The sequence below is a fragment of the Oncorhynchus nerka genome, linkage group LG2, assembly GCF_034236695.1.
Source record: "Oncorhynchus nerka isolate Pitt River linkage group LG2, Oner_Uvic_2.0, whole genome shotgun sequence".
Classification (NCBI taxonomy): Eukaryota; Metazoa; Chordata; class Actinopteri; order Salmoniformes; family Salmonidae; genus Oncorhynchus; species Oncorhynchus nerka.
Genome location: NC_088397.1, coordinates 54006595 through 54076096, shown reverse-complemented (window position 1 = coordinate 54076096; position 69502 = coordinate 54006595). Strand labels below are relative to the sequence as shown.

Here is a 69502-nt window from a genome sequence, read left to right as displayed (position 1 = left end):
CCCCAAGGCACAGTGGAGATGAGGTAGTTCATACAATAGACTCTCCTGTGACCCACTCTAGATTTGGTGAATTTAACCCAGTGTTTTTATTTTTTTCAGAGTGACCCTGTCTGCCTGTAGGTCCAACCCCCTGGTAGATTAGAACCAGACAGGCGAAATCTACTCCTGCCTGCCTGTTTCAATCCCTGCACCAGTCCATCACAACACCACAAATACTGCTCTTCCACAGCTACAGTACAAATACTGCTCTTCCACAGCTACAGTACAAATACAGCTCTTCCACAGCTACAGTACAAATACTGCTCTTCCACAGCTACAGTACAAATACTGCTCTTCCACAGCTACAGTTAAAATACTGCTCTTCCACAGCTACAGTACAAATACTGCTCTTCCACAGCTACAGTACAAATTCAGCTCCACAGTGCTCCCCAGGAAGGTACAATGCACTACACTTTCAGTGAGCGGTACAACACTAATACAGAACCTGTATGAGATGTGGTAGCTACTGTGCAGCTCTTCCACTGTTTTTTAAAATGTTATTTCAGAGAAGGCATGGTAGGTGTGTAAAGAGGTAGATGGGCCTATACTGTAGATAGGGGGAAGAATAGGATGAAAGAGTAGCAAGAGATGGGAGGAGAGAACGGTAGAGAGAGCGTTGCTAATCAGGGCAGAACGTAAATCAAATCTTTTGTCCGCGCTCCGCCACAGAGGGATACATTAAGTCTCTGAGGACACTGTACCACTGAACGCATACATTTGAACGTATGCTCCGCTGATCACACACACGTTAGATCACTTAGCCTATATGTGCTGAGACTGGATGTTCACATGAAAACCTGATGACTCAAAGAAGAGGTTGGGATTTATGCCTGGTGTGGCTGGCAGCCTGGCGCTGTGTTCAGCATTAAAGGACACGATCACATTTAATGGCCTTCAATAGGATGCCAAACAGCCCTTCTTTATAATATAGCTTCCCTCATTCATCCTGCTTCTCTCAACACGCTGCCTTTATTACCATCGTGGCTGACCGTAAAACTTCATTACTTTATATGAATAATACAGTACATACTAGGGTCTTTGTAATAAACAATTATTATTTCAGGAAGTGATATCATCAGGGAAAGAAAGAGATCAAAGGGATAAGGTATAATGTAATAAGAGAGTGTTTTAAGTAGAAAACAGATATTAGCCGTACTGAGGCAGTGAAACATTTTAATCACGGTATTACTCTATTTACTAAGTGGTGTTCAGGGAGATGCTGGTGTCACTTTGAATGGCGGTACAATTAAATGAACCTGCCTGGAGAATGACGTGTAAAATATGTACTGCAGGTCGATGTTTAGCTAAACGTTCTGTTAATTACATTGGTTTACAAGATAAACGCTGAGGGAGAATGAGTAGGGTGTCTATAAGTGTACACATACACTACGAATCAGAGGATGGACCTTTTATACCAACACAGTCAACACATCTGTTCCTTCCTGTGAGTATAAATGGACGTTATGATTTCTATTCATTTTTATTGCTGAGTTGTTTGGCGTGTTGAGAAAGTTGCGTCAATTGATCATGCTATGGAAGGTGTATTAGCTGTCATTATGAAATCAAATCAGATTTTATTGGTTGTGTACACATATTTTGCAGATGTTATCACCAGTGCAGAGAAATGCTTATGCTTCCCACTCCAACAATGCAGTAATCAGGTTGAGCTGGAGATGTTTCTGCGGGTGCCTTTGTGGTGGCTGATCTCTCCCATTATTCCTTGCAGTAAGTGATGCACATATCAGACGAGACGAGGCGACTGAGGTGGCTCTGTCCTCTAAGAGAGAAAAAGCAGGTTTGATTGCATTTACATTTACATTTAAGTCATTTAGCAGACGCTCTTATCCAGAGCGACTTACAAATTGGTGCGTTCACCTTAAGACATCCAGTGGAACAGCCACTTTACAATAGTGCATCTAAATCTTTTAAGGGGGGGGGGTGAGAAGGATTACTTTATCCTATCCTAGGCATTCCTGAAAGAGGTGGGGTTTCAGGTGTCTCCGGAAGGTGGTGATTGACTCCGCTGTCCTGGCGTCGTGAGGGAGTTTGTTCCACCATTGGGGGGCCAGAGCAGCGAACAGTTTTGACTGGGCTGCGCGGGAACTGTACTTCCTCAGTGGTAGGGAGGCGAGCAGGCCAGAGGTGGATGAACGCAGTGCCCTTGTTTGGGTGTAGGGCCTGATCAGAGCCTGGAGGTACTGAGGTGCCGTTCCCCTCACAGCTCCGTAGGCAAGCACCATGGTCTTGTAGCGGATGCGAGCTTCAACTGGAAGCCAGTGGAGAGAGCGGAGGAGCGGGGTGACGTGAGAGAACTTGGGAAGGTTGAACACCAGACGGGCTGCGGCGTTCTGGATGAGTTATAGGGTTTAATGGCACAGGCAGGGAGCCCAGCCAACAGCGAGTTGCAGTAATCCAGACGGGAGATGACAAGTGCCTGGATTAGGACCTGCGCCGCTTCCTGTGTGAGGCAGGGTCGTACTCTGCGGATGTTGTAGAGCATGAACCTACAAGAACGGGCCACCGCCTTGATGTTAGTTGAGAACGACAGGGTGTTGTCCAGGATCACGCCAAGGTTCTTAGCGCTCTGGGAGGAGGACACAATGGAGTTGTCAACCGTGATGGCGAGATCATGGAATGGGCAGTCCTTCCCGGGAGGAAGAGCAGCTCCGTCTTGCCGAGGTTCAGCTTGAGGTGGTGATCCTTCATCCACACTGATATGTCTGCCAGACATGCAGAGATGCGATTCGCCACCTGGTCATCAGAAGGGGGAAAGGAGAAGATTAATTGTGTGTCGTCTGCATAGCAATGATAGGAGAGACCATGTGAGGTTATGACAGAGCCAAGTGACTTGGTGTATAGCGAGAATAGGAGAGGGCCTAGAACAGAGCCCTGGGGGACGCCAGTGGTGAGAGCGCGTGGTGAGGAGACAGATTCTCGCCACGCCACCTGGTAGGAGCGACCTGTCAGGTAGGACGCAATTCAAGCGTGGGCCGCGCCGGAGATGCCAAACTCGGAGAGGGTGGAGAGGAGGATCTGATGGTTCACAGTATCGAAGGCAGCCGATAGGTCTAGAAGGATGAGAGCAGAGGAGAGAGAGTTAGCTTTAGCAGTGCGGAGGGCCTCCGTGATACAGAGAAGAGCAGTCTCAGTTGAATGACTAGTCTTGAAACCTGACTGATTTGGATCAAGAAGGTCATTCTGAGAGAGATAGCGGGAGAGCTGGCCAAGGACGGCACGTTCAAGAGTTTTGGAGATTGGTTAGAAGGTCTAGGCCTACAGGTCAGAATCCGTCTGGACTGGAGGTTCTTTTATCAGACATCTCAGAAATGTGGTCTTCATCATGTCTAATCAGACTGTCGCTATGTTTTGTAATATGATTGATGAATAATGTAGCTGTTATGCAGGTGAGTGAGGACCCAACAGCGATTCAACAGAAACAGAGTCTTTTAATGTCCAAACAGGGAAAACATAAATCCTCAATCTTTACAGGAGATGTCCAAACAGGGAAAACATAAATCCTCTATCTTTGCAGGAGAGTCCTCCTTCTAGTAGTAGAGGAGAATTGCAGGGCTAGCGGCAACAGACTGCAGGTCCCTCTGGGTAGGCGCGGGCCGTAGAGGACAGAGACACCTGCTCACACGCAGCATCTGATGAAGAGGCAGATTACGACAGGACGGGACAGGGGCAAAGCAAACAAGAATCCGACAAGGACAGAAGCAGAAACAGAGAGAGAAATAGAGACTTAATCAGAGGGCAAAAGAGGAGACAGGTGTGAGAGAGTAAACGAGGTCGTTAGGAGAATGGGGAACAGCTGGGAGCAGGAACGGAACGATAGAGAGAGAGAGAGATAGTAACCTAATACGACCAGCAGGGGGAAACGAAGAGAAGAGAAAGCACAGGGACAAGACATAACATGACAGTACCCCCCCACTCACCGAGCGCCTCCTGGCGCACTCGAGGAGGAAACCTGGCGGCAACGGAGGAAATCATCGATCAGCGAACGGTCCAGCACGTCCCGAGATGGAACCCAACTCCTTTCCTCAGGACCGTAACCCTCCCAATCCACTAGGTACTGATGACCACGGCCCCGAGGACGCATGTCCATAATCTTCCGGACCCTGTAGATAGGTGCGCCCTCGACAAGGACGGGGGGAGACGAACGGGGCGCGAAGAAAAGGCTTGACACAGGAGACATGGAAGACCGGGTGGACGCGACGAAGATGTCGCGGAAGAAGAAGTCGCACTGCGACAGGATTAACGACCTGAGAAATACGGAACGGACCAATGAACCGCGGGGTCAACTTGCAGAAGCTGTCATAAGGGGAAGGTTACGAGTGGAGAGCCATACTCTCTGACCGCGACAATACCTAGGACTCTTAGTCCTGCGCTTATTAGCGGCTCTCACAGTCTGCGCCCTATAACGGCAAAGTGCAGACCTGACCCTCTTCCAGGTGCGCTCACAACGTTGGACAAAAGCCTGAGCGGAGGGGACGCTGGACTCGGCGAGCTGGGACGAGAACAGAGGAGGCTGGTACCCGAGGCTACTCTGAAAAGGAGATAGCCCGGTCGCAGACGAAGGAAGCGAGTTGTGAGCGTATTCTGCCCAGGGAGCTGTTCTGCCCAAGACGCAGGGTTTCGAAATGAAAGACTGCGTAAGATGCGACCAATCGTCTGATTGGCCCGTTCTGCTTGACCGTTAGACTGGGGGTGAAAACCGGAAGAGAGACTGACGGAAGCCCCAATCAAACGGCAAAACTCCCTCCAAAATTGAGACGTGAATTGCGGACCCCTGTCCGAAACGGCGTCTGACGGAAGGCCATGAATTCTGAAAACATTCTCAATGATGATTTGTGCCGTCTCTTTAGCAGAAGGAAGCTTAGCGAGGGGAATAAAATGAGCCGCCTTAGAGAACCTATCGACAACCGTTAGAATAACAGTCTTCCCCGCTGACGAAGGAAGACCGGTAATAAAGTCTAAGGCGATGTGAGACCACGGTCGAGAGGGAATGGAAAGCGGTCTGAGACGGCCGGCAGGAGGAGAGTTACCGGACTTAGTCTGCGCGCAGTCCGAACAAGCAGCCACGAAACGACGCGTGTCACGCTCCTGAGTGGGCCACCAGAAACGCTGGCGAATAGAAGCAAGCGTACCCCGAACGCCGGGATGGCCGGCTAACTTGGCAGAGTGAGCCCACTGAAGAACGGCCAGACGAGTAGGAACGGGAACGAAAAGAAGGTTCCTAGGACAAGCGCGCGGCGACGGAGTGTGAGTGAGTGCTTGCTTTACCTGCCTCTCAATTCCCCAGACAGTCAACCCGACAACACGCCCCTCAGGGAGAATCCCCTCGGGGTCGGTGGAGGCTACTGAAGAACTGAAGAGACGGGACAAAGCATCAGGCTTGGTGTTCTTTGAGCCCGGACGATAAGAAATAACGAACTCGAAACGAGCGAAAAACAGCGCCCAACGAGCCTGACGCGCATTAAGTCGTTTGGCAGAACGGATGTACTCAAGGTTCTTATGGTCAGTCCAAACGACAAAAGGAACGGTCGCCCCCTCCAACCACTGTCGCCATTCGCCTAGGGCTAAGCGGATGGCGAGCAGTTCGCGGTTTCCCACATCATAGTTACGTTCCGACGGCGACAGGCGATGAGAAAAATACGCGCAAGGATGGACCTTATCGTCAGATTGGGAGCGCTGGGACAGAATGGCTCCCACGCCCACCTCTGACGTGTCAACCTCGACAATGAACTGTCTAGAGACGTCAGGTATAACAAGGATAGGAGCGGATGTAAAATGCTTCTTGAGGAGATCAAAAGCTCCCTGGGCGGAAACGGACCACTTAAAGCACGTCTTGACAGAAGTAAGGGCTGTGAGAGGAGCTGCCACCTGACCGAAATTACGAATGAAACGACGATAGAAATTCGCGAAACCGAGAAAGCGCTGCAGCTCGACACGTGACTTAGGGACGGGCCAATCACTGACAGCTTGGACCTTAGCGGAATTCATCTGAATGCCTTCAGCGGAAATAACAGAACCGAGAAATGTGACGGAGGAGACATGAAAAGCGCACTTCTCAGCCTTCACATAAAGACAATTCTCTAAAAGGCGCTGGAGGACACGTCGAACGTGCTGAACATGAATCTGGAGTGACGGTGAAAAAATCAGGATATCGTCAAGGTAAACGAAAACAAAGATGTTCAGCATGTCTCTCAGTACATCATTCACTAATGCCTGAAAGACAGCTGGAGCGTTAGCGAGACCGAACGGCAGAACCCGGTACTCCGGCAGAACCCGGTACTCAAAGTGCCCTAACGGAGTGTTAAACTCCGTTTTCCACTCGTCCCCCTCCCTGATGCGCACGAGATGGTAAGCGTTACGAAGGTCCAACTTAGTGAAAAACCTGGCTCCCTGCAGGATCTCGAAGGCTGAAGACATAAGGGGAAGCGGATAACGATTCTTAACCGTTATGTCATTCAGCCCTCGATAATCCACGCAGGGGCGCAGGGTCCCGTCCTTTTTCTTAACAAAAAAAACCCCGCTCCGGCGGGAGAGGAGGAAGGGACTACGGTACCGGCGTCGAGAGCTACAGACAAATAATCTTCGAGAGCCTTACGTTCGGGAGCCGACAGAGAGTATAGTCTACCCCGGGGGGGAGTGGTACCCGGAAGGAGATCTATACTACAATCATACGACCGGTGAGGAGGAAGGGAGGTGGCCCTGGACCGACTGAAGACCGTGCGCAGATCATGATATTCCTCCGGCACCCCTGTCAAATCACCAGGCTCCTCCTGTGAAGAGGGGGCAGAAGAAACAGGAGGGATAGCAGACATTAAACATTTCACATGACAAGAGACGTTCCAGGAGAGGATAGAATTACTAGACCAATTAATAGAAGGATTATGACACACTAGCCAGGGATGGCCCAAAACAACAGGTGTAAAAGGTGAACGAAAAATCAAAAAAGAAATGGTTTCGCTATGATTACCAGAGACAGTGAGGGTTAAAGGTAGCGTTTCACGCTGAATCCTGGGGAGAGGACTACCATCCAAGGCGAACATGGCCGTGGGCTCCCCTAACTGTCTGAGAGGAATGTCATGTTCCCGAGCCCAGGCTTCGTCCATAAAACAACCCTCCGCCCCAGAGTCTATCAAGGCACTGCAGGAAGCTGCCGAACCGGTCCAGCGTAGATGGACCGACAAGGTAGTACAGGATCTTGAAGGAGAGACCTGAGTAGAAGCGCTCACCAGTAGCCCTCCGCTTACTGATGAGCCCTGGCTTTTACTGGACATGAAATGACAAAATGACCAGCGGAACCGCAATAGAGACAGAGGCGGTCCGTTCCCTCTCCTTAGTCGAGATGCGAATACCCCCCAGCTGCATGGGCTCAGCACCTGAGCCAGTGGAGGAAGATGGTAGTGATGCGGAGAGGTGGGAAACGGATAATGCGAGCTCTCTTCCACGAGCTCGGTGACGAAGATCTACCCGTCGTTCTATGCGAATAGCGAGTTCAATCAAAGAATCCACACTGGAAGGAACCTCCCGGGAGAGAATCTCATCCTTTACCTCCGCGTGGAGACCCTCCAGAAAACGAGCGAGCAACGCCGGCTCGTTCCAGTCACTGGAGGCAGCAAGAGTGCGAAACTCTATAGAGTAATCCGTTATGGATCGATTACCTTGACATAGGGAAGACAGGGCCCTGGAAGCTTCTTTCCCAAAAACTGAACGATCAAAAACCCGTATCATCTCCTCCTTAAAGTTCTGATACTGGTTAGTACACTCAGCCCTTGCCTCCCAGATTGCCGTGCCCCACTCACGAGCCCGTCCAGTAAGGAGAGATATGACGTAGGCGTCTGAGCTGTACCCCTGGAGTACGTGTTGGGCTGGAGAGAGAACACAATATCACACTGGGTGAGGAACGAGCGGCATTCAGTGGGCTCCCCAGAGTAACACGGTGGGTTATTAATTCTGGGCTCCGGAGACTCGGAAGCCCTGGAAGTAGCCGGTGGATCGAGGCGGAGATTGTGAATATGTTTCGAGAGGGCGGAGACTTGGGCGGCCAGGGTCTCAACGGCATGTCGAGCAGCAGACAATTCCTGCTCGTGTCTGCCTAGCATCGCTCCCTGGATCTCGACGGCTGAGTAGAGAGGATCCGAAGTCGCTGGGTCCATTCTTGGTCGGATTCTTCTGTTATGCAGGTGAGTGAGGACCCAACAGCGATTCAACAGAAACAGAGTCTTTTAATGTCCAAACAGGGAAAACATAAATCCTCAATCTTTACAGGAGAGTCCTCCTTCTAGTAGTAGAGGAGAATTGCAGGGCTAGCGGCAACAGACTGCAGGTCCCTCTGGGTAGGCGCGGGCCGTAGAGGACAGAGACACCTGCTCACACGCAGCATCTGATGAAGAGGCAGATTACGACAGGACGGGACAGGGGCAAAGCAAACAAGAATCCGACAAGGACAGAAGCAGAAACAGAGAGAGAAATAGAGACTTAATCAGAGGGCAAAAGAGGAGACAGGTGTGAGAGAGTAAACGAGGTCGTTAGGAGAATGGGGAACAGCTGGGAGCAGGAACGGAACGATAGAGAGAGAGAGAGATAGTAACCTAATACGACCAGCAGGGGGAAACGAAGAGAAGAGAAAGCACAGGGACAAGACATAACATGACAGTAGCCTTGATTGGAATTTCTATCAAAGCTCTGCAATACATTTAGTGGTTTAGATGCTACAATGATTCTCTACTCGATACATTGCTTGCTTTGTCACGTAAAATGAAATTAGGCAAACCATTAGAATGTTAGCAACCAGGCATATTGCGCATTTAAAGGCTATTCTAGTCCCACCTACTTGTACTGTGGAGTGTACTATGCTGTTGCCCGTGGAGGCCTTAATTAGTCCCCTACCGTAGTATCTGAGTCAGACATCTCCTGTTCCACCTCACCGTCCACCAGCGCTTCATTTCCCTGCCTGTCACATCTCACTGTCTGCTGACACTAATAAAAAACGACTCCGAACGTTTCTTCTCATTTCTCCTCAGCTATAGAAGCAACGTGGAAGTGTGTTCCCTCACCTCTGTTACTCCTAACCTCCTCACCTTACCTTAGTAAGGTAATGAAAAGTGCAGTTGAGCATAAGCACAGGCCACCCCCCCCCCCCCCCATTGGCAGGAGGGGGGGAATTCTGAAACTGATATAATAAACAGAGCAAGTGTTTATTCTGCAGAATAAGCACATATCATATTATGTCCAACCTGAAGATAATACGGTTTCAATAGTGAGTTTGCCCTGAGGATGATGTTTTCCATTTTATGACCCATTCATGTCTGTGTTAGCACAAACTCATGATAGGACTCATCAAATCTGTTGTAGTAGAAAGGACAGCATTCCCTCCTGTGAGAACCTGTATCAGCTGCAGTAGCACAATCGCTGAAGCTTGTCTGTGCCTGCTCTTTGTTTTAGTATCACTCATAGCATAGAGATCTCTACATCCTCACACTGCACCTTCAACATAAGCGGTCAGTGGTTGTTATAAGTGCCACATCAATCACAAGCAGACATTCTGGTGGAGAGGTTAAGAAATGATAGTGTTCCATCCAATGCAGCAAGCTACTGAACCATTTCAAATGTGTACCTGCTCTTTATGCAATTTCCCAAGAGCCCCCAGAAACAGAGTAAATGTTTGAAAATGGCGTACACTCGACTCCGCCCTCACATGGAGTGTGTGCTCGTGTGCAGCTTGTGTGAGTGTGTGTCTGTTCAGTCTGCCTTGTCAATCTGTCTGCTCCGCTTCAGTGGAATCTGAGAATCTTTGTTTGTCTTGCCACAACGTTGAGATCTTATGCTAACAATGTCAAGGTCAATCCACCATGGCTTTATCAAGACCGTGAATGCCACTCCAACAGAGAGAGGCGGCTGCCATAACATGTCACGCCCTGGTCTAAGTATTTTGTGTTTTTCTTCATGTATTGGGTCAGGCCAGGGTGTGGCATGGAGTTTTTGTATTGTGGTGTGTTTTGTCTGGGGGTTTTGGTGTGTATGTTAGTGGGATTGTAGCTTAGTAGGGTGTTCTAGGAAAGTCTATGGCTGTCTGGAGTGGTTCTCAATCAGAGGCAGGTGGTTATCGTTGTCTCTGATTGGGAACCATATTTAGGCAGCCATATTCTTTGGTTGTATTGTGGGTGATTGTCCTTACTGTCTTGATGTCCTGATTCTGTGTTAGTTTGCACCAGTTTAGGCTGTTTCGGTTTTCATTACGTTTATTGTTTTTGTTGAGTTTGTATTTGGATTCGTGTTACGTTGTTTTATTAAAACATGGATCGAAATCTACACGCTGCAGTTTGGTCCGACTCTCCTTCACCATTAGAAAACCGTTACAGAATCACCCACCACCAACGGACCAAGCAGCGTGTCAACAGGCAGGAGCAGCCCAAAGAGGAGATACGGAATAAGGATTTCTGGACATGGGAGGAAATCCTCGATGGGAGAGGACCCTGGGCTAAACCAGGGGAGTGTAGCCGCCCAAAGGTGCAGCAGGAGAAGAGGCAACAGGAGCAGCCCAAAAAGGAGGACAGTATGGAATATACTTCTTGGGAGGAGATAGACCGGTGGGCGTTCGACCCAGGGAATGTGCCGGAGCCCGCCTGGGATTCGATGGAACAGTGCGCGGAAGGTTATCGGAGAATGGAGTTGGCTAAGCAAACTCGGCGGCGCGGACGGAAGCCGGAGAATCAGCCCCAAAAATTTCTTGGGGGGGGCTCAGGGAGAGAGTAGCAGGGTCAGGAGTCAGACCTGAGCCAACTCTCCCTGTTTATCGTGAGGAGCCAAGGAGGAGACCAGAACCAGAGCCGGTGTTGGAGGTGAGCGAAACAGAGACTGTGAAGGAGTTAATGGGGAAATTGGAGGAGAGAGAAATGAGGGAGTTGCTGTGTTGGTGCTTTTTGCATGGAATTCGACCGACGGAACGTGTCGGGGATTTGATGGCACCTGGGTTAGCGCTCCATACTCGTCCTGAGGTGCGTGTTAGTCGGCTGGTGAAGTTGGTGCCAGCCTCACGCACCAGGCCTCCTGTGCACATCCCTAGCCTTGCACGTCCTGTGCCAACACTGCTCTCAAGATCTCCAGTACGCCTTCACGGTCTAGCCCATCCTGTGCCACCTCCACACTCTAGTCCTCCGGTAGCAGCTCCCCGCACCAGGCTTCCTGTGCGTGTCCTCGATCCGGTACCACCAGTTCCAGCACCACGCACCAGGTCTTCAGTGCGCCTCGCCTGTTCAGCGCAGCCAGAGCCTGTCTCCTCTCCTGCGCTGCCGGAGCCTCCCGCCTGTTTAGCGCAGCCAGAGCCTGTCTCCTTTCCTGCGCTGCCGGAGCCTCCCGCCTGTTCAGCGCAGCCAGAGCCTGTCTCCTCTCCTGCGCTGCCGGAGTCTTCCGCCTGTTTAGCGCTGTCGGAGCCTTTCTCTTCTCCTGCGCTGCCGGAGTCTCCAGTCTGCCCAGCGCCGCCAGTCTGCCCAGCGCCGCCAGTCTGCCCAGCGCCGCCAGTCTGCCCAGCGCCGCCAGTGCTCCCAGTCTGCCCAGCGCCGCCAGTCTGCCCAGCGCCGTCAGTCTGCCCAGCGTCACCAGTGCTCCCAGTCTGCCCAGCGCCGCCAGTCTGCCCAGCGCCGCCAGTCTGCCCAGCGCCGCCAGTCTGCCAGACTCTTCCAGATCTGCCAGTCAACCAGACTCTTCCAGATCTGCCAGTCAGCCAGACTCTTCCAGATCTGCCAGTCAGCCAGACTCTTCCAGATCTGCCAGTCAGCCAGACTCTTCCAGATCTGCCAGTCAGCCAGACTCTTCCAGATCTGCCAGTCAACCAGACTCTTCCAGATCTGCCAGTCAGCCAGACTCTTCCAGATCTGCCAGTCAGCCAGACTCTTCCGGATCTGCCAGTCAGCCAGGATCTTCCAGAGGTGCCAGTCAGCCAGGATCCGCCAGAGGTTCCAGTCGGCCAGGATCTGCCAGTAGCACCAGTCAGCCAGGATCTGCCAGTCAGCCAGGATCTGCTGAGACCACCAGCCAGCCAGGATCTGGTAGATCTATCTACCTGCCTGAGCTTCCTCTCACTCCTGAGCTTCCTCTCACTCCTGAGCTTCCTCTCACTCCTGAGCTTCCTCTCACTCCTGAGCTTCCTCTCACTCCCGAGCTTTCTCTCACTCCCGAGCTTTCTCTCACTCCCGAGCTGCCTCAGTCCCGAGCTGTCCTTCAGTCCCGATCTGCTCCTCAGTCCAGTGGGGTTCTGGGTGAGGACTACTAGGCCATGGTCGGCGGCGAGGGTGGACTATCCAGGGACGCGAGGAGAGGGGACTAAGACATTTATTGAGTGGGGTCCACGTCCCGCGCCGGAACCGCCACCATGGACAGACGCCCACCCGGACCCTCCCAATTTGTTTTGAGGTGCGTTCTGGAGTCCGCACCTTAGGGGGGGGGGGGGTTCTGTCACGCCCTGGTCTAAGTATTTTGTGTTTTTCTTCATGTATTGGGTCAGGCCAGGGTGTGGCATGGAGTTTTTGTATTGTGGTGTGTTTTGTCTGGGGGTTTTGGTGTGTATGTTAGTGGGATTGTAGCTTAGTAGGGTGTTCTAGGAAAGTCTATGGCTGTCTGGAGTGGTTCTCAATCAGAGGCAGGTGGTTATCGTTGTCTCTGATTGGGAACCATATTTAGGCAGCCATATTCTTTGGTTGTATTGTGGGTGATTGTCCTTACTGTCCTTAGTGTCTTGATGTCCTGATTCTGTGTTAGTTTGCACCAGTTTAGGCTGTTTCGGTTTTCATTACGTTTATTGTTTTTGTTGAGTTTGTATTTGGATTCGTGTTACGTTGTTTTATTAAAACATGGATCGAAATCTACACGCTGCAGTTTGGTCCGACTCTCCTTCACCATTAGAAAACCGTTACATAACAACTGCGCTACTTAATACCACAGCTCATGAATCGGGATGCAATTTGAGAAATCTCGTCTATCTAATCAATTGTATTTGATTATGATTGAGTGAATTGTTCTCGAGTTACCACCACATATTACTCATTAACAGTCAGATACATTTCGACAGTGCTCAGTGGTCGGAGGGAAATTGGGTTTTACTGGAGGAGTGACAAATGAGGTCTGAGGGAAATAGGTTGTAAAGGCCGTTTAAGGCTGTGTATGAGTGTAAGAGGTTAACGGATAAAGGCAGCTGTCTGCTGCTCCAGCTCCGACCCCAGCAGGGTCTCACCTTTATGTGCCACAACCTCGTTACAGGGAAATGAAACGCTACTCAAAACACACACACACACACACACACACACACACACACACACACAGACTATACACGCTTTGCACTTTCCACAACACTTTATCAAGAGCTATTCCTTTTTACTGCCCACTTAGGGTAAAGTGCCCCGGTTAGTTGAGGTTTAATCTCTCATTTACTGCAATGGTGCCTCAACAGTGGATCCATATAATGACGACGAATGACAAAACATATCCCTAATCCTTGTCAAGAGGCGAGCCCCTGTCTGGGCAATAACGACTGGAATCACAAAAGACAGGTGAAGGAGGGGAGTTTAACCCTGGAGAAAAGGAGAGATGGTGGTTTCATTTTAAACCTGATAATAAAGGGACAAACAATATCCGTTGTCAACTGTTTGCACAAGACAGTGATTAGTGACATTCAGAGGGGGGATCGTTATATCAAAAACAGACCTCTTTGACCCCATGTTGCCATGGCAACAGCAAATCCATCACAATGCAGATGCCCAGAGTGATAGACATCAGTTGATATGGAGGTTGGCAGGACAAAAATAATGTCACCAAACATATCCCTTTGAAAAGTCCCCCTTTCATCGAATGTCCTTTTACTGATGCCCCACACAGCTACGTTTATTTGGGACATGCTGATTTAAACATGCACAAACCCTCCAAAACATATTTTGCACTTAATAACATTGCTATTGTACTGCCATAAATGAAAATGGACTTTGCCATTTATGCTGATCTGGTGAGAAAGGCAATAGCCAGTGCACGGAGCATCCTCCCTCCATCTCCTGGGGATTCTTGTGCATGTGAGCTCCTGCTAAGACCACCGCAGCAAAACCCTGACCACAAACAACCCTCACAAAAGGTATGTGTGGGTTTGTGCGTGTGGAGGACACAACAGACACGCAGAGATCTGAATATGGATGACACACTATGTGCCATTTAGTCTGAGCAGTACCTCAGAGGTCCTCAACAGAGAATCCCACTGGCTTGTTACCTACAGGAGGGTCACCTTGCACACCCATTGGACCCTAGGAACGTGGGGTGTGGTATGTCCTGCTTATATCAGGAGATCGTGACAGAAGTTATCTTGAGTAAACCAAAACATCCCTGGACATAACGGCGGACATTGGGTGGCAGGTAGCCTAGCGGTTAAGACGTTGGGGCAGTAACTTAAAAGTCGCTGGTTCAAATCCCAGAGCCAACTAGGTGGAAAATATGTTCATGTGCCCTTGAGCAAGGCACTTAACCCTAATTGATCCTGCAAGTCGCTCTGGATAAGAGCGTCTGCTAAATTACTCAAATGTATGAATGTAAATAAGGGATAAAGGGCCTCCCGGCTGGCGCAGTGGTTAAGGGCGCTGTACTGCAGCGCCAGCTGTGCCACCAGAGACCCTGGGTCCTTGAGGCGCGACCGGGAGGTCCTTGGGGCGAAGCACAATTGGCCTAGCCTCAGTCCGGGTTAGGGAGGGCTTGGCCGGTAGGGATATTCTTGTCTCATCGCGCACCAGTGACTCCTGTGGCGGGCCGGGCGCAGTGCGCGCTAACCAAGGTTGCCAGGTGCACGGTGTTTCCTCTGACACATTGGTGCGGCTGGCTTCCGGGTTGGATGCGTGCTGTGTTAAGAAGCAGTGCGGCTTGGTTGGGTTGTGTATCGGAGGACGCATGACTTTCAACCTTCGTCTCTCCCGAGCTCGTAAGGGAGTTGTAGCGATGAGACAAGATAGTAGCTACTAAAAACAATTGGATACCACGAAATTGGGGAGAAAAAGGGGTAAAAAAAATGTAAATAAAAAAAGGCATAAAGACATGAGGACAAAACTTTAAGGGCACTTCCTGTACTGTACAGTAGATGACACGACGGTGGTAGGCAAATGACGATGATACCGCCTATAGAGAGGAGGTTAGTGACATGGCAGTGTGGTGCCAGGACAACAACCTCTCCCTCAACGTCAGCAAGACAAAGGAGCTGATCGTGGATTGCAGGAAACGGAGTGCCGAGCACGCCCCCATTCACATCAATGGGGCTGTAGTGGAGCGGGTTGAGAGCTTCAAGTTCCTCGGTGTCCACATCCCTAAGGAATCAATAAGGAATTAACATAGTCCACACACACCAACACAGTTTGGAAGAGGTCACAACAACGACTCTTCTTCCTCACAACATACCCAAACTGGCCTCGTGCATGCTCCATCGTACACAAATTGATTTTGCCCCCCCACACCAAACATGATCAAGACACGCAGGTTAAAATATCAAAACAAACTCTGAACCAAATATATTAATTTGGGGACAGGTCGAAAAGCATTAAACATTTATGGCAATTTAGCTAGCTAGCACTTGCTAACTAATTTGTCCTATTTAGCTAGCTTGCTGTTGCTAGCTAATTTGTCCTGGGATTTAAACATTCAGTTGTTATTTTACCTGAAATGTACAAGCTCCTCTACTCCGACAATTAATCCACACATAAAACGGTCAACCGAATCGTTTCTAGTCATCTTTCCTCCTTCCAGTCTTTTTCTTCTTTGGACTTATATTGTGATTGGCAACTAACTTTCATAAAAGGTGTATTACCACCACCGACCTCCGTTCGTCTTTCAGTCACCCACGTGGGTATAACCAATGAGGAGATGGCACGTGGGTATCTGCTTCTATAAACCAATGAGGAGATGTGAGAGGCAGGACTTGCAGCGCGATCTGCGTCACAAATAGAACTGACTTCTATTTTAGCCCTTGGCGACGTAGGGAGTAGTGTGGGTGCAATAATTGAATAACATGTATGTCAATAATTGAATAACAACATGTACGCGACGCTAGTGTAGTCAACATGTCAGGATGCTGAAAAGACTTGGCATGGGCCCTCAGATCCTCAAAACGTTTTACAGCTGCAGTAATGAGAGCATCTTGACTGGCTGCATCACTGCTTTGTATGGCAGATGCTTGGCATCCGACCGTAAGGCGCTACAGAGGGCAGTGCGTATGGCCCAGTACATCACTGGGGCTGAGCTCCCTGCCAACCAGGACCTCTTTACCAGGCAGGGTCAGAGGAAGGCCCTTAACATTTTACAGATGCGCAAAGTCTGGAACCAACAGGACCCTGAACAGCTTCTATCCCTTAGCCATAAGACTACTAAATAGCTAACCAAATAGCTACCTGGACTATCTGCATTGACCCTTTTTGCACTAACTCTTTTGACTCCTCACATACGCTGTTGCTACGGTTTATTTTATATCCTGTTGTCTAGTCACTTTTACCTTACCTAGTGTATATGTACAGTACATATCTACCTCAATTACCTCGTACCCCTGTACATCGACTCGGTACTGGTACCCCGTGTATATAGCCATGTTATCTTTACTCATTGCGTATTTAATCCTAGAGTTATTATTTTTCTATATTTGTCTCTCTGCATTGTTGGGAAGGGCCTGTAAGTAAGCATTTTACTTACAGTTGACATCTGTTGTTTATGAAACATGTGACAATTACACTTTCATTATATTTTGATGTGTACCACTGACTGCTGGTATAGAACAAGACTGATTCATGACGCCCCATTTAGACTCCTAGTGAACAACACGCAGAGCAGTTTAACAGTCCAGTGGTCTTACTGGTCCCATATCTCCTCCTCTAAAGGGCAGGAGAACTCACATACACATACAGTACATTCAGTTTACCCCCGATAGGTGAAGTTTGGACAGTATACTTTTGTCAAAACTCAGTTAAAATACTCTGCATGGCATTAATTAAAAAATGAGTTTAGAATGACACTTTTGAGTGTCAGCTGTGAATGCTGAATATGCATCACTCGTAGACCGGCGCTCCCATATTACTAAATAACAATGTTATTTTGACCTAGATTTCCAATTTCCTGTCCGTCAGTAAATAGAAAATACGTAATTAATCAAAGGCAGAGGAAAAAAGGTGGAGCTACTGATATTGTCCCAACAGACAGCCCTGAGCAAGAAGGAAGTGCTCTGAGCTGCCAAGAAGCAGTGTTTTGGGGAGGGTGGTGGGGATAAGAGACCACCCTGTCATCTTTGTGTAGAAGTCACACAGGTCTGGCGGAAGAACCAAAAACAACAACCTTCTGTGTTTTCCCTACTTCTGTAGTGGGCTATCGCTGAGCAAACCAGCACCCAGATGTCACATTACTCACTCATATATACACACAGGCAGAGTGACGAAAGATGCATTGTCAATGCAATGTGAAACCCCCTACATGTTTTCTTTCTTATGGTGGTGCCTGTGTAAATGCACTCCATTTTGTCCCCCACCGTAAAGGTTAGACGACACATAGCCTCGGCTTACAAAACGACCTCTGAGTTATAGTTTGTGTCGAAGTTATTATTCATTTTACATAAACGTTTAAATGGACTTTCCACTTCTTGAGCAAAAATATCTACTGCTGCGGTCATTTCTTTGTTAAATCCTTGTGTAGTGTAATTACATAACTTATTTCCATATAGTTACACTGGAATAATGCCTAATATATTTTTGGGGCTACAGTAGTATCTGCATCTTCCCAGTCTCCTTTGGCTGAAAGATCACAGTCCACAGAACGAGCAAATCCAGGCTAAGGAATTGTTTCCTTATGCTAATATTTCCTTCAGACAAAGACCCGCCCCTTAGTACCACAGGCTATACTGAGCCTGATAACACAACTAGGGATTTCACATGATATCATGGGCAGAACCATGAGACATAACCGTAACTGTTCAGTCCTATTACGATGAAAAACAGAAACACGTTGCAGAGAATGAGGAAAATATAAAGCCATATACAGTATGTGCACAAACACTCTCAATAGGATAGATCTTTACAGTGCTCATAAATCTATCGGGCTAAAGGCCATCGGCTAATGTTTTGATTGTGCCATAGTGCTTTATTTTAAAGGCCACATACAACTCTTTTTACTATGCTTCTTGAGGGGTTGTATTTTGAGCCTATAAATGGCTGTTTTTACAGTCAAGCTTGGAGGACTGTCTCTCTATGAATAGAGAAAGTCTAATAACAAAGTGGTCTGTTATCAGAAGCTGACCTCTTATTCTCCAGGCTCTCGGCTAATTCAAAGGGATTCGACAGCCATTGTACAGTGGCACTGTCCTTTAGACAGACAGGAATAATACCTTGTAATAATAACTGGGGAAACACAGCTAGAGGCTTTTAATTCGTATGTAGGCGTTTACCTTTTTCAATGTACACAAAGATCATTACAGAGAATCCAGAGAAGTGCCATATAATGAGACATAATGCACAATTTTTTATTTATTTTACCTTTATTTTACTAGGCAAGTCAGTTAAGAACAAATTCTTATTTTCAATGACGGCCTAGGAACAGTGGGTTAACTGCCTGTTCAGGGGCAGAACGACAGATTTGTACCTTGTCAGCTCGGGGGTTTGAACTTGCAACCTTTCGGTTACTAGTCCAATGCTCTAACCACTAGGCTACCCTGCCGCCCCAATCTCTCAAGCACCGCACATCTGAGGAGAAACTCTACAATTATTATACCCAGTACTAACACAAAGGATACAGTGCAGTAAATAAAATAACCAGACATAAGGCTGTTGCAATATGTATTATGGAATCTGGGTTGGTTTCGGTGGCTGTGGTGATACAAGCCTGCCGTATTGATTGGTTGGAGGTTCCTGGGCCTGTGGGGAATAAAGCCTGTATTTGCTGTTTTTTGATAAAGCGCTGACGTCCCAGGTCTACCTGTTTACTGCAATACTGTGCTCCAGGCTGTGTCACTGGGGGAGGTGTGAGTAGTGGTCCTTAGTTTATGCTGTTGTGAGAGCATACTGTAGTATACGCACATTTCTGACACCAGGGTTTTTTTATTTTACTTTTGGTATAGAGAAAAATACCTATGCTTCTTTGGCCAGATGTGCTATTTCTGTGGAGTTGGGTCACGATATTCATCCGACGCAGGTCAATTTACACGCAATCAACTGAATTCATTGAAGTGGTTTGTCTTAATTTGATTGTATTTTCATTTAATTTCCATGCTTCAATACTCAAGTGACTTAATTTGGGTATAAACCTCAGGTCAAACAAGCAAGTCTCTAAAGGATTTATTGGTTGTCTAGGTTTGTGATCAATCAAATGTGCCAATACTCTTTCAGTGTTTCAGACGTGTGTCACACTTTACCATCCATTAATTACAAAGGAGTTGAGGTCATTTTAAGGAGATAAGAATTTCTCCTTGATTGCTTTCTGAAATCACACTCATCAGTACACTACAACCCTTTCCAACTAAAGTGTAATCAAGGCTAATAATTCCATTGAATTGAACTTTACAGGTAATACATCAAGGACACACAGTAAGGACACATTGTGCAATGTTTGGCAGTGAGAATTCATACCAACTAAAACGGTGGTTTCCAGTAATTGGCTGCATTACATAAATAATGTCTGACAACTTAAACTGGGGACAAAAACATTGAGCACGTCCATGTCCAGTGTGTAGCAGAGCAGGTGTTACGAAACATCTCGATATGTCTAGAGGACTGGGAACAAGTTGCTGACCTCTTTCCCTGATCTCTTTCCTGTTTGGGGCAGCAGAGGGAAAGGGGGGTGGGGGTCGGGTTATTCTCTCGTTCTTTGACATGTTTTTCCTGATGTCCTCTCTCTCTCTCTCTCTCTCTCTCTCTCTCTCTCTCTCTCTCTCTCTCTCTCTCTCTCTCTCTCTCTCTCTCTCTCTCTCTCTCTCTCTCTCTCTCTCTCTCTCTCTCTCTCTCTCTCTCTGCCTGTGTTCCAGGTGGTGGGATAGAGCGCTGCACAGACCCTCGTAGTCCAGGAAATGTGCGTCCTGAGTTCAAAACATGTTGTTTTATGGTCTGTACTACGTCTGTAGGGATATTTACCCCTGAACCCATTCTCTTTTCTGTCCACATCTATCATGACACATTACACAAGACCCGTCCTCCAGTTGCAAATCATATTTGTGAAATAATAGTGAAACCAAAAAAGGTCCGATTTAGCTACACTGAATACAGCACAATCCAAAGAGAAACACAACTGGCAGTGCCAGGCCAGAGCTATCTTTAGAGTTACTTTTCCATCTGGATAACAAAAGGGCAGGCACTGCAACTGAGCTACTGACATATAACATTGACCTGGCTGGCTTGAATAGTAGGCTAATATGCCGTGAATATTCCATGACAACAACAAGCAAAACTCCCCTCTGTTATCATTTGAGGCTTTGCACAAGTTAATCAGCCTGTTTAACATAATACAAACTCCACATACAGTAGCAGGTGCAAAACATATTTCAGATACAGTCTCAAGGACCTGGATCACCTACTGTGACCTAATAGATCTGCAACACACAGTGCTTTCTGCACCAAGCCATCTGGACTGGGGAGCATGCTACGTGTAACACATAGCATACCTCTGCAGTCCACAGGCCATGTGCCCTCCGGCGATTCAAGGTGATTATTCTATTGTACTTTTCTCCATCCACTTCTGTTTTATCCCCAGGAGGATCAGCTGCAGTGTCTGACCTTCAAGTGTGAAGAAGAAGAAAAGAATAGAGAGGTAAGATTGTCCCTTCCCAACGTGTGGCCGTTTAACCAGCGATGCGAGCTGCCAAAAAAGAGGCCCCAGGTGGTTGACTATCCCAGTCTCCCCCTGTGTTTCAGGACGTCTCTGTGTCCTTGAACAGCCCGAGTCTGAGTCTCAGTTGGAGATTACTGTAAGTTTGGCTTTCCTTGAGCCACAGCACCACTCAATCATCCCACATTAGCCTACCCAAGGGGTTAATGTTGCCAACCTTGTCCATCTGTTGCTAAGGAAGTGTTGCCTGTTGTACAGGAAACAGGGAGAGAGGTTTCCTGTTATGAAGAGAGGTTTTTAAAGGGTTGCTTTCCTCCAATCATACAACAGATGCTGAGCCAGGAAGTCGGGCCAATAGCAAACGCTTTTGGTGTCCCAAAGAAACTGTTTTTAGAAACTGTTTTTAGGAACTGTTTTTAGAAACTGTTTTTAGAAACTGTTTTGGGGAACTGTTTTTAGAAACTGTTTTGGGGAACTGTTTTTAGAAACTGTTTTTGGAAACTGTTTTGAGGAACTGTTTTTAGAAACTGTTTTTAGAAACTCTTTTGGGAAACTGTTTTAGAAACTGTTTTTTAGAAACTGATTTTATAAACTGTTTTGGGGAACTGTTTTTAGAAACTGTTTTAGAAACTGTTTTTAGAAACTGTTTTGGGGAACTGTTTTTAGAAACTGTTTTTAGAAACTGTTTTGGGGAACTTTAGAGTTCATAGCATTCTGGAAATGTTTTAGGAACAAATATGTTCTGGAATATTAGATATTACAACACAAGTTTATCATGACTCAAACGGATTATGCTGACAGAGTACTCAGTCCTATCTCAGATTCAAATTATGTTCATTCTATATCAATAAAGATATCAATAATGAAAAGGAAAGCTACTGTTCTTATTTAAATGCACATTTGTTTTAGTCATATGTGAATAATTTGAGACACTGAAACCAGATGCTTAAAAACGACCCTGTTAATATGAACAATGTCTCATTAAGCTTATAGCCTGGGATACTTACACATTCAATGCATCCAACTCTGTACTGACGTGTCAAATACATGAAAGTTCTAGCAAATCCAAATAAATCAATTCCAGGTAGGCAAATAGGTCACAAATAATTTGCCATTTATAAAAAACAATTTGCTCATTTGAAATACATGAATTTATGGTGTACATGTATAGCTATTGTAATTCGAAATGCAAAACTTTTATTGAGTTGAATGTGGATGAAGTGGGTTTGGTCAGTGTTCCATGTCCGCGAAATAGACCTTCCTTCTCAGGATGCGCGACAGAGCGCCTCCGGTGTACTTCGCGAGCGCACCAGTCGCGCATCAGCTAAAGAAAAGGGATGCCGGCTCTGTAGGCAACAGCTACTACCTTGACAGAGTAGTAGAGTAGTAGCCAGTACTTGGAAAAACAACCAGAGACAATTGTGAAATGTTGAATTTAGACCACTTGAATACTTTCAACATGAATTTGGGATAAGTTCACAGAACCTGTGGACATATTGTGGCGGTTGATTCCTGCGTTTGAAGAAAAAAAACACGTGGATAACTCTCGGTTGCTATAGCGGATGATGTCCCAAAATGAACACAGGTATGTAGGCTAAAATTCAAGTGACGATGCATATTCAAGAAAATAAATTGGGAGCCTGATGTAGCCTACTCATCTACTTACTGTGTTTACATAAAGGATACTCCAAGTGTGGGTGTATGTGTGTGAGAGAGAGAGAGCAAAAGAGATTTAGCATTTCTCAATTTTGTGTTAAACAAATGTATTTTTTTTCCTACACCACTTGAAATAGCATTGGAGAACAAATTGAATAACTCAAATCACTACAGGATCAGAGACCAAACAGGTTATTGTTTCGATTAGTTGTTCTTTTTTTAAAGGACTTTTTCCTTTTCTTTGATAGATCAACTAATAGGGTATCAAATCTCACTTTGGGTGAGATAACAGCTATTGCAGAATTAAAGTCAATTAACCATAATAGGTGAACCAGTTTGTGTAGTTCTGTCCTTGGGCTGTTCGGGCGATTCATGTGGCATGTTATTAAGCGCAATCCATACAGAAAAAAAAGGTATATTTTGAATTCCAGCTATAATTATGAAAATATCGGGCGATATATCGGTGAATATTTCCACTCTAAAATCGGAATCCGTATTGGATCCGAAAATCCTATATCGGTTATACTGTATGAGGTACAGTATGATGGGATTATTTATGCCAGTTTAGAGGTGAAGCCAAAGGTACCTCTACTGCATTTCTACTGCACTGTGGTGATTGGCCTATTCACAGAGTATTTTATAGAATTGTTGTTATTATGTGATGGGGGATATTTCATGATTATCCTGTAAGCTTGGCACAGTCATGGTCCTATTTTTCTATATTTCCTTTGTTTTTCAACCGTTTGTTTTAATTGAATTCTTGTTGCGTAATTCATATCCTGTTGTTTGCAGAAGGACTTTGTGGGACTGTTTTTTCTCTGTTTTATTGTTATTTTTCCCACTGAAAGGACCTTTTCAGAAAAAGTGTGCGTGTGTGTGTGTGTGTGTGTGTGTGTGTGTGTGTGTGTGTGTGTGTGTGTGTGTGTGTGTGTGTGTGTCAGGGGAAGAATGACAAAAAGGAAGTCCATTTGTGTTGTTAGAATTTGTACTCCTAGAAGGGTTCATGGAGGAGTGAAGGCACGCTGTTAATGTCCTTCCTTCGTGGACTTCCTGCGTCCAGTTCTTCAATGGGAGTCTGCTGGAATAGTTCATTAGCAGTGTTGGAAAACAACAGGGAGAGAGAGAGAGAGAGAGAGAGAGAGAGAGAGAGAGAGAGAGAGAGAGAGAGAGAAAAAGACAGACAGACAGACAGACAGGGGGAGGGAGGGAGGGAGGGAGGGAGGGAGGGAGGGAGGGAGGGAGGGAGGGAGGGAGGGAGGGAGGGAGGGAGGGAGGGACAGATAAGACAGACAGACAGACAGACAAGACATACAGACAAGACAGACAGATAAGACAGACAGCCAGACACGCACACAGAGACAGAGAGGCAGACAGATGGACAAGGAGGTAGAGTACAGAGTGCACACACAGTTTAATAGGATGTGCGTCAGGGCAGGTACTAAATAACAGGAAGAGACCAGGGGTGTATAAGTTTTGTTAAGTAAGGGTGTGTTTCACCAAAAGACTTATCAACCAGTCAGCTATCTTTGACAGGTTTTCCACCCTTCAAAGCAAGTTGGTAGAAAACACTGGACTTGACTGTGAGGTACATGCTGCATACAGTATCTGATTATCTAAACAGGGGACTTTGACATAGAGGTAAAAGACAATGAAAGTTTGTTTATGTCTGTCTCCACATGTCATTTCATTATGATCATGCCCTATAAGCTGTGAAGTGTAGAGCATGCAATACGTCTCTGTATTCCACTCAGGTAGATGTTATTGTTCCTACAGTATGTTCCCTATGGGTGTGTTGTTTTTCCTGTAGATGCGTCCCCTCTAGCCATCTGCATGTCACGGAGTTTGAGACATATCTGCAGCCTTTCTCTTACCAAATAAAGACAAGGCTAAGGGGTTGCTTGTTTTATATCCATACATCCAAAAGCCAACCGAATGTATAAAAGGTTAATGAAAGATGATTCTAGGTAGGATATTGCACCTTCAACTACTACTTCAACTACTATTGAGGTTGAACATTGTATTTGAACTGCAATGAATCACACTTTCTGTCATTTCCTTTCCAGATTTACAGAAGCGACTCCAAGTTCCCCGACCAAAGATCCGGAGTCACCTAACGATCAAGGTGCAGTCCAAACTGATGTCAAAGCCTTGTCCCTCTACCCGGGGTCCCAAACCTCCCACCGCTGCAATGGCCAGACCCTCCTCATCTGAGACAGAGGCAGAGGAAGAGCAATGCCCCCCTCACGGTTTGAGCAATGGAGACTTGACCTCCTCAGAGGGGGAACCTAAGGACCACCAGGAAGGGTCAGAGGACCCCATACCCCACTCCACAGATCACAACCAGGAGGAAGCAGCACCAGAGGAAATCCTTAATGACAATGGCATCACAGATTATGGTGAGAAGGAGAATGAGCAGGAGGGGGATGAGATAGAGAGAGAGAACAATGCATCTGAAATGGAAAACACTGGTTCGTCTGACACTCACATTGCTGCAGAGGAGATAGACTGTCCTGCAGCAGATGACTTGAACCTACCTGAGAGTGACAATGTGTTTCTGTGTGAGAGAGGAGATGAGGAAAGGGGGGGAATCAAAGCGGAGGAGGAAGATAATCAGAGTTTAGCTGAGGAGACTGAAACATCTGATACACCTATAGGGTACCCAGAAGAAGATGTTGAAGAACCAGACACCGAAGATCATGATCATGGGACCACCCCTAGTCAGCCTGCTGCAGATACTGACATTGGGCTTGAAGAGGAAGTCAGCTCACCTGGTGGTGAATATTTAAAGTGTAAGGTACCCACTGATGAGGCTGAAGAGGAAGCAGAGGATCTCTTACTGGGAGCACACTGCTGTACACTCCCACCCGTCGGCGAGGAGTATCCCTACGATGTGATTGGCCCCTCAGATGAGCCTGTTTACACATGTGACACTGGTGAGCCCGGTGACACAGGTGTGTGGCAGCCTGAGCGGGCCACCAAGGACCCCTCTGGCCATTTCCGTTTCTCTGGCAGCACTGAGGATGTGTTTGGGCCTTACTCCGTCATCGAGGCAGTGCCTGCTGACAGGATGAGCGCCGCCTACCCTGAGGTGAATCACGATGATACATTCTGTGGTGACAAACCACACACTGCAAAGGAGATGGACACAGCAGGCACCTCTAACCAAGAGCCTTATTATTTGTCATCAGACGATGTGGAAGAGCTAGAGGTTAAACGGAGAGAGAGTGAGGTCCAGGACACTCCTGAACAATCCTCCCAACACATAGAAACAGCCATAGAGGATGTGGATGAATACGCAGATATCGATGACTCCCTCTGCCCTGAGGCACATGACTTTCAGCAGCTGGACGGTGCCTCATCAGAGGACTATGTGGAGATTGGGGACGATGATGAGACGGATGACACGGAGAGGAAGCAGATCAGAGGGAGGAGTGTGAGAGAGAGAACAGCCAAGCGTGAGCAGGCTTTCTCCAGCCAGCGGAACAGCTGCCAGCCCCGTCTCAGGCTGTGTAACATCACAGTGCCAGCAGACCTGGACCGGACACGGACCCCAGAGCTCACCAACAGGGTGGTGTTCGCCCACACCACAGAGGCCTTCGAGGAGGACATAGAGGAGCTAGACTGCCACATCGTACCTTATCACGATGACTCAGAGTCAGACAGCGAGGAGCACATCTATGAGGAGGCCGGCTTTGACTCTGAGGGGGAGAACTTTATGTCTCTGGACCGGAAGAGCATTGTGACGCGGTCGCGCTCCTACTCTGGGAAGGTTTCGGGTTATGTCCCTGAGACAGTTCCTGAGGAGACATCAGAGTACCAGAGTACTTATGACTACTGTACTGTGGCCTTAGACCAGAACGGAGAACCTCTGCGACGTCCTGAGCAGCCGGAGGTCAACAGACTCATCCCCTCTCTGAAGCCACGCCCCTTCTTACTATACCCAAACTCATACTCCGCAGAGGGTCGAGGACTGTCATTGGGAGCTCACATAGAGGCCGACCAATCCCTGAAGGATGATGGCAGGATGAAAAGGACAGATGACACCCTCTCTCTGCCATGTTTTAGCACTTCTTCCGGAAGCTTCTCTCAGTGGAGCCACCAGTCGTCCAGCGATGTCTCCATGCCAACCTCTCTGGTGGACATCCCACCTCCCTTTGAGCTGGCTATCATCACAAAGAGACCGGTCACTAAGAGCTCCCCATCCCTCCTGATCAGCGTCTCTCCTGAGTCCACAGACAACAAGCCCAAGAAGAAGAAGTCCTCATTCAAGCGTTTCCTGACCCTGAAGTTCAAGAGGAAAACGGACACTAAAGGCTTTGGTGACGGGAGCATACGCTCCTCGCGCTCCTCCTCTGAGTCCAGCCACCATGGCCCAACAAGACTCCTGGAACTGGAGCGCAGGAGCACTGGATCCCCTCAGTCCCAGTCTCGTATGGTGAAGCCCCAGCAGCGCCCTCCAGACCTTCCCTCCACCTTCCTGCTCTACAAAGACCTCAGGAAAGAAGACCCTAAAGCCTATGGTAGCAGGGGCGTGTCCAGGGTGGAGTCTTTCGAGGAGCGCTCCCGCCGCCCCCTCATGCCCCTCCCCCTGACCAAACCCCGCTCTATCTCCTTCCCCAGTGCAGACACGTCTGAATATGAGAACATCCCAGCTATGAGCTCTGACTATGAGAACATCCAGATCCGTCCTGGCGGGAGACCTACCAGATCCATGAAAGTCACAGATTTCTTTGAGGACCCCAAACGCATAGTGGCCCCTTCTAATGACAACGATGGTTATGTGGATATGAACAGCTTCCCTGGGATCGACAGCAAACCCCAGTCACCTGAGCAGGAGCCTGAGAGGTACAGTAATACAGTAAAACAAATTCACAACCACGGATGTTGGGCCTCTTCAGTGGTCGTCTGAACTGAAAAAGATAGTGTACAGTCTGCAGTAGGGTTGCAAAATTCCGTAGACTTTCCCAAAATTCACTGGAAATCACAGTTGGATGATTCCTAGAATCAGGAGGGAATAAGCATGAAATCCTGAAATCCTCCTACTGTGATTTCTGAAAAACTTGGAATTGTTTTAAGTTACCAGCATTTTGCAACCCTAGTCGGCAGAGAGGGCTCTTCCCCATAACCACTCTCCCCTGTCGTCCAGTGGACTGGTTTGGCCAGGCTGCATCACTTCAACATTGCAATCTCTAGACCAGCTTCAAGATAACTGTAGCTCAAATGAACATCAGCTCCTGGCTGACCAGATTTCTTGGAGAGTGTTATGTTCTGTGAGAGATGAGCAGCCTGATTTGACGAGGCTCGTTCAGTTTGGGAAGATGAACAATGCTTGTGGGAGAGCTTATCCCACTTTCTCATTTCCTGGATTTCAGGGTCGCATCTGGTGTTCGCTTCATAGTGTGTCTGAGGGGTTGGAATAGCTCACAGACTGAACACCGTAGACAGAGCTCAGGTTTATTCACAATAGAAGTAATTATGGGTTAAAATTAAAAGTGAGAGAGAGTGTGTGGGTGGGTGGGTGGGTGGACGGGTGGGAGAGAGGGAGAAAGAGAGGGAGAAAGAGAGAGAGAGAGGTACTGTAAAAAGCAGGACAAGGGGACTTGGATTACAAAAGATGAGAGAGAAAGTGGGTGCTAGAAAGAGAGGGAGGGAAAGGCGTGATGAGGAGCAGAAAGTGGAGGAAGAAAGAGAGGGAGAGCCATGGAAATGAGACAAAGTGATGGAAGAAAACGAGAAAGAAGTAGGAGGAGTAAGAGTGGGTTGGTTTAATTGCTCTCTTGTCCCTGACATTTGTGGTTAAGTTTAGGATCGCTTTTATTAAAGGTGGTTTCCCTGAGTGCCTCTCTTTGATTGAGCCCTGGAGGGATGGAGAGATTTACAGCAGAGAGAGATAGAGATAGGAGGATCAATCACTGGGACCTGCTACTGTAGGACTAAATGTCCCTCTCGTTGGTCTCTGCCACCACTCTCTAAAGCCAGCCCAGGCCACCCACAGTCACAATTAGACACCTGTTTGATGGCTGGTATGCGTTTATAGGGACTGGCCATTACTACAGGCCTCTTAACATAACATTTTTTTTTAAAGCATTTTCACACCAGTTCCTTGGAAATTGCCACAGCTGCCATTTATGGTTGCTTCGTGCAAAGTTGCTTATTTCACACTTACAGTATATTGATCATTTGAATTCATAATTTTTATTTAGACATTTTAGATCGAGAGTTGTATTATGCAATTATTGTATATTTTGATTCACAGTTTATTATGTTGCTTATTTCCAATGCATATTTGACCCATATTTCCATGCAAGTTCTCTTTTAGAAAAGGCTAAAAGCCTGCATGTCTTCTCAGAGGGAAGCCTTTCTCACAAAACCAGGCTTATTGTCGACTTCATAGGCACTGCGAGTCTCCGTGGATGAATACCATTCCCTATCATGATCAATGACCTCACTGTTTATCTGGAGTTTGTTGGAAACCAATGTGCCACACGTTTGAATCTCCTCCATTTCTCAGACAATAGTCCCCCAGAGCAGGATCTTTTTCTGCTGGTGACGTTATCGATTGGGCTCATTGTTTGCTAGAAGTCTGAAACCTAACTGATCTAAAGGGGCCTATCTGTCCTGTCGCCTCGGCTGCATTCTCCCTGGATAGACTTCTGTTGCCAGGGATGCTGTGTCTGTTTTGTGTCTGTGTGTGTCTCTGTGTGTGTGTGTGTGTGTGTGTGTGTGTGTGTGTGTGTGTGTGTGTGTGTGTGTGTGTGTGTGTGTGTGTGTGTGTGTGTGTGTGTGTGTGCCTGCTTGCGTGCGTGCGTGCGTGCATATGTGTTTGTGTGTGTGCATTCGTGTGTATGTTTTCCTGCTAAGCTCTTGCTGAGGGGTTGACATTGCTACTGTCCTAGCCCTGCGGGCCAATGATGGCAGGGTGATTTATTGAGCATGTATTCAGAAGTTAACTTAACACTCTTCTCTCGCCGCCCAACAGAGAGGATCGGGACTGTTGAGGGCAGAGGGACCAAGGGACAGTGGGCGGAAATGAGACAAGGGGATATACCCACAAAATAAGGCAAATAGTTACCACAAAGTCAGAAAGTTACGACAGCATACAACATTTTACACCAGGTTTGATTCATGTCAAGAGAAAGAGAGAGAGATAATTATTTTCTCTTATGGTAAAAGGCTTAAAGTGGACCTTGGGATACAGCAGTATGATTGGCAATTCCCTAGTGCAGCCTCTAGTGTATCCTCTCGTTTGTAGTTCCTCTCTGCCTCTGTGCTGTGTTAGTTCTGCTCAGAGAGACGTCCTGAGTGCATTGTTGTAGAGGGTGGTGGCTGTCCACTGTTACCGTGGTGGCTGGGCGGTCTCTGGTGCGGCAGGGCTATGGGGCGGCAGGGCAGGGCGTGGGCTACAGCAGGCCTGGAGCCAGGCCCTCTGAGGTCATTGCCAGGTAATCCCCAGGGAGGAAGAGTCCTGCCTTATAGGCTTACACTCCACCCTGCTGTTTACAGGAAATGCAAGACAAGGGCAGAGGGAGCGAGGGAGACAGGACTGAGGGGTAGGGGGAAGACGGAGGCGATGGGGGCCACCATGGCGGGGTGGGGTGTGAGGGCGAGGCAGGGTGTATGTTCCCAGACTCCCCCAGGACTGGAACAACAAGACGAGGTGTGGTGTTGTCAGGAATGTCAGGTCCGACCTACAACTACAATGTGCTGTTGTTGTCTTCACTGGTAGAACAGAGGAGGGGTTACTGTAAAAGAGTCAGCGGGACTCAGTCTGGACCATTTAAGCAGGGTTCTCACAGTATGACAACACCAGGTCCCACTCAATAGAGAAATAGCCTGTCAGATGCTCTCCTGTTGTTTGCGTTGATGCCTTATAATGGCAGTCACAGTCAGGGGACAGGCTCTAAGCATGCTACCTCATACAACACTGTCAGACAACTAGCAGCACAACAGCCGTAGATCACACATAATGATCAACATAAGCAGCTCAAAACCATTTCAAACGGTTGTTTTTAAATCCACATCTGCGTTTACATCCCCCATGTCGAGTCGACTAATGACCGTATTCCTATTTTCTTTAATAGTATTATTACGAAGACAGAAATTACCCTTCTGATTGCATCTAATACATATTTGAATACTCAATGTTTTACATATTACATGCCCCATCTAATCCTTGGAAAGGGACATATAGGTCTTTTAATAGAAAAGCACTTTTGAATTTGTCACATTAGATTTAACTCCCAGGTATTAAAGAAGACACTGGTTGCAAAGGCAAAGAGATTGCTGGCATAATTATATTGCCGTGTAATGAGCATTTTAAAGTCTTTCAAGTATTGTTCGTAGGAAGCAGTTTTACTGATAGCAAAATTATATAGTGTGATTGAGGACATATATTACATATGAATTTTTAATGTGGAATAAATCAGGATAATAAACCATTACATTTGGGCTTCCTATTATAACAGAGGTTGAGCAGGAAATCACTCTTGGTGACTCTGGTGAGAAATTACCCTCAGTGGGCACTGAAATGCTAGTATTTCAATCTAACTGTTCAGTAATGGTTTATACATATTGTCACTAATGTAGCTCTCTACTGCTGTATTGCTATATGAGCCCAATTATCTCCCTCGTGCCTAGACGCTGGCAGAGAAAGGATAGTACTATGAGACATTATAGGACAAACTGAGCATTGTGATGCAGGATATAGGTGCAGAAGTTAAGCTTTTACTTATAGTTGAATATGATGGTCCACATGTGCAATTGGCAATATTTACAAATAATCACAAATATTTCAAACTGCTCAATAATACTTCAATGAAAAGGAAATTACTTGTCTATCCCATTGAAACTCAGGTATGCCATGCTCACGTCAGCCTCGCCTCACGTTTACCACACCAAATCTTCCGGAGATCAAAACAGACACTTAAAATCACTTAATCCCTGCCTGGGACATACCACTGTCAAAATTACAATGAATCACATAACCGGTAATCAATGTAAAAGGCATGTTTCCAAATCCTTCATTTCAAAATCCTTAATAATAAGCAGACATAATCTTCATCGGAACCCGTTCATAAAATAAATGTAATTTAATTCCCTATTCACAGTTGACTAATATTGGCGCCCTTGCAGGATGATGTCATGACTACAGGAATGTGCCCGCTCCCATAACCTTTTACAGGTACTGGAGATTTGAAACAGACAAGAGGTCCTCCAAGGACTAAACAGCAAACAAGTTGCCTACACATAGGAAACTGTTGAGCATGAAAAAGAAAACAGAAACCGGTGCACCTACTACCATGCCCCGTTCAAAGACACTTCAATACTTTGTCTTGCCCATTCACCCTCTGAATGGCACACATACACAATCCATGTCTCATTTGTCTCAAGGCGTAGAAATCCTTCTTTAACCCGTCTCCTCCCCTTCATCTACACTGATTGAAGTGGATTTAACAAGTGACATCAATGAGGGATCATAGCTTTCAACTGGACTCACCTGGTCAGTGTATGTTATGGAAAGAGTTCCTTATGTTTTTAACACTCAGTGTATATGTCTAACACATACTGTATGGAACCAACTAAACATATTTGCATTAAACGTGTAATTCGATTATGAAAGGAAACCATTTGGGCTTCCCATTATAACAGAGGTTGCACAAGAAAAGACTCCTGTGCCCAGACACTGGGGGATAGACAGTATGCCTTTAGTAGCCTAGGCCTACTATTTAAACAGCACTATATTATTGGAGAAGCTGAGGATGGTGATGATCTATGGCACAGTGCAAAAGCTGAAACGGTTTTGATCGCAAGAAAATGTATAACTCTATTTTAGATAGCCCAGCTATATAGTAACTATGAGCTCCTAGGACTCAAAGGTTCACAGACACTCTCTAGCCCTATCACCATCAACAGGGACCCCCAGTGTGATCTGGCCCCTCAGGGGGGGATAAAGGGAGGTCACAGATGAGTAATGCTCCTCCAGCCCAGCCAATAGCACCGGGTCCTGTGTGAGAGCCTACAGTGTGGTAAGGGCAAGATGAAGGATGACTGTGTCTCGGTGAATATGAAGTCCAGCTAGGAACTCTTTTAACCTTTGGTACTCAGGGGCTGAGAGGGTATAGATGCAGTACAGGCCTGTAATAGCCTCTGTCTCTACAGGGTGATCTGTTATAGTCGTCATTATAAACTGGGTGGCTCGAGCCTTGAATGCTTATTGGCTGACAGCCGAGGTATATCAGACCGTATATCAGGGGTATGATAAAACATGTATTTTTACTGCTCTAATTAAGTTGGTAACCAGTTTATAATAGCAATAAGGCCCCTCGGGGTTATGTGGTATATGGCCAACATACCACGGCTAAGGGCAGTATCCAGGAACTCTGCGTTGCATCGTGCTAAAGAACAGCCCTTAGCTGTGGTATATTGGCCATATTCCACACCCCCTCGAGCCTTATTGCTTAAATATAACATTCTCATTATATCCTGTACCGAAATGTGTGTGTGGTTCCATCACACTGTATCTGTGTGTATATTGGTACAGCACAGTACTTCTAACAGTGTGTGTGTGTGTGTGTGTGTGTGTGTGTGTGTGTGTGTGTGTGTGTGTGTGTGTGTGTGTGTGTGTGTGTGTGTGTGTGTGTGTGTCTGGTCTGTCTTGCTGTGATGAACCTGTTCACAGCAAGACCCCAAACAAACGCTTCTACTCATGCTGTTAATGTCCCGGCAATCTGTCTTCAGTCATCCATGTTACTACTGTAGGACACACACACACAGCGGAGAGGATAATACACACAGGGGCAAGGGGATAGGTGAATTGAAAAATGAATGTGTCTTTTTTGCATTCTTGCAGCATCTATAGTAAAACCTTTGCCAGTGAATGTAATGTCCCTCTCATCTCCCTGATGTTGCAGTGCCTACACAGAGCCTTTCCCAGTGAGCGATACTCTAGCGGGGCTCTCAGCTGAAGAGGACCATGGACTCACCTCAGAGGAGGAGGAGGGAGGAGTGGAGCACGGCTTTGACAAACAGGTGATACACACAGCGAGCAGTAAACACATTAGATGATGTAACTCTGTGGGCATGTGTTAAGTCACAGATTATACAGATCTTGAAAGATTTGGGAATGAAACGCTTATTATTAAGTATATCTAAGATGGATGACCTTTACTTGTAATATCCACGACATAATATTTCACTTGGCTACCACATTCAATGGTGGCTATCACTTTCTGTTGAAACTTCTTTCTATTCAAGCAGCCATTTTACAGTAGCCCAGAGATGGACCCCACCCCCATCCCACTGCCACAATAATATCAGCCAGGCTCCCGCCACGTGACTCACACTTCCTTGCTTTCTTCTTCTTCTTCAAAAGAAAAACACAATAAGGAGAAAAATAGTTGCGCCAGTCCCAGAAATAGCCAGCCAGCCTCTCATACATAATGCATCTGAATTTAAATTTGTGTATTTTAAAAAGCTTTCACGTCTATGCTCCACTCTAATCAAATAATCACTCTTATTTTGACAGTGGATAATCAAGTAAATCAAAATGAGCTTTTCCTCAATCTCCTTCTCCCGTGTAGCTGTTGCTATCAGTGTTTCACAGGAATAAGTACCTAAAGAGAGCATTTTAACATTAGCTCTGTTCATTCACTTCTTGCTGCTTTCGCTTCTGTCACCCAGATTGATGGACGATCCAGAGCCTTCTACGTCGCCAAAGAGCTGGTGGACTCTGAGAGACTGTGAGTATCTCTTTTAATGGATTCAGTAGCATCCCTGCTTTAGTCAGGCCATTCGCCCTCTCTCTCTCTCTCTCTCTCTCTCTCTCTTGTTCTCTCTCTCTCATTCTCTCCCTCTCTCTCTCTGTCGCTCATTCTCCTCTCTCTCTCTCTCTCTCTCTCTCTCTCTCTGTACTATTCATCACTGTCTTCACTAATTTATTGAGTAGCATCCACAGCATCCCAAACTGACAGCCAATTAAATGAGTGTCTGGTGTAAGTTATTGAATATCAGCACAGCCTCAGCAGACAGTGAACTGTTCTTCTGATATACTTCGGAGAGTACATTTGACTTGTTGGAGAATGTTTCTCTATGTAAATCATGTGACACACGTTTTGTATCTTGTTCTTTTATATCTTGTAATAATCTGCTAAAGTATTTACCTCTCTGAATGGATGTGTGAATGGATTCCCATTTAAGCTGACAATATCACTAACCTATCACTCTCTCTTGTTGTTTTTTTAGACATGTAAAGGCCCTTAAGCTCCTTCAAGAGGTAAGATAAAAAATGGAGCGACATCACTCTCATTGTACAGAGTAGAATATATTGTGGTAAAAGCCCTCTGAATACTCCAATTATTCAACTTATAATGCCACGCCCACTTGATCCAGTTCCTGATTGAAGATGACTGTTTTCCTCCTTCCGACCCATTCACAAACAAGGAAAACTTTGTTAAATATGAATGACATTTGTCAAAACTATTACATAATGTTCACAGAATTTGAAAGATATGTTCATTCTATGTTGAGGAAAATTACAGCTCCATTCCGTCTCTTTGTTATCCTGAAAACTCCCCAATCCTTAACGATTACAAGCATACCCATAACATGATGCAGCCACTACTATGCTTCAAAATATGAAGAGTGTTACTCGGTAATGGGTTGTATTGGATTTGTCCCATACATAACGCTTTATATTCAGGACAAAAAGTGAATTGCTATGCCACATTTTTTGCAATGTTACTTAAGAGTTGTTGCCAACAGGAAGAATATTTTTGAATATTTTTTATTCCCTACAGGCTTCCTTCTTTTCACTATGTCAAATAGGTTAGTATTGTGGAGTAACTACAATGATGTTGCTCCATCCTCGGTGTTCTCCTATCACAGTCTTTAAACTCTGTTACTGTTTTGAAGTCACCAGTGGACTCATGGGGAAATCACTGAGCGATTTCCTTCCTCTCTGGCAACTGAATTAGGAAAGATGCCTGTATCTTTGTAGTGACTGGGTGTATTGATACACCATCCAAAGTGTAATTAATAACTTCACCATGCTCAAAGGGATAGTCAATGTCTGCTTTTATTTTTACCCATCTGCCAATAGGTGCCCTTCTTTGCGAGGCAATGGAACATCTCCCTGGTCTTTGTGGTTGAATCTGTGTTCACTGCATGACTGAAAGACCATACAGATAATTGTATGCGTGGGGTACAGAGATGAGGTAGTCATTCAAAAATCATGTAAAATAACCATAGTAGGCTTTTAAAATAGTGATGGTAGGAACCTCCAGGAACCTCTACTGGTGAACGATAAACTGAAAACTTGAAAGAGTCATGATTCCACAAGTGTCATAAAAGTGTGTATAGGTGGCAGGGAAATCAGGTGCAGGAGAATCGAACTTGGTAAAATGGAGTAGTTTAATAACATAGCTCTAAAACCATGACAATAATCAAAACAAAGTGGGTACCTGTCGCGCACCAATACAAACAACATGATAAATGAACAACAAACAATCTCTGACAAGGACATGAGGGGAAACAGAGGGTTAAATACACAACAGGTGCCTCCCGGGTGGCGCAGTGGTTAAGGGTGCTGTACTGCAGTGCCAGCTGTGCCACCACAGAACCCTGGGTTCGCGCCCAGGCTCTGCCGTAACCGGCCGCGACTGGGAGGTCTGTGGGGCGACACACAATTGGCCTAGCGTCGTCCGGGTTAGGGAGGGGTTGGCCGGTAGGGATATTCTTGTCTCATCACGCACCAGCGTGACTTTCAACCTTCGTCTCTCCCGAGCCCGTACGGGAGTTGTAGCGATGAGACAAGATAGTAGCTACTAAACAATTGGATAACACGAAATTGGGGTAAAATTTACAAAAAAAACACAAAAAATACACAACAGGTAATGAATGGGATTGGAACCAGGTGTGTTGGAAGACAAGACAACACCAATGGAAAATGAAAAATAGATCAATGATGGCTAGAAGACCGGTGACGCTGAGCACCGGTGGAACAAGGAGTGGCATCTACTTTTGCAGAAGTCGTGACAACAAGCCTCTTGTTCACATGTCATTCACCATAAAGGGGCTTATTGGAGCTGTCATTTGTGACTGAGACTTGTAAAAGTGTGCTTTAAACGATGTACATTTGTTCATTGTTAGGTATACAAATAATATTATTTCTTGATGCATTTGAAAGAAGTTTTAGTTGTGGCCGATACTGGACTAGATTGTGAACAACTCTTTGCGAAATGCATTGGTTGACTGCCATGAGGATGATAAGCACAATATCGTTCGTGAACTGCAGCCCCCCCCCCCCCAAACGATTCGTTCGAGTTTGAGTTTGTTGAGCAAAGGCTGTGTGTATGTTTTGGTTCTACAAAGCTGTGTCCATCAAAACGTTCAATAATCAATTACTTGCTTTAATTCTTGCACCATGCAATCAATTATCAGTTCAATTATCCGTTTTTCTTCTCTATGCTGCCTGCAGAATGCTTTATGTTCCTGCTTGTGTATACACTCACCGGCCAGTTTATTAGGCACACAACCCTGTTCATAAAAATGTTTTTCTACTACAGACAGTGAGTCACATGGTCGTGGCTTGCAATATAAAGCAGGCAGACAGGCATCGAGGCAGTCAGTTACTGTTCGACTAAACGTTAGAATCGGCAAAACAAGTGACCTAAGCAACTTTGAGCGTGGCATTTTCGGTGGTGCCAGGCACGCCGGATCCAATATCTCAGAAACGGCCTCACTTCTTGACTTTTCATGCATAAAGGTCTCTAAGGTTTACCGAGAATGGTGCGAAACAAAAAACATCCAGTCACCGGCAGTCATGTGAGCGAAAACATATTGTTGATCAGAGAGGTTGAAGGGGAATGACAGGAATCGTGCAAGCTAACAGCCACAAATAACAGCGCAGTACAACAGTGGTGTGCAGAACGGCATCTTGGAATGCACAACTTATCGATCCTTGTCACCGATGGGCTATTGCAGCAGACGACCACACCGGGTTCCACTCCTATCAGCTAAAAACAAGAAGAAGCGGCTTCAGTAGGCAAGCGATCACCAACACTGGACAATTGAGGCGTGGATAAACATTGCCTGGAACATGACAGCGAGTTCAGTTTACTTGAGTGGCCTGCGTACTACCCAGACCTCAACACAAAACAGGCTGTTTGCAGCATGAATGTACCACCGTCCAATTTACAGCAACTGCATTATGTCATTGCGTCAGCATGGACCAACATCCCTGTGGAACGTTTACGACACCTTGTAGAATGCCCCAAAGAATACAGGCTGTTCTGGAGGCAAAGGAGGGGTCCGACCCGGTACTAAATGGGTGTACATAATAAACTGTCTGGTGAGTGTATCATAGACAGCTGTTGGTCGGAGCACGTCTCCAGAGCCACTGAGCCAGAGTATTGCGTATTAATCCTGCAGTAGAATTCATTGCGGCCAGACAGAAGTTCAAACGAACGACTAAAGTCCCTCAGAAAAAATCATCATGACTCTCAAGGCAGTAAAAAGAGTCATTCAAAAAAGTTACAAATCATTCCCGAACTCCATATCACTACATTAAAACGTGATTGTGTTAGTGTCACCACACAGGCTAAAACTTCAGTGGCTTCATGGCACTTCTCTAGGAAGGAATGCTCTTGAGAAGGGTAATTTCTCTATTCTAAGAATTGGGGAAAACATATGAAAGTTCACTAATTGATTGAAGGTGTCAAAATGCTTCAACAATATCAATTGTCCCTCCTGGTATGGCTGTCTGGTAGCTAACACCATCTATAATATAAATCCATCATGTATCTACAAGGACAAGCGTCTGGACCTCATCAATTTCAGTTTTAGAACACTGCAGACACAAAACAAGTCGAGACATACACACCACAGTGAGATAATACTGTGACACTGTGTGCTTTAACGCCTCCCGTTCATCATGTGCTATCGATCCCATCTGAGTTAGCATTCATCACTGCTGCTGTGAAGGAGACGTGGCTGCTACTTTATGTCCTGGCTGCTCCCTCCCCTGGGACAGACACAGTTGTCTTACTCACAGCTCACTAAGCCCCTACACAGGACAGCAGCTTTACCCTCTACTTATCTCATCTACTCTCACCCCCAGTGTATAGAATTAAAGCATTCAGGGTCAAATGACAACATTAGACAGTTGGTTGAACAGGGAAGCCTCGTCAAACCTGAGAGACAAATATATGAACAGATCAAACGTCAGCCTGTTAAGTCCTGGAGAAGAAAACTCAGAAGAAGAACTTCACTTCCCATTTGGGGACAGGGTCTGGAAATGTGTTGTATTTTTTGTTATTCCTTATCAAACAATGGAACAATAGCTTGTGTGTTTTCTCCCAACTCTCACTGACGGTGGTCTTTCCCCCCAACTGAGTGTGAGTGTTAGAGAGCTCTAGGGAGTGTGTGGGGTGTGTGTGTGGGGTGGGTTGTCTAGGAGGAGGGGGGGGGGGGTTGTCTAGGAATGTCTGGTCTGTTCCAATCATGCATGGATTGCTGAGTTAGGTCTGTTGGAGAGGGAACCCACTTAGGAACATCCCTCTACTGTTATAGCTTTAAGATTCATAAGAGGTGAGTGTTGCATTTATGCATTATGCAACAGAATAATGAAATATTGTTGAATATCATGCCTGGAAGGTGCGTATGAGGGACATGTAGCTGATATAATAACCTTATTGAGAAGGGGGGGGGGGGGAAACAAGGTTAAACAACCTGCATTCAGTATTCAAAAAACCTAGCAAGTGTGCAGGATTGAGAATTCATGAAAGAACACACTGTACAAAAGGTAATGAATAAGAATGTTCATGATCTTTACATGAAAGACTCAGTAACAAAGCAACAAAAAGACGTCGATATGTCTACAGAATCTACATAAGAAACCTAGTATAATGATGATGTATAGTACAATCATTAGAGTGGACTTGTGTATGATATTTGCATTACTCAGTTTGTTTAATGGGATCAAAGTGCATAGACTACAGCTTTTACATTCAAATGAACCGATCATAAATCATGGGTGTACACCTAACTAACTAATTCAGGTAGTGCCCTTGCTCAATGGTATCCAGTATGAATGATGAGGTTCCCTGGATTCAAGCTGTCAGGTTCCAACTATCCAAGCAACCACACACACTAGCTCCATGACAAAATATCAACAGTTTACCAATTCAGCAAACTATTTTTTAATTTGACCTTTATTTAACCAAGCAGGTCAATTAAGAACAAATTCTTATTTTCAATGACTCCTTCAAGGCAAGAGTCTCATTTAGCTTTTGTTGCATCTGGAAATGGAATCCACAACATTCTGGGTTAGGGGTTTCCCTACTTCAAATGCATTGGCTCTCCATACAACATTCTTCTGAGATCAAAATGGGATCAAATGAATTACTCATGGTACCGCATTCAATCTATTCTATATGTGAAGGTCGAGCTCCAGTGCCTTACTGGAAAATGTCCATTTTTCAGCCAAACCTGCTGGGATCTAGACTGTACGCTTACTCTGACAGGCAGTAAATGAGAAATCATGGAGAGGAATGACAACAGCTGTATTTGATGCATCACTGACCTCTGGGAATCAACAGTTGGTTCTCCTCGCTGCCCTCATTCAGAATGTCCCCTTCTGCTTTACTGTATTATCTGCCTAAGGTAACTGGTACAAAGAACCAACCCCATTGCTATCTTATACTCTACCTATTTTTGAAGAGGTGAAGTTACAGTGAACATAGCTGAATAAAGCTAAGTAAGTAGTCTTGCGCAAGCCAGAACAGCTCATATGGCAGGAGCCTATCCCGTGTAGCAGCTTGATGTACAAGTACACCCCGTGGACAGGATGCTAGTCTATCACAGGCCCTTACCCCCAATCTCTCCCCTTAATGCTGAGATGCATCAAGTCCCATTTTTACTGTCTTTGGTATGACTTCCCCGGGCATCAAACTCACAACCTTCCAATCTCGGGGTGGACACCTTAAATGAAGGTAACATTGACCTATTCTAGATTTTTCTCTGTGGAAGGTACCCTGGCATCAAATGAGCACCGATGTGCTCCAGCGCTTGTGTAAATTCACCTCAGACAATGCCTGGTGCGTACGTTTCTGCATAATCATCTGACTGACTACCCCTGGGCTGACGAGCCCACATTGTCAAGGCAAGGTAGTCAATCTAGCTGGAACAACACTGATAAACCTAAGCACAGGGCTGGCTGGCGGCCGGAGAGAACCACCACAAACCAAGGAGCTGACACACAGGACGTGATGTCATCAATGGCTTCTGGAACCTATTCACCTTATGACGCCTGACAACAAGAGCACATCCAATTTGTTGTGATTGTGTTTTTCCTTCCGGCCCACTCACAAACAAGCAAAACGTTGTTGAATATGAATTAAATATGAAAAACTATTCATTCATGTGCACAGGATTTGAAAGATATGTTCTATTTTGAGGAAAATTATTTTAAAAATGAAAACATTTGTTTTCACTTAGTATGGAGGAAGACAGGTTTGTGTCATCGATGATGTGAGGCTATTGTTTAGCAACGACCACAAAGGGTAAAGAAAGCTTCAGAATGTTGGAAAACCCATTCACTTACAGTACATGTGTTTTGCTTGAAATTAACATGTTTATTTTGGGGGTTTAAATCATATGCTCTCCATCTTAACTGGCTGTATAATAGATCCTTTACTAGCTACAACGCTACTAATATCCAACTTCGTCTTGATGAATGTCTCTTCTGTACTAGATATATTTAACTGGCTAGCTGCCCATTGCTAGCTGGTTGTATGGGCAGCTAGCTAGATAGGTTGGAACTGCATAGCTAGCTAGCATTACAGATCGACAAACAAGGTGAAAAGTATTATCTTAGCTAGACGGGTTATGAAAGTAATGCCTTATTGGAAAATAGTTCACTGACTAGCTAGTTTCCTGTCTTTGGTTTGCTTTAAAGTCATGTTCAAAATGCTCAACAGCTAGATCAATAGCTTGGGTATGCAGTTTGGGTGTGCAGTTTGTCCCGACCATAAAACACATTTTAGGTTTTACAAACCTGATCTGTCATCCACGACAACTAGCTGGCTTGGGTCTTTGAATTGCACAAAGTGGTGATATAATTTTCTCATCACTATTTGGGATTTATGCTGATGAAGAGTGACAGCTTCTGCTTTGACTCAAGCTAGATGTAGCTAGCTAGGTATACATGACACACAAGTTCCTCTTTTTAGTTTAGCTATCTCAAATAAATTACAGAGATGCAAATTATTGGGGCATAGATAAAATGTTGCCGTTCTAAAGCAAGTTTGCTGCAATTCTACAAATTTTGCCACGGGGTGGAGAGAAGATTTAGCAATTTTATAACTCATTTTGTGCAATTCTACACATTTTGCCATAGGCTGGAGGCAAATATTTTCAGTTTTTAATATGACAACTAATGATCAATAGGCCCCACCCTGGTCGGTAATTTAACCATGCTTACTACAAGTTTAGAAAGCTGGCCGCGAAACTAACTTAGCAATCTAAAAATATTTTGCTGACACTGGCTAATTGAGTGACTGCACAACCAAATTCTGAAATTGCACCTATTATTCTAACTCTCAACAGTAAGTTGAGACCCCGACGGAGTCCCCCCCCACCCCCAATTTAAAAAAATATATTATTATTATTATTGGTTGTCGGGCCTACAAAAAGGCAGTGGGGCCAGTTCCCCATCCCTGTTGTAGGCTATTGAATTAGCATTTCACCACCATGGATTCGTAGCTTGAAATATGTGGTAAAAGTTTTTTTTTTTTTTTTTTTTCAAATTGATGGCTAGTACAACACAAGTCAGACATCAACTCAGTTATAGATACAATACAACATTTAAAAATATATATTATCATATTTTAAGCCATTTAATGCAACACTAAAATGAATGAATGCATTTGAATGAGAGATTCACTTTTCTTTACCTCTTGTGGGTAGTACCGAAGCTGTTGGCAGGGGGTGCGTCCGAACATTTAAACGTGTCTTCCTCCATAAGCACTCAGAAGCCAATGTTCATTAGCATTAATAAATGAATCAATCAACTGTATTTTATAAAGCCCTTTTTACATCAGCAGTTGTCACAAAGTGCTATACAGATACCCAGTCTAAAACCCCAAAGAGCAAGCAATGCAGATGAAGTACAGTGGCTAGGAAAAACTCCCTAGAAAGGCAGGAACCTAGGAATAAACCTAGAAACCAGTCTTTGAGGGGTGGCCAGTCTCAAAGAGAATGACTGGTGGTGTTAGCTAGTTATCTTTATGGCACAACAGATTGCAAATATCTACATAAAACATGTTGTAATTGATATTCTGTGTCTAACAAAATTGCCATTTCAAGTATTGTTCTTTGATTGAAAAGGGATACAACCGGTATGAATCACGGCCATCAGATATTCTAAAATGCTAACTAGCTAACACCGCCAGTCATTATCTATGAGAATGCTAACGCTAACGAACGTCAGCTTCTGAGTTGGATTTTTCCACATTTTGTTGTGTTACAGCCTGAATTTCTAATGGATTAAATTGAGATATTTTGTCACTGGTGCAAACATTATTCACCATAATGTAAAAGTGGAATTATGTTTTTTGAATTTTATACAAAATATTTATAAATTAAAAGCTGAAATGTCTTGAGTCAATAAGTATTAAACCCCTTTGTAATGGCAAGCCTAAATAAGTTCAAAAGTAAAAATGTGCTTAACAAGTCACATAATAAATTACATGGACTCAATCTGTGTGCAATAATAGTGTTTAAGTGACAATGCCCTCAAAGCCGGTGTATGAAGGATATATTGGCAAGGTTGTTAGGCCCGAGACGAAGTCCAATATATCCTCCAAACACCGGCTTCGAACAGGTTAAGAAACAAATTCAAATTATGATTGACATATTTTCATTTTAAAAAATCATTTTGTTTGGCCTGCTTTTCTATAGAAATGTCTTTGAATATATCCATAAAAACTATTCTGATTCATGATTTTGACTGGCTAAGAAAAGTTGCCTGCCTGTCTTTCCCGTCCTAACTCACGACACATTCATTACTATGGGACAGCAGGAGATTGAATTTAAATACTGAAACAATGTTACAAATGTCGAAGAGGCAGACAACAAGTTTTATACAAATCTCCATTGTTGAAAACCAAATGTTAGTCTGAAAGAAAGGGAAGATAATGTTACAGTAGAAATTAAGTTTATAAATTGCCTGGTTGGGCTGATGAGACAGTGGATTGCGCAGTGAGATGGAACAGTAAATAGGCATTTCAACGTCACAGCCTTACTTGTGTAACTTATGGAATAGAAACCGGTTGGAATGTGGTTTTAACCAATCAGCATCCAGAATTAGACCCATCCGTTTTATAAGAACATATAGTTCATGTCAATATGTTGATAAATGGTAGGGTTGTGGTCAACAATGTATCAGTGACCAAGGTCATTATGCAACCTAACAGCTGGTAGATAACCCAGGTCCAGAACCCCTTTTCCTGAGTGGTTAGACAGGCAGAGACTGGGGAAGAGGAAGACAGACTGAGATGATACTGGGTTAGAGAAACAGGAAGGACGTTAAGCTCTAGGAGGATCTGACCCGTTCCCTTTGTAACTCTCTCCCTCCTTTGCCCTTTCCCTCCTTATTATTTTCCTCCCCTTCTTCCTGCCTCAATCGCTCTCCCCTTCTCCCTCTACCCCCTCTCTTCTCTCTCCTTCTTCATCCCTCTCCTGCAGGACTTCAGGGCAGCAGTGTCGGAGGCGGTGGGGGAGGATGGGGAACCTGTGGTGGAGGAACAGAGGCTGGGGGAGATACTGGGCACACTCCCTGAGGTCTACATACTCCACAGCAACATCCTCACTGAGCTGGACTCACGCATCAGACAATGGTGAGACATTGAGTACGTTAAACACAGTGGGATATCTATAAATGCAGAATCAGTGCCTCTTTTATATCCCTGCTGAAGACACAATTTCATAAATTTTATAAAGATGTGTTTAATGTATTATTTTAATTAGCTAATATTATTATTATTATTATATGCACTCATAAATAAATACCCACAGACTTGTAAATTCCATAGAAATGAAAAAGCATAGACAGTTCTGCATTTTAAACACATCAAGTGGAATGATTGTAAATAGTATCCAACTGTATATTTTTTTTATTCTTATTCATTCAGGAGCTCAGGAGGTATCGACATGTTTCTATGTCCGTAATTCAATAACTTACCTGTCAACTGCTATTCAATAACATACACTCATCCAATCCTCCAAACCTCAACATAATTCCATTCCCCATCACCAGGGAGGAGAGCCAGAGGGTGGTGGATGTGATCCTGTCTCGACGGGAGGAGTTTGCTGGGTTTGCTACCTACATCTCTGAGTATGACCGGAGCATGTCCCTACTGGCAGAGAGCTGCAAACTCAACCCTGCCTTCCATGACATCGTCAAGCAGTTTGAGGTAAGAGGCTATACTTAGTCTGAGCTTGGAGACTACTTATAAAAGTGGAAGTCCTTTACCTAAAACCCCAATGTGAGTCTTTATCTTGTGTTGATTTAAACTAACCTTTGGATATGCATGCTCAGAAGAATCAGTCCTGAGGTCATAGCCACTGTACCTGCCAGTCTGTAACAATGTCTTTATTCAGCCAGGAGTTCCCCGTTCCCTTTATATAGCAGCTTTAGTCTGTCAACCAGACTCCACTGGGAGTTAATGGCCTTTCCAAACCCTCTCTATTTTGCTCTGCTCTATGGGACGGACCTTTTCAACGTGCTTCTCTCATGTTTTATACCTCTCAAAGACCGAACACCAACCCTTTTTTGTACTGTGCATCCCTTTATCTTGGCTGTCAACAGGAAGTACTATCTGAGAGGATGTCATCACTGGTTCACGGGAATTGATCATGTGATCACCATATCCATCAGGAAGAATACGTCACGCAAACTTGCTTTGCACAGCTCCGTAGTATGCAAAGGGATTCTCAGTTGAGTAGCGAATGTGTAATCAAGGTCCCTAATGATGATGATAGGAACCATTATTAACCATGGCAGATGATGTAAAACAGGCTCCCAGATAAGACCATCTGGATGCAGCCATGGATTTCTTATTTCCTCTCCAGGCCTGAGTGGCCTGTATCATTGATTCAGTGCTCATATAGTGGAAGTTTCTCACATGCTTCAGGTCACCTTGCTTTTACCGTGTTAAGTCCTATTGATTGGTTATGATAGAGTTAGCAGTTTGACTTGGAGAAGGATCTATAAACGCACTATTTCACTATTGGAGTGGCCTTTGTGTTAAGTTTTTCCAATGAATCTACCAATTAGTCTCAGCTCTCATTAATACAAAGATTGTACACAAGACCACCCACATATATGCATAACATACCGTTTCTAGCATATAAATGAGTTAGAGGTTCCTAGACATATTTTGAAGCACCTCAAGTTTCATTATAATTATGTTAATTTTGGAAATGAGTCTTGGCTCTCACTGCTACTAAGATTGTACCCAAGACCACCCACAGATATGCATAGCGTACCGTTTCTTGCATAGTCATGAGTTAGCGGTTCCTAGCCATATTTTGATGCGTAGTGATTGGTAGACAATGATTCTACGCATCTCAATAGTGATTAGGAATGCAACCAGACAAGGAAGCAACTGTCTCAGCTTATGAATATTCATGAGCAGCTGCCCTCACCAGATATACTGTGGCTCTACGGGACTGGCAATATAGGTATCGCAGAGAGAAAGAGGGAGAGAGAGAGAGCGAGAGAGAGCGCGAGAGAGGGAGAGGAAGGATAAGAGAAACATTTGACTTGTATAAGCTCTTTTTTTCAACCACTCTATAGATAAAATAAGCATTATCACTGAATGTATGTCAGAAAAATCCAGTGTTTATCTCAAAGTTAAACACTTTGGGGAATGTTATGAATATTAACGTTACTTCTAGTTAAAAGCTTTTAACTACGCATAACATCCCCTCGTCCTGGCTTTGTAGTGGTTACATCAGAGACAGTAAGAGGTAATAAAGGTGTGATGGCTGCTGTGTGGTGTGAGAGGACTGCCAGGGGGACTCCTTCTGTGTGTAATGAGACACACAGGGCTCTCTGGGACAGCAGTAGAAAGTCACAGGTCACAGCCAGAGTCACAGCCACGCAGCTGAGAGGTACAGTAGTTTATCCTGCCATGGCAGTTTAGCCAACGATCAATGCAGAAAGTGTTTTCCATAATGTCAGGTGACCATTTAGATGATTTCGTGACCTTGGGACTATTAAGGTTCTATCTGCTCCTAGTTCTGAGATATTGGACAACAACGTTTTCACATCCAAGATCTCAGAACGGTTTTGTAGTGAATTCTTCTTTCATGACCCATTAAGTTCCTCACCTTAAAGATACCCCAAAATTTGAAGACATTTGTAAATCCGTTTTTTTAGGGGTTGTCAATCTGGGTTCAGTCGTAAGGTTCTATCTGGCACAGAATGTTGCATTTCTTTCAATTTCAATAGAAACATGCAGACATTTAATGATTCAATGAAGAGAATACCCTTCCTTCTTTCTAATCACATCATCAAATATATTAATTCATGTTCATCACACATTTGTTAAAGCGATAGACAAATACACTATATCCTATGGAGAACTAGCAACATTGCTAAAGCTTAGCTCTGGATGAGTAAACAGACATATTGTTCTGGTCTCTGACACCCAAAGTCAGTAAACAACTTACTAGTTATCAATAAAATGTGGTAAGTTTGTAATTGTAGTGAAATAACACTTCCATGGAGGTTTTCTTATTGATATAGAACAAGACAAAAACAGCAATGTCTCTACAGTGGGCTCTAAACATGCTTTAGGGCACCTGTATTTATTTGTTTCTACCGTACGTTATGCCAATTCTTCTGAAAAGTGGTGGAAAAAAATTCATTACAAAAGAGGACCAGAACCGACATGAATAATCAAGGATATGATAAATGTATAGTTTTGAGAGAATTCATATTTTTCAAATCCCAGATCTCAGAACTGTTTTGTGATGTCTTTCTCTTTCATGACTCATTAAGTACAATACCTTACATACATATGTTATTTTATTGTGTGATTGGACTGCAGATGAACCTTATAGCACCAAGTTCAAAGGATTTTGCTCAGATAGAACTTTCAAATGTTTCTTTTTTTTAAATCGTAAATGTTCTTTTAAAAAAAAATCTGACATATCTCACATGTAAAGGACCACCTAAAGAGCAACTCTATGTGAAGAACTCATTCAGATAGAACTTATAGTCCCAAGGTCTCGTACATCTTGTATACTTTATATCTCTTCGTTATTGGTTAGATGAATGTTCATTTTGTAATGCTTAAAGAGTTCATCTCTCTCTCTCTCTCTCTCTCTCTGAGGTAAGTGGAGGGGTAAGCTCTTCAAGCGTTGGTCCAGCAGTGCTGTGTTGTGGTGTGTAATTTCATTGTGGATGTGGTGATGACAGTGATGAAGTAGCTATGCGTTGTGATCAGATCACCATAGGACCTTAAAAGATAAAAGCCCCTCTTCAGCCAATTTGTTGTTTACTGTGCTGCTATATACAGCGGCCAATGGTGTGTGTGTGTGTGTGCATGTGTGTGTGCCTGTGATGTTGATGTGATATTGAATGCTTGTGTTGGTGTTTGTGCCTAGGTGTTTGTGTTCCCTTGAGAAGGAGAGTGTTTGTGTGTGAGATGCAGCAGGTGCACAGAGAGAGATAAAGACAGTGTGATGGTGATAAATCCCAGTATAGGCAGCTGGGTAATGAGGCAGACACAAGCTAATTAGAGAGGCAGCCTCCTTTACAACTCCCCAATTAGATCAGCTGTGTGTGCAGCCAGCGAATCAGATGGCCATGACTGTATGTATGTGTGTGTGTGTGTGTGTGTGTGTGTGTGTGTGTGTGTGTGTGTGTGTGTGTGTGTGTGTGTGTGTGTGTGTGTGTGTGTGTGTGTGTGTAGGCACCGCCTCTTTTTGCCTCACTCACCCAAACAACCACGCACTAATTATCATATTTGGTTCGCCACAGAAGCCATTTCAGCCGTACAAGTGTCAACTGGATCACAATTTACATGAACAAGTGACACTTGAGGTGCTGGTGTTCTGTCAGGGAGAGGTTTTAATGATGGGATGTTTTTATTGAAAAGGGAGGGGGAAACTGAAGGGTAATCCAAAGTGAGAGAGAGGAAACCACACAGAGCTAATGTAAGGTGCCTTTAGAGAGACCCTTATGGAAAAACACATGACTTTCACATGTGATCACATGTGATCTTATGTGAAGTTAATGTGATAACGTGACATCATATAAAAGCAACATGTGATAACATGAAACTACACGTGATAACATTTGAGCACATGTGAAAGCATGAGTTACATGTCTAGCATATCACAGAGGGTGTTCTTTAGTGAAAGAGTATCCAACATAATCAGGATAGAATCCAGAATTCCCCAGGGCAGCTGTCTAGGCCCCTTACTTTTTTCAATCTTTACTAATGACATGCCACTGGCCTTGGGTAAAGCCAGTGTGGCTATGTATGCGGATGACTCAATACTATACACGTCAACTACTACAGTGAGTGAAATCATTGCAACACTCAACAAAGAGCTGCAGTTAGTTTCAGAATGGGTGGTAAGGAATAAATTAGTCCTAAATATTTCAAAAACTAAGAGCATTGTATTTGGGACAAATCCTTCACTAAACCCTAAACATCAACTGAATCGTGTAGTAAATAATGTGGAAATTGAGCAAGTTCAGGAGACTAAACTGCTTGGAGTAACCCTGAATTGTGGTGAAAACATGTTGATACAACAGTAGTAAAGATGGGGAGAGGTCTGTCCATAATAAAGCACTCTGCCTTTTAAACAACACTATCAACAAGGCAGGCCCTACAGGCTCTAGTTTTGTCGCACCTGGACTACTGTTCAGTCGTGTGGTCAGGTGCCACAAAGAGGGACCTTGGACAATTACAATTGGCTCAGAACAGGGCAGCATGGCTGGCCCTTGAATGTACACAGAGAGCTAACATTAATAACATGCAAGTAAGTCTCTCATGGCTCAAAGTGGAGGAGAGATGGACTTCATCACTACTTGTTTTTGTAAGAAGTGTTGACGTGCTGAATGCACCAAGGTGTCTGTTTAAACTATGAGCACACAGCTCAGATACCCATGCATACCCCACAAGACATGTCACCAAAGTCTCTTCACAATCCCCAAGTCAAGAACAGACCTTGGGAGGTGCACAGTACTATATAGAGCCATGGCTACATGGAACTCATTTTCACATCAGGTAACTTATGCAAGCAGCAGAATCGGATAAAAAGAAAACAAATGAAAAAGGATGTGAATAGACACACACAGGCACAGACACACATGAACATGATAAGACACGCACTCTAAACACACGTACATATGGATGTTGTATTGTAAATATGTGACCGACTGGCTCAAATCGGTCTTATGTAGTAAAATTCAAAATTGTGTTTTTTACATTGGATTAAAGTAGAGACTCAGAGCTACAAAATTGTATATCATACACTACAGTTGAGGAACAATGGGAAAGTAATTCTGCTTTGACAGTTAATAAACTTGTAAACTCCCTTTTGAGAAAATGGCCTTTGAATGTTTTGGTACTACTATTGGAGAGCCCTTCTTTGTCTACACCCATTCAGCATCGTTTCCACCCTCTTTAGCTTTAGCCCCACCCATCTCTTTAAAGGGTTGATCCGAGCGTTCTGTACAAACAATAGCAGTCAGGCACCCAAGCTAACTTGCTAGTGAATTCCAGATACAAATGAGAGAACATTACTCGCCCTAGCGGAGCTGGTTAGGCTGTTATGTTATCCAGAGCGTTGGTGACTGCAACTGTGCTGTCAGATTGTCCATTCATATATTCTGAGCGTTTCGCTCTCAGACCGTCCAGAGTGCACACTGGACGCTCTGGCCAATGAGTAGAGTTGATCTGAACGTTCTGACCTCACAATGGCAGTTAAGCACCCAAGCTAACTAGCTAACATTGGCTAGCTTGCTAGCTACTTCCAGACACAAATGAGAGAACACCCCACTCTGACCATTTTACTCGCCCTGGCAGAGCTGGTTAGGCTATTTTCATGTTTTTCAGGGCGTTGGTGACTGTAATTGTGGTGCTGGTAACAATTTACACAGCTAGCACAGTGGATCTGGACCGATTCCGGCTGAGAGTCGAGGCACTCGGCTGAGAGTCAGACTCGGCTGAGAGTCAGACATGGCCGACGTCATGTGCCTTCGGCAGTATTACTTGTGGCTAGGATGCAGGGATTGAGCTCGTGCCGATTCCGGTGTGAGTTATCTGGCCCAAATGTATTACTTGGGGCTCGGGCCGATTAGGGCTACGCTCTGGCAGATGATTACACAGGCTGCTTTATATAATTAACATTTCAATTATTTATTTTTCCATATTTTCTCATTGTTTCTGTGATTTAAAAAAATACAATTAACATTTAAATGAAATTCTTTCAGAGTCCTGTGTAGTATTTTAGTATTTTGATACTTTGTGCAAGCATAAAAAAATGGTGTCTGGAACTTCCTGAGTGGCGCAGCGGTCTAAGACACTGCGTTGCAGTGCAAACTGCGTTTCTACAATTGCTGGTTCGAGACCCGTGTTGACCGGGAAACCCATGAGGGGATGCACAATTGGCCCTGTGTCGTCCGAGTTAGGGGAAGGTTTGGCCAGCTGGGATGTCATTGTCCCATTGCGCTGTAGTGACTCCTGTGGCGGACTAGGCGCATGCACGCTGACACGGTCACCAGGTGTATGGTGTTTCCTCTGAGACAAAATGCTTTTTTGTGGATGGGAAGCATTTGTATGTATAAAATGTATAATAGTAATATTTTAAGTCACTAAATTGGGTAATTTTGTATACATTTATTTAAATTTGCATAGGGACGCTTCTGGGGGGATTCTGGTAAGATGCCGGCAAAGTGGCTGAATTCTGGTAGATGGAAATGGCCCGATGTACTTGGGCCCATTCTGGGCAGTCATTAATTTTGATTCCGGGCCGAGTCCGACACCCGATTCCAGGCCAATTCAATCAGTTCCGCCCCCCCATTAGAGTGCCGCTTCTGGGCCGATTCCTCATTGCTAGCTGGGTAATTACGCTTTTTTACCAACGTTTACTGACACGGGCCATATTCAACTGGTGTTGAGCGTTCGGAAATTCATAATTTATTCTGTGCTGTGGCACACTCAGACGAGAGTGCTCTGAAATCGGAGAAGATAGCCAGACTGAATTTACGAACGCACCCAAAATGGTTACTTGCATAGTGGAGTCTTTTGTTAAGACATGTAGCTAGCTAGGTAAACAATGAAACATAATCCCATCTCATGACATTACTACCCTGCATGTATCTGCAGGAAGCTAACCAACCCGGTTCAATGTTAGCTAGCTGACATTGGGCTATAGCTAGCCAAGCAAATGGCTCTGAGATACGAATAATAAGAACATACACGTAACGTTAGCTAGCGAGCCGGCCAGCTAACATTAGCTAGCTAGCCAACAGTACACAATGTTAGGGAGGCTGCGAATTTTCGCAGCTTTTTGTTAAAAATCGCGCAAAATTTCAACGTCCTGCTACTCATGCAAGGAATATAGTAAATGCATATGATTAGTATGTGTGGATAAAAAACAGGTCTCTAAAACTGGTTAAATCATGTCTGTGGCTATAACAGAACGTGTTTAGGAGTCAAAATCCCAAGGAAAAATGTTCACAAAAAAAATATATATATATATGTCCATCCGCCAGTCCCTAAATTGTCTCTGGCCAGGGAAAATAGATGGAGTCCCGTTTACAATGCCTACAGCTTCCACACGATGTCGCCAGTACTGGCAATTCAGTTCTGGTTTATCCTTGGTGGGATGACGAATAGGCACTTCCTGTCTTGGGGTACACCGAAGGAAGTTATGAAAGGGAGAAAATGGACGATGATTTCAAGACTGCTGCTATCAAATACAGATCGCCCCGTGATCAATTTTATCGATTATTAACGTTTATTAATACCTAAAGGTGGTTTACAAAAGTAGTTTGAAGTGTTTTGTCAAAGTTTATAGGCAACTTTTTTAATTTTAAAAAATGACGTTGCGTTTTGAAAAGGTGCTTTTTCCTGGATCAGACGGGCTTCATAAATGGACATTTTTGGGTATACATGGACCGATTTAATCGAAAAAAAATACCCAATTGTGATGTTTATGGGACATATAGGAGTGCCAACAAAGAAGCTCGTCAAAGGTAATGAATGTTTTATATTTTATTTCTGCGTTTTGTGTAGCGCCGGCTACGCTAATTATTTCTGTTTACGTCCCCTTTGGTTATTTCGGGGGTTGCATGCTATCAGATAATAGCTTCTCATGCTTTCGCCGAAAAGCATTTTACAAATCTGACATGTTGGCAAGATTCACAACGAGTGTAGCTTTAATTGAGTACCCTGCATGTGTGTTTTAATGAAAGTTTGAGTTGTATCGAGTACTATTAGTCGGCGCTCTGAAATTTCCGCTGATTTGGTCCCTGTACAGGGACAGCAGCCGTAACTTGAAATGAAACCACTTTCTGTCAAAATTAGAAGCATGTAATATCTGAAAATGTAGCTAACTAGACTATCTTACACATATACATCAAGGATGGACGCATCTCCTGTCGGATGCCATGGTTGCCCTTAGTTTGAAGATGTAATTCGGAGACAGGTGTTTTCACCATCTCCAATATTCTCGAATTCCACTGATTTCAAAACTCGGTCCTGCAGAAAGTGGAGAGCAACACATATGCAGTTTTACTACACAATACATTTTTTTTTAAAACTGTGTTAGACAGGATTACCTAGACAGACTGACCAGCTCAAACAGACAGAAGAAGCATGCTATATGGCAGACCAATCCAAACTCATCTCTTGGCATGTCCAGCCCACCCATTATCTGATAAAAAAAAAGTTTACGTTCAAAGGTTCTCCTGTGAAGTAGTGACCCACGACATGCACCTAGTTTTCTGAAACGGGTCACATATGTGATAGTGGAGTAGTGGCCTGAGGGAACACACTAAATTCGATTAGCTTTGCAGCAGCTAATGGGGATCCTTAATAAATACAAATACAAATACAAATCATCTCATGTGAAATAAATGTGACAACATGGGGTTGCAAAATTTCAACATATGATACCATGAAACTACACATGACAACATTATACATTTTTCACATACAAAACTGCAAGTCCGATTTTTACATGTGAATGTATTTTAGATGTGCAAAATGCAATTCCACATGTGAGAGTTAGATATTCACATGTTAATATTTTTCACATTTGAAAGTGAAAATTAAATGTTCACATGTGAATGTTTTTCACATGTGATAGTGCAAATTAGATTTTCACCTGTGAAAGTTTTTCACATAGGAAACTGCAAATTCACATGTGAATCTGCAATTTACATGTGAGATGAAAATATGTTATTGTCCCTCATGTGAAAAGGTGGTGCAGGTGAACTCTAAATGTAATACATGTGAACAGCTGACCTCACATCTGTCTATTTTGTTTTTACATGTGAACATTTCAGCTCAACATGTGAAAACAGCTATTACACATGTGAAACTACACATTTCACATGTGTTTTTTTGTAAGGGAAGTAATAAATAGTATGGGGTTTTTAAAGTAAGTGTCACGCTGCTCTGCTAAAATAGTGTAAACGTCTTTATGTGATCAATGTGATTACGTTTGATATTATCACCTAGTGCTGGCTTTTCAATATGATTTACTTTGAAGTCCAACGTGTTGGAACACAAGTGAAATCAGTTATTGACATAGACATGGTGGCATAGCAGGAAGATTCTCATTTGAAGGGATTCCATAGGGCAGAAGAATAGAGACAGTACAGGGTTTGTGTGGTGAAGAGATTTGGAGTGGTCAGGTTGGTGGTCAAACGTTATGTAAAAATGATCTCATTCATCCTTCTGTCATCTATGTGTGTTCAGATCGTGAGACGTGTTAAATAATAGTTACTGTGTATATACGTATAAACATGCACAATGTAATGTGAAAGGTTATGTGATCACATGTGAAAATCGTCATGTGAAATATCATTACATGAGAACGGTTCCAAAACCACATACTTTCACATGTGAAATCATGAGACATTTCCACATGTGAAATCATGTGACATTTCCACATGTGAAATCATGTGGTTTTTCCATAGGGGGAGAGAATGGAGTAAGAGAAAAGGGGATTGAAACAGAGACAAAGAGAGAAAGAGAATTTAGGGAGGTGGATTAGCTGATTAGAGGTGGGGGTTTGACACTAGAATCCTGGTTCCAAATCGTTGCTCTATTTTTACTCCGTTCTGCTATGCTCCATCTCTTATAATGAAGACCAAGGTTGGTGTGTGGTGGCTATTAATCCTCCCCTTTGTAGGGCCAGCAATATTGTCTCGCCAGCCCTGTGTGTGTGTGTGTGTGTCCGTACATTTGTCGGTGTGCTTGCATGTGTCTGTGTGTGTGTCCTTGCGTGCCTGTTTGCGCATTTGCATGTGTGTGCGTGCATGCGTACGTGTGTGTGTGCTTACATGTGAGTGTGTGTATGTGTGCATGTTTGCGGGCCTGCGCGCGCGCGCGTGTGTGTGTGTGTGTGTTCCGCAGTCACGCAGTGTAAATGAAGAGATGGCTGTCTCAGTCCCGTGGGGGGGGGGGTTATCTCTTCGTCTCTAATGAGGAACGGGGCTCTATTGGGTTAGGAGACTTCTCAGTCAATGGTGATGTGTGGATCTGCTCTGGGCCCTTTGTATTATAGACCCTCTCTGGAACTGGGAATACATGTCCGTCAGACACAATTAGCCTCTGAAAGATTTGTTTTAGATATCTCGCTTATTCTCCCCTTTGAAGGGATTCCATAGGGCAGAAGAATAGAGACAGTACAGGGTTTGTGTGGTGAGGAGATTTGGAGTGGTCAGGTTGGTGGTCAAACGTTCTGTCAAGATTATCTCATTCATCCTTCTGTCATCTATAGCTTTGATTGCATCATTTTAACAGCGGTTACCCAAGTTGAGAGTAGTGTTGTGCATTGTATTATTTATTTGCGTGTGCGAGGTTACATGTTCATGTCTGTGCGCAATGCGTGTGTGTATGTTCCACAGTCATGCATGCAGGTGTGTGTTAACCTGGCAATGTGTTTATGTGTGCAGAAGCAAGGTCCAGATGGAGCTCAGGTCCAATTGAAGCACCAGCTGCTGCAGGTCATTGTGAGAGTCCTCCAGTACCGCATGCTGCTCACAGGTATTTGAAACACAACTCATAATGTACTATTGCAAAATTGTAATACTAACTTCCATTTATGTACCCCATCTTGGCTCTCGACCTTGAATAGTGTTATGTGGCATTCTGCACATTATTCATCCATTTCTGTTTTTGAATAATTTGTTTGTTTGTGCCATTATGTTTTGTAGATTACTTAAACAACCTCTCCCCTGATTCGAAAGAATATGAGGATACACAAGGTATGGTCATTCTCTGCTTTTTAAGAATTTCCAAAAACATGTTTTTGCCAGAGGTCAGACACACACACACACACACACACACACACACACACACACACACACACACACACACACACACACACACACACACACACACACACACACATACATACATACATACATACATACATACATACATACATACATACATACATACAATATCATAGGTTAGTTGTTTACTCCCTGCATATTAATGGACATTAACCCTTTCTGTCTCTCCCTCTGTTCCAGCTGCCTTAGTCATCGTTTCAGAGGTGGCAGACCAGGCTAATGAAAACCTAAAGCAAGGGGTAAATCGGTGTGTCTGTATGGGTGTTTCTCTATTTATTTCAGACGACTGTGTACATGTGCTCATGCAAGTGTTTGCTAGAGGTATGCATGTACAGAATGTACAAACTTGGAGTGTGAACTTGAAAGTGTGGAGACAGCTCACATTTTCCCTGTGTAAATCCTTCTTGGTTCCGCATGGCAACACTATTGTGAGTGAAATCGCGTCAGTCATCTTGGAGAGGCCTGTCTCTCTGCTCTCACTGGGCTCGGTTGCCTATTGATTAATGTGATTTCGAGGAAAGATGATATCATCAAAGATCCCAGGTGCTTCGTAACAAAGTGTGCAGTATGAGTAAGGACATTACTTACATTGTAGAGCACACACACACCCTCACGCAGATCCTCCTAGGATAGATCATATATCCCCTGTCTCTCACAGCCTCACACAGATCATCCTAAGATAGATCATATATCCTCTGTCTCTCACAGCCTCACACAGATCATCCTAAGATAGATCATATATCCTCTGTCTCTCAAACAGCCACACAGATCATCCTAAGATAGATCATATATCCCCTGTCTCTCACAGCCTCACACAGATCATCCTAAGATAGATCATATATCCTCTGTCTCTCAAACAGCCACACAGATCATCCTAAAATAGATCATATATCCCCTGTCTCTCACAGCCTCACACAGATCCTCCTAGGATAGATCGTATATCCCCTGTCTCTCAAACAGCCACACAGATCATCCTAAGATAGATCATATATCCCCTGTCTCTCAAACAGCCACACAGATCATCCTAAGATAGATCGTATATCCCCTGTCTCTCACAGCCTCACACAGATCATCCTAAGATAGATCATATATCCCCTGTCTCTCAAACAGCCACACAGATCATCCTAAGATAGATCATATATCCCCTGTCTCTCACAGCCTCACACAGATCATCCTAAGATAGATCATATATCCCCTGTCTCTCAAACAGCCACACAGATCATCCTAAGATAGATCATATATCCCCTGTCTCTCAAACAGCCACACAGATCATCCTAAAATAGATCATATATCCCCTGTCTCTCACAGCCTCACACAGATCATCCTAAAATAGATCATATATCCCCTGTCTCTCACAGCCTCACACAGATCATCCTAAAATAGATCATATATCCCCTGTCTCTCACAGCCTCACACAGATCATCCTAAAATAGATCATATATCCCCTGTCTCTCAAACAGCCTCACACAGATCATCCTAAAATAGATCATATATCCCCTGTCTCTCACAGCCTCACACAGATCATCCTAAAATAGATCATATATCCCCTGTCTCTCAAACAGCCTCACACAGATCATCCTAAGATAGATCATATATCCCCTGTATCTCAAACAGCCACACAGATCATCCTAAAATAGATCATATATCCCCTGTCTCTCACAGCCTCACACAGATCATCCTAAAATAGATCATATATCCCCTGTCTCTCACAGCCTCACACAGATCATCGTAAGATAGATCATATATCCCCTGTCTCTCAAACAGCCACACAGATCATCCTAAAATAGATCATATATCCCCTGTCTCTCAAACAGCCACACAGATCATCCTAAGATAGATCATATATCCCCTGTCTCTCAAACAGCCACACAGATCATCCTAAGATAGATCATATATCCCCTGTCTCTCACAGCCTCACACAGATCATCGTAAGATAGATCATATATCCCCTGTCTCTCAAACAGCCACACAGATCATCCTAAAATAGATCATATATCCCCTGTCTCTCAAACAGCCACACAGATCATCCTAAGATAGATCATATATCCCCTGTCTCTCAAACAGCCACACAGATCATCCTAAGATAGATCATATATCCTCTGTCTCTCAAACAGCCACACAGATCATCCTAAGATAGATCATATATCCCCTGTCTCTCACAGCCTCACACAGATCATCCTAAGATAGATCATATATCCTCTGTCTCTCAAACAGCCACACAGATCATCCTAAGATAGATCATATATCCTCTGTCTCTCACAGCCTCACACAGATCATCCTAAGATAGATCATATATCCCCTGTCTCTCACAGCCTCACACAGATCATCCTAAAATAGATCATATATCCTCTGTCTCTCACAGCCTCACACAGATCATCCTAAGATAGATCATATATCCCCTGTCTCTCAAACAGCCACACAGATCATCCTAAGATAGATCATATATCCCCTGTCTCTCAAACAGCCACACAGATCCTCATAAGATCCCCTTAAGGCAGAAAGCCTTAAGCCTTAAATGGTTGAGCATTTTGCCCTATCTGTTTTGGTCTGTAGTCATTGACAGTTTGGAAGCCTTTGTTAAGGCCTCTAGAAGTGCCACCAATTATTCATTAATATGCTGTAATGTGAAAACACTTTACCTAGCATCCAACCTGCTTGCACCAATCCCTTGTAATTACAGAAAAATACTGTGAAATACAAATGCCTCAATTAATTTAATGAATTTATCCATTAATTCCGATTACGGTAGCATTTGCTTTTTTACAGTATAACACAGTATATTGTTTGGTATTGTACTGTGTGTCTATACGGTACTTTCTTTGATACCGTTTTTATATTACTGTAATATAAAATACTGAATTTTATTTGCCACCGAGCTGCCTGTAAGCTACTTTTTTACTGCCTGCAAGCTATACTGTCAAATTCACAGTAACCCATTTACAGTGTACGCGTGTCACACACACACACACACACACACACTATCTCTTCCACTCCTATTCAGTTTCCAGCAGCACATCCCTTTCCACTGCCCTCCCTCTCATTCACAAGGACGGTTCCTCTCTTTACCCATCTCTCACAGGAAAATTCCTCCTTATCTCACTCTCCTCTCTTGTCCCTCTCTCTCGCTCTCTCTCTGTCTCTCTGACACACAGGAGAATTTGTTGCGGCTGGTTCACATTGAGTACAGTGTCAGAGGCAAGAGAGATCTACTCAAGCCAGGAAGGGTGAGATCAGTCTGCCTCTCTCTCTTTCACTCTCTCTCTCTCTGAACAGTGTTACTCTGTTCAACAAACATAACATAAACAGTGAATAATACCAATCTCAGACCGTGGCCGCCTAGAAATCCGACACGGGATCTAAAAGCCCACTGCTAGTGCAGTACAGGCAGTCCTCTCGCTAACATGTTCTCTATTTCTGTGTGTTTGCAGATGTTTGTGAAGGAAGGCACTCTAATGAAAGTTTCCAGGAAAAGCAGACAGCCCAGACACCTATTTCTGGTAACTACTAACCACTATCCTCTTCATGTGCCATTAAAACTTTCACTAATATTTCAGAATCACACATGGTGGTCATTCGGATCATGTGGGGTCTCATCCAAGTTTTCTGGATACTGTTGGCTGGTAAAGGCAATCGGATGTAGAGGGAGACAGGTTCTGACTTAGAATATGTGGACAACTACAAATACCTAGGTGTCTGGTTAAACTGTAAACTCTCCTTCCAGACTCACATCAAAGATCTCCAATCCAAAGTTAAATCTAGAATTGACTTCCTATTTCGCAACAAAGCATCCTTCACTCATGCTGCCAAACATACCCTTGTAAAACTGACCATCCTACCGATCCTCGACTTCGGCGATGTAATTTACAAAATAGCCTCCAATACCCTACTCAATAAATTGGATGCAGTCTATCACAGTGCCATCCGTTTTGTCACCAAAGCCCCATATACTACCCACCACTGTGACCTGTACGCTCTCGTTGGCTGGCCCTTGCTTCATACTCGTCGCCAAACCCACTGGCTCCAGGTCATCTACAAGACCCTGCTAGGTAAAGTCCCCCCTTATCTCAGCTCGCTGGTCACCATAGCAGCACCCACCTGTAGCACATGCTCCAGCAGGTATATCTCTCTGGTCACCCCCAAAACCAATTTTTCCTTTGGCCGCCTCTCCTTCTAGTTCTCTGCTGCCAATGACTGGAACGAACTACAAAAATATCTGAAACTGGAAACACTTATCTCCCTCACTAGATTTAAGCACCAGCTGTCAGAGCAGCTCACAGATTACTGCACCTGTACATAGCCCATCTATAATTTAGCCCAAACAACTACCTCTCCCCCTACTGTATTTATTTATTTTGCTCCTTTGCACCCCATTATTTCTATCTCTACTTTGCACATTCTTCCACTGCAAATCTACCATTCCAGTGTTTTACTTGCTATATTGTATTTACTTCGCCACCATGGCCTTTTTTTGCCTTTACCTCCCTTATCTCACCTCATTTGCTCACATTGTATATAGACTTATTTTTCTACTGTATGTTTTTTTTTCCATGTGTAACTCTGTGTTGTTGTATGTGTCGAACTGCTTTGCTTTATCTTGGCCAGGTCGCAATTGTAAATGGGAACTTGTTCTCAACTTGCCTACCTGGTTAAATAAAGGTGAAATTAAAAATTAAAAACAGGGTGAGGCAGAGAGGCAAAGGGAGGAGACAGAGGGAGGCAGAATGTAGAAGCAGGCAGAGGAAGGAGGACAAGGCCACAGGGCCACACCTAGGGTTGCAAAATTCCAGGAACATGAAATAAATTCCCTGGTTTTCCCAAAATAACAGTTGGAGGATTCCGGATTTCCTGCTTATTCCCTCCTGATTCCGGGAATCCTCCAACCGAGATGTTGAGATAACCAGGGAATTTGTTGAACGTTCCCAGAAATTGACAACCCTAGCCCCACCATACCCAGCCAGGTGCCTCCCTCTCTCAGGGCTTGTTTTCGAGGGCCCTGCTTCCTCACAGGATGTTTGGTGTGGGTCACTGGATGCTGGCTTCCTGTGCAGTGAGGGGACTGACAGGGCTGCAAAGACCAGACACTCTGTAGACTGGGGGGAGTGACATAAAACAAAGTATAAGGGAAGTAAATGGTAGAAAGAAGAAAAGGGTATCATATACTATTGTGACATTTACTAGTATGTACTTTATATTGAACTAAAACAAATAGCACAGTTGGTTCCTTGGAAGTTGTGGGAACGTATGTTTTTGGTTTCACATTGGTTGTGGGAACAACGCCGTATGTTTCTTGGAACAATTTGAGAGCATGTAGGAAACATAATGCTGAAGTACTGAAATTCCCACAGAAGAACGTTGTTTTTGAACATTCTCTGAATATTCTGAAAATATACATTTAAATAGAACCATAAGGAAACCTGTAGGTAACATAATGTTGAAGTATTGAAATTCCCACAGAAGAACATTGTTTCTTAAAGTTATCTTTTTGAGAGCATTCCCAATGTGAAACTAGTTGGAGAACATTCCTAGAACATTACCAGAAATGTCATTCAATGTAACCATGTTTGAACTTTTAGGAAACATTATGTTGAAGTAATGAAATTCCAAGAAAATAAAATGATTTTTTCAAGTTCCTTAAAATGTGCTGAGAATGTTCTAATGCCAAGCAACTGTCCTGCACCATTCTCAGAACATTGTGGGAAAGTTGTATGCAAAATAACCAGGGCAACCACGCTCTCACCGAGCTCTAAGAAACATATGGTTCTCAGAACGTTATGTGCTAGCTGGGAGCCATTCTCTGAGGAGCCATTCTCTTTCTCTGCTTCCTTTTCCTACCACTTTCTTATTGTCTTCATGTCTCTCTCTCCCTGTGTCTCCCAAACGGGTTGTATATCAAATCAAATCCATTTGTATTTGTCACATGCGTCGAATACAACAGGTGTAGACCTTCAACCAACAATGCAGTTCAAGAAATAGAGTTAAGAAACTAAAGTTTAAACATATATATAAAAAAGTAACACAATAAAAGAACATTAACGAGACTATATACAGGTGGTACCGGTACAGAGTCAATGTGCGGGGGTACAGGTTAGTTGAGGTCATTTGTGCATGTAGGTAGGGGGGAAGTGACTATGCATAGATCATAAACAGCAAGTAGCAGCAGTGTCAATGTAAATAGTCCAGGTGGCCATTTGATTAATTGTTCAGCAGTCTTATGGCTTGGGGTAGAAGCTGTTAAGGAGCCTTTTGGTCCTAGAGTGATGGTTGAGAGACTGTTGTGTGTGAGTAACTGGGTAGCTCCTCTGGAGTAGATGGCTGGAGAGGGGCAGCAGGTGTAATGTATGGGCCAGCGAGTCCAAACAGAGATGATGAAAGCCATCACTCACTTAGTGACACTGAGGAGCAGCGCTCAACAGCCATTAAGGCACTGTCATGGCAACCAAAGGAATGTCACTGTCATGGCAACTAAAGGAATGTCACTGTCATGGCAACTAAAGGAATGTCACTGTCATGCTAACCAGATGAAAGTCACTGTCATGATAACCAGAGGAAAGTCACTGTCATGCTAACCAGAGGAAAGTCACTGTCATGCTAACCAGAGGAAAGTCAATGTCATGCTAACCAGAGGAAAGTCACTGTCATGGCAAACAGAGGAAAGTTTTAGAGAGGAGAGAGCCACGAGTGAAGGAAAGGATTAGGGGAGGAGTGAGAAGAGAGAGGGACTGTCACAGAAGGGAAGAAACAGATGAAGTACTTGAAGCAGAAGAGAGGAAGAGAAACGTGTTGGGAAAGTGAATTTGCAGTTGTTGAGCATCTAATGCATGATTAAAATGGAGTTTCTAGGTTGTACTTTGTACACATCTCTGTAGGTGTCCTGGAGGGCAGGCAGTGTGCCCCCGGTGATGCATTGGGCAGACAGCACCACCCTCTGGAGAGCCCTGTGTTTGCGGGCGGTACAGTTGTCGTACCAGGCGGGGATACAGCCTGACAGGATTCTCTTAATTTTGCATCTGGAAAAGTTTGTGAGGGTATTAGGTGCCAAGCCAAATTTCGTCAGCCTCCTGAGGCTGTTGCGCCTTCTTCACCACAATGGCTGTGTGGGTGGACCATTTCATATTGTCAGTGATGTGTACTCCAAGGAATGTAAAGCTTTTCACCTTCTCCACTGCGGTCCCGTCGATGTGGATGGGGGTGTGCTCACTCTACTGTCTCCTGAAATCCACGATCAGCTCCTGAGTTATGTTGACGTTTAGGGAGATGTATTTTCCTGACACCACAGACAGGACTAGAGGGTCACATGCTGTTTTGTCCCTTTTGAGCTTGTTTTGTTGTTGTAGTGGTGGCTGGTTCCAGGGCCTCCACCCAAACCAGGCAGTTTCTCAGAGCAGCTGGGAGCTGGAAGGGACCGGTGGAGAATTCCTGGATGCTGCCTTATGGGCCGCGGATGTTTAGAGCACACAAAATGTGTGAATAATGATGTCACTGCTTTTGTCCCACTCTAAATAAGGCCCTCCAACACAATAGGCTGTAGTGTGTTCTGAGGATTACAGTACGTTGGGTGTAATAAGCAAATAAACGTTGGTGTCTTTTTATCATATAGCCTTTGTTGTGTGTGACATGGGAATGTGTGGTTTGAGGCGTTAACGTTTGAATGTGTGAATAATATGAAAGGAAATCCCCCCCCCAAAAAAGAATTTGCGACCAAGGAGGTTCCACATGAATTGCTCTAAAGTCCTCCTCCAGTCTTCTTTTCACCTCATTGAACACCTGATTTACTAAACAAAAGGCACATCTCAATAGGTGGTCCAGGTATGACATGACATGACACAAGTGGGGGGGTGGGGTCTTCCTCTTTTGTTCTCTATTGCTCCTCAAGCAAGTCGGGAGATCAATGACATCACATCTGACCACCAACTCCTTGAATGCCTCACTCTTTGAAGTTTGCAGTTGTGTCGAAAAAAATATTATTTTGCTCAAAACATATATATTTTTACCCTTTAGTGTGTGTGCTTTACTATATACTTGGGAAATTTTCGAAAATCACTGGAGGACGTCTTCAAGTTTATAGTGCCCCCTGTGGCAAATTCCCTTTGAACGAGATAAGGGTTGTGTTTCCAATCTCCAGAAGTGTGTTCTTGTTCACTCCCCCCATGCATTTAAAAGCATTGGATTGGATGCAAGCATGGCTGGAGGGAGTATTTCTCACATTACTTTTAAATCCATTAGGGAAAGTATACGAGCACACACTTCAGGAGAAGGGTAGAGTACCGGAATGTAGCCGTACATTTCAGGCTGGCAGTCAGGCTGTGTTTGCACACATGATAGTAATCATACCTCTGTCCCTCTGTTTCTGTCTACACCAGATGAATGATGTGATGCTGTACACCTATCCTCAGCAGGATGGTAAATACCGGCTGAAGAACACTCTCTATCTGTCTGGGATGAAGGTGAGTGCCACCCCCTCCTACTGAGATGACCGTCCCTGATCTTCAGGCCTCACCCCTGACCCATGGCTGTGTCACCATGTCTTTCTGTCTGTCTGTGTGCTGACTGCTGTGCTGTGTGTACTGTTCTCCCAGGTCAGTATACCCGTCATAGACAACGTGCTCAATGCCCTGAGGATCGAGGTGAATGACGTCAGCATCACCCTGTCAGCCAGGTAAGTCAGAGCAGAGGACACCTGTCTGGGGCTTTGTACCAGTCTTGTCCGTTGGTTACATACAGTATATAATATATGGACTTATATATACATATACTGCATGTATACTGTATGTACACATGTATATGTATAATTATGTGTACAGCCTGAACATTTCTGTTTCTGTGTCCCTAGTTCCTGTGGTGAGAGGGAGGACTGGTTCCACACGCTGAGTCGGGCCATAGCAGATCATGCTGCAGGCCTGTGTACTTTCGGTGGCCTCTGCAGTGAGGTAATGAGTTCACCGCTGAATGACACTCAGGACAGGACATACCATTAAAGCTCACTTGTAACCAATTTAACGTGTGACATTTATAAAATGCACAAAAGGTTGTTAACGATGTTGTAACATTGTTGTTATGCTGCTGTAACGTTGTAACGTTGATGTATTGGTTTGTAATGTTGTTGTAACGTTGCTGCAACATTGTTTCCCCATGCAGGCACGTGAGAAGCTGTGGATGGCCCTGGGGGAGGCAGCTCCAGTGCTGGTGCCTGTGACTCATGTGATGATGTGTATGAACTGTACCTCCGACTTCAGCATGACCCTGAGACGCCACCACTGCAACGCCTGTGGGAAGGTGAGACACACACGGGCCTTACTGTAGGAGCCTGTCAATCATACTGCTGTCATAGGAGACTCTCACTCATACTGACCCCAACCCACTGTTTTACATTATCCTGGCAGACTCTTTTAGTATCTTGACTTCTTGATCTCCAACACTCCTTAAATCAGAGGTCCTCTCGTTCCACCTTCACACCTGTTCTCTCTCTCTCTTACACCCAGGTGGTGTGTCGTGCCTGCTCCAGGAACAAGTATCCTCTGAAGTACCTCAAAGACAGGGTGGCCAAAGTGTGTGACCACTGCTACGCTGAGCTCAGGAAGAGAGGTGTCAGTATCTCAGGGGCGTGTGGTAACTCCAGCCCCTGCACCCACCGGGCCAGTCGGCCCCTCTCAGCTGTGTTCCAGAGCTTCCAGCCCCCAAGCCTGTGGAGGAGCAGGAAGAGCACCTCTTCTCTCAACCAGGTCTGCAATACCTCATCACCTTTGACCTTTATCCGTGTAGTTCTGTAGTTCTGCTCTGATGCAATATTCTGTGGTATGCCCTGCTAACTGCCTGATGTTGACCTCTGACCTATGTTGCAGGTGGTGTTGGGGGCTGAGGGCTTGGCCATGAGTGGCAGCCTGCAGCGGCGTAAGAAGAGCAAGAGGAAGTGGAAGAGGCTGTGGTTCCTCCTCAAAGACAAGGTGCTCTACACCTTCACAGCACGTGAGGTGAGGGGGCACAGAGTCTCCCACACCAGCCCCAAACACACACACGTACACACACACACGTACACACACGTGAGCACGCACCCTCAATATACTCACAATATGCCCATATTATTCTGGACTCTTTTAAAAGCTTCTACAAAGTCTCTCCTGATATGGAGAAATTCTGTGCTCTCTCTTTATTTGTACTGTTTATTGTATGTTTATTTTGACAAGCTTTGTAGGTAGCTGCCATTTATAATAAGCAGTGTTGTTAACTTCAATCCCAAATACAAGTGTGTGTTAGTTTCCTTGTTTCTCAAAATTCTGTAAAAACCTAATTGGTATATACAGCTGAGTATGTGACTTGTCCTTTATAAATATCCTCACTCTCAACACAGGACAAGATGGCATCTGAGATTCTGCCCCTGCAGAGTTTCACAGTGAAGCTGACAGAGAGGCCGGAGGGAGAGGAGAGCTCCAACATGTTTCAGCTCTACCACAAGAAGACACTATACTACACCTTTAGAGCAGACGATCAGCACACTGCCCGCAGGTCAGGCTACACACACACACGCACACAGGCAGACACACATACACATCTACCGTGTTCATGTTATTCACTTTTGTTTTGCAGGTGGGTCAATGCCATGGAGGAGGCCACCGTGTTATAACACCTGCCTGTCTGCACAGACCAACGCTGCCTGTGCATCGCCTATCGACCCACTCTCTTTCCTGGTGTCTTCTGCGCAAAACCATCCTTGACAAGGCTGCCATCTACAGGCAGAAGGGCATACATGCAGACTATGTGTGGGGAAAACATCCAAGAGTGAGCCTCTTTAAGGTGAAAAACCTCTCAGTCGAGTACAGTGTATACTCAGACTGGGTCAGTTCCAAACTCGGTGCATGACTTTGTTTGTTTCAGCAGTGGCGAACAGGACCCTGAAGAAGGACGAAACGTTGGTTGCTAGACCCATTAAATACATAGAGCCAGCTCAAACACACACAGGTCCCGGTGTCAAAAGACCACAACTGCATGTCACAACATGCCACAACTGTAAAACTCCTAGACAATGTGTATCAAAATGTTTGATTGACAGCCTTCAGTGCCAGTGCACATTCACACACTTGTCTTTTCTGACACTCTTTGTCTACCATGAACTTGTACATGGAACAACTTTGTATGGGTTCTGTTTTGGATAGTGCACACCACTTTAAAAACAATACCAAATCAAAATGCTGCCCTACCATGGCAAAACGCAGTAACTACGTCATTTTTCTGAAATGCAAAAAAAAATATATCGAGACAGACTGCAATTTCGGATATTCCATGATATATTCTGACCAACTGGCTTGTTCTTGTGTCAGGAAACGAAATAACACATTAATCAGATAATACACCTGGCCATTAAAAAAGATCAAAGATTTTTGATCAGAATTCATAGTTACTGCGTTTTGCATTTGTCGGGCAGTATTAACAACTTTGGTATTGTATGGAGACGTTTATGTACTGTAAGAGACACATCGTATTTCAAATATAGTGTAATATTCAATTCACACATTTTGAAGTGAGGTATAATAAGTATTTGTACAGCAATGTTATTGTATGATGTTACAAGCGAAAGCCATTTTAATCATCATATCTTGTCCAATGTACTCTCTGTGAACATACTTATTTTACACCACAGGTGTGTAATAACAATGCCAGAATGTGAAATGTTACAGACAGGTTTAGTATTATTCAACAAAAGATCATCTTGAAGTATATTTCATAGCTGAATGTACAGTTTCTGAACCTTTTCTGAAAGGGTGGTTACGTTTTTGAAGTGCCAACCGTTTCCATTTGAATGCCATTCCATGTGTTTTGGATAAACAAATGTGCATATATCAAATGATAGTCTTTATGGGAACGGCTGAAAAGTAAATGGTTAAACAAATCAATAAATATCAGTTTTAGCATCAACTGAGCGCTTTTCTTTGATGTTGATGATGTCACTCTTTTTTTCCTCTCTTTTCTAATTCTCCTTCTTTGAGAACATCAGATATTAACAGACTATCCCTGTCAGACTTGTCAGACTACATTTTATTCTAGTCAAAAATGCAACCAGTCCTGCACATCATGAGTACATGTATCTACACTCGGTCGATACGTTTGGTCTTCACACCGGGGATTATGGGTTATACCAATAGTATTATGAGATTGTGCCTCTAACATGGCGTTGCATATAGCACCATTTAAATGTTGATGTACAGTATACAGTTAAACAATTACAATAAATAAACTCATCAGAAAAAGTTGCTTCTTCCGTGCTTCCATAAAGACCAGCAGAGACGGAATGTACATTTCATCAGAAACAATGATGGTGCAGTTTTTATGGCACAGTTACTAGGAGTATGTAAATCAAATCAAATGTTATTGGTCGCATACACACATTTAGCAGATGTTATTGCGGGTTTAGCGAAATGGTCAGTGGGTTATTTCCAGGTGAACATCATAGTGAAGGTCATTTCACAAACAGACAAACTCATCATAAACAAACTGATACCCATGCAGATCATGGCCCTCTGTTTCTCTCGAGCTTTGAGCCTGGGGCTGATACCTGTATAATGCTAAAAAGTCATGCAGGTGTATTTGTCGATCAAGCCGTGGTTTAGCGTTACTGTTGAAGCTTGAGCCCGGTCTAGTCCTAGAGATATAGCCTCAGACTAAGCTACCAAACATTTAAAAATGGAACTATCAAGAAGAAAACATCTCGCCTTGGAAGGTCACTTGATTAACTATCAAAGTCTTACGGATGAGTCTACAGCTATACACAGTCAAAATGCAGGGGCGCCTGTAAGAGGAGAACGCTATGAGGAAAATGATGAAGCTAAACAGAATGTAAACATGCGAGATCAGGATGATTCGTACGAAGCTAGTGCTAGATACCATTGGACTATAAACGAGAGACTGTTTTCATTTTTGTAACAGGCTTGACCAATGGTATTGCTTTGTTGATTTGTTTATTCTACTTACTTTATTTTTAAGTATCCTGCTTTACTGAGATTAGAATACCTGTTTTAACTTATCATAACCAAAATTGTTATAAATGTTTTATTATTTTCGCAGACACTCCTATCCAGTGCGACTTACAGAAGCAATTAGGGTTAAGTGCCTTGCTCAAAGGGCACATCGGCAGCTTTTTCACCTAGTCGGCTCAGGGATTCAAAACAGCAACCTTTCAGTTACTGGACCAACACGCTTAGCCGATAGGCTACCTGCATCACTTTATATTGTTCTATTAGGTGACCTTTTCTTTGATGGTATGTACATCAAAGAAATGACATATTTACACTTATCTTATCCCTACACTATGTAAAGTACACAAATGAATAAGTATTGGACCATATTGTTTCTGTGTGTGCTCTCCCCTTTTGAAGACTATGCAATACAGTT

General features: G+C 44.4%; 1 protein-coding gene across 2 annotated transcripts; it reads left to right on the top strand.

The window, feature by feature from the left end:
* Window positions 1-22148: 22148 nt before the first annotated feature.
* Window positions 22149-68029, top strand: LOC115138142 (FYVE, RhoGEF and PH domain-containing protein 5-like). Of its 2 annotated transcripts, none has more exons than XM_029674670.1 (20): window positions 22149-22438; window positions 24573-27354; window positions 33420-33537; window positions 34189-34247; window positions 34750-34780; window positions 44251-44402; window positions 44822-44978; window positions 55721-55811; window positions 55982-56032; window positions 56303-56361; window positions 59275-59346; window positions 59551-59619; window positions 64483-64566; window positions 64699-64778; window positions 64953-65049; window positions 65258-65395; window positions 65602-65841; window positions 65962-66063; window positions 66468-66622; window positions 66704-68029. In XM_029674670.1, exons 1-20 carry the CDS (start codon window positions 22429-22431, stop codon window positions 66738-66740), a joined length of 4584 nt encoding a protein of 1527 aa, XP_029530530.1. In that variant the 5' UTR covers window positions 22149-22428; the 3' UTR covers window positions 66741-68029. The 2 variants fall into 2 exon arrangements, with proteins under 2 accessions (XP_029530530.1, XP_029530521.1); XM_029674661.1 differs by having other exon boundaries at window positions 65962-66090.
* The last annotated feature ends 1473 nt before the right edge of the window (window positions 68030-69502 follow it).

Excerpts from the sequence above, each read along its gene's own strand:
- LOC115138142 (XM_029674661.1), top strand. Across the intron at positions 55,812-55,981 it reads GTACCGCATGCTGCTCACAG|ATTACTTAAACAACCTCTCC; the intron begins GTATTTGAAACA and ends TATGTTTTGTAG. Across the intron at positions 66,091-66,467 it reads ACACCTTCACAGCACGTGAG|GACAAGATGGCATCTGAGAT; the intron begins GTGAGGGGGCAC and ends CTCTCAACACAG.